General features: G+C 34.6%; 1 protein-coding gene, 2 long non-coding RNA genes and 1 pseudogene across 3 annotated transcripts; 1 reads left to right on the forward strand and 3 right to left on the reverse strand.

Annotated features, from left to right (window-relative positions):
• Window positions 1–15,865: 15,865 nt before the first annotated feature.
• Window positions 15,866–19,655, forward strand: LOC111986863 (uncharacterized). Its single transcript, XR_002880222.2, has 3 exons — window positions 15,866–15,969; window positions 18,349–18,441; window positions 19,349–19,655. It is a non-coding gene; the product is annotated as an uncharacterized LOC111986863 (long non-coding RNA).
• Window positions 19,656–25,569: 5,914 nt separating this feature from the next.
• LOC136071615 (uncharacterized) lies at window positions 25,570–26,390 on the reverse strand. The gene is made up of 2 exons (XR_010632926.1): window positions 26,276–26,390; window positions 25,570–26,018 (listed from the first exon to the last, which is right to left on the reverse strand). It is a non-coding gene; the product is annotated as an uncharacterized LOC136071615 (long non-coding RNA).
• A 1,234-nt stretch (window positions 26,391–27,624) lies between these two features.
• LOC112036182 (receptor kinase-like protein Xa21) lies at window positions 27,625–31,417 on the reverse strand. Its single transcript, XM_024068989.2, has 3 exons — window positions 28,408–31,417; window positions 27,911–28,282; window positions 27,625–27,804 (listed from the first exon to the last, which is right to left on the reverse strand). Exons 1-2 carry the CDS (start codon window positions 31,157–31,159, stop codon window positions 27,936–27,938), a joined length of 3,099 nt encoding a protein of 1,032 aa, XP_023924757.1. The 5' UTR covers window positions 31,160–31,417; the 3' UTR covers window positions 27,625–27,804; window positions 27,911–27,935.
• A 5,421-nt stretch (window positions 31,418–36,838) lies between these two features.
• On the reverse strand, window positions 36,839–39,773 carry LOC112036169 (probable LRR receptor-like serine/threonine-protein kinase At3g47570; annotated as a pseudogene).
• Window positions 39,774–72,089: the final 32,316 nt, after the last annotated feature.

Consider the following 72,089-nt stretch of genomic DNA (forward strand, 5'->3'; position numbering starts at 1 on the left):
TTTGTGTTGCCGTTACATGGAAGAATTTCGTATTATGATCACCCCATCTCATCCACAAGGCTCTCGACCTCTGCGTCCACATCACCTCTTCTCTAAAGAGGGTCTCATTAATCTTCCTTTGTAATTGCTGGATTTCTTTAGTCGTGTCATGGAGGAGGTTCAGATTCTCTAATTGTTAAAACCTATCTTACTTCTACTTCAACACTTTATTTACATTACCAAATGTCTCTCGATTCCATCTCATCAAGTGGGATTGACAACATCTCATCCTATCTTGAATTTGAAACTTCGGATCTGCCCAAGCCACCACCACAATTTCCTTACATCGTTCATCACAGGTCCATATCTCTTTAAAGAAAAACCTTCTCTTTCTCGGTTTATTCGAAGTTCTTTTCTTCATTGACATCATGAGAAGGAAGTGGTCCAATGTAGTCATTGACACATGATGTATCATTGCCTCTGGGAAAATTCTTCTCCATTCTTCATTTGCAACAATTCTGTCCAATCTAATGAGGGTCCTCTTCTCACCAAGTCTTTCACTACACCATGTAAACCTTTGCCCAACAAATCCCAAGTCTGTGAGACCACAAAAAGTCAAGCAATCTCTAAAATTCCATGAATGCTCGAAAGTGTGTTGAAAATACAAAAGCTATTTAGACCCTTAAATTAAAGTTACGACTCGATTGATTTTACACTAACTTAATACTAAGTGTGGAATAGTGTAAATGCGAGTGGATAAACAAACAAGTTACTCTAATCCATGAACTTAACAACACAGCAGTAAAATGGAATGAAAAAGAGTAGGGAAGAGAGATGCAAACACAAGATAATACGTCGACATGTTATTGAAGAGGAAACTGAAAAACTCGGTGAAAAACCTCTCCGCCACCCTCCAAGCGGTAATCGATCTACTAGACAATCAGTTAGGATACATGGGTTAGCAAGAGATCCTCCAAGCCTAAAATAAGAGCAATAAAGCATATCAAAGCACCATAAAGCAACGAGAAAACAAGCACAAAGTAAATCAACGTTTTCTAAAAAAAATGTCTTCTCCCCCTTGGTATATGCATCTCCCCTATGGCTTTCTCCCCCTATGAATGTGCACGAGGTAGAATTTCTACCCCTAAAAATGTGCACATGAGTCATATAGAAACGACAAAAATCTCCCACTTTTTGTCACGAATAGACAAATGAATCAAGAGGAAGGAGGGAAAGAAAAAAAAAATATGAACAAGGGTAAAAGATGATGCATGAGGGGTGCAAGATGTATGAGAAAATGAAGCTCAAACGCAAACTAAAACATCTTTAAAAAATGCTACAAAGTATAAAGAACATGACATGCTAAGGATGATAAAACATTATATAAACCTAGGCATGACAAAGACACAAGAACATGTTATATGTGCTAAAAGGTCTAAAAGGACTTAACTAGCATAAGTGAATGCAAAAACATGTCAAGTGTTCAAGTGTGTGCAGCAAAGGTGCATCTAGTGTGCATCTTATCAAACACATGTTATTCGGGCATTTTATCAAACACTTAGAGTGCACACACTACACATGTATGTTAAACAATGCCCGAACATATAAAAATCTTGCCTAAATACATGTTATTTTTGCCACAAGGGGCCAACAACCAAAGCAAATCATCATTTAAAACAAAGCTCAGTCAAAAAGATTGACAAAAATTAAGTTTTCTAACTCTCATTTGAGAAAATCTCAACTATAAACATAAAACCCCCAAAAAGATAATCTAAAGATCAGAATTAATGAAAAGAGTTAAAGATTACCTTAGAGATGTTTATGGAATGTAAAACACATGAATTTAGTTGGATTTTGATGTTGAAACATTAAAACAAGGGTTTGGGGGAAGATGGGAGAAGTTTAAAACAAAAGACTCACAAAATGCCCTTTAAAAAGTTGATCTGGAAATTTTCACGGGAATCTTACTCGCGAAATTTCGCTGGTATCTCGCTGGTAAGCCTTACTCGCGAAACAACCGCAAAATAGTTGCGAAACTCTCTGTCCAAAGCTGAAAAACTTGAGAATTTGACCATTTAACTCCCAGTTGAGCATACACATGAAATGGGTCATGAAAATACCCAAAAAACATGATTTTCACACAAAAACAACTTGAAAAACTTTGGAAAACATAGGTGATACAAATCACTTCCAAAAGCAAACAAAAAGAACAAAAATATTTTTGGTTTGATCTACATATGGTTGAGCACACACACATTACATTTGAACATGTATATCACACAAATGAAATAAACATTTATTAAACATTAGACTTGTGTATTGTGTGTGTGTGTGTGTGTGTGTGTCAAATGTGGAATAGTCCTAGACCAGAGTGAAGCTCTAATGATCAATTCAATCAAGTCATATACAACTGGTACTAAGTCAAGTGGTCTATCTCAATTATAGAAATAAACATATATGACCTTCCACAATAAAATTATTACAAATCTTAGAAGCTTTTCATTTGGCTTCTATACAAATCATAAAATTTGATCATTTTGAACACTACATCTCATTTTTGAGATCGGTACTTGAAATTTTTGATATTTCAACATTGAGAGTTAGCATTTGGCTTTTTGAGCACTATACATTTCAATTTAAAATGTCGTTTTTCCTTTTTCCTAGTCAAATACTAGCATATGCGATGACTTTTGCAACTCATTATCTCTTTTTATTTGGAGATTTACATTTGGTGAGCTTTATTGCAAAAACAAAAAAATAAAAATAAAAATAAAGTGAGAAGAGATATAGGCACAAGTCTATGTAAGTATCAAGACCATCAAGACTATTGACTAATCATTTATGACAAGCTTGAAAATCTATTTACAACAATCACACATAGTTTTCAAGATTTCTCCCACACAAATAAATGTGCATACATAACAAGTTAAGCTCGTAAACGTACTGTGCCATTAGTACGAAAGTACTAGGCCAAACTCACATGAGATATGTGCTCAAACATATATGATCAAACTTTTTGAATTTTTCACTTTTTTTATGTGGTTTTGGATTTTTACTCACACAAAACTAAAACATAAAAGTAAGATCAAAATAAAAACAGTGCATATAAAGAAATGTATGATGCACAAATGCATGACAGTAAAGCATCTAATGCATGAAGGATCCTACAAAGATCGAAAGAATTAGATCAAGGACCCAAAGAACAAAAGTTCAATGATAAGAACCCTTCCTCATCCAAACGGAATGATTGTTTGGAATGAGTGTCTCATGAGAAGTGAGACGAGGGTTGGAAGAATGAGAACCGGGGATGCACATAAACAAGGAGTTAAGAGCATTAAACACTTTCCTTAACAACATGCTATTTTCACTCAAATCCAATTTACCATTTTTAGCACAACTTCCATCAAGCTTAAGTTTCTCTTTTCTTTTGATTCTTTTAAGAGCATGAAATTTAGAGCAATGAGGTCTAAGATGAGCAAGTACGCCACAATGATGACAAATAATGTGTTTAGGTCCACTAGGCCTTTTGGGAAGGGATCTAGCAACATGAGTTTATTCTCTCTTTAACTTGGGGCATTGAGGTCTTATGTGACCGATCACACCACAATGGTGGGCAATTAGGAACAAACTTAGATCTACTCAATTCCTTATGATGGGACCTAAACAGAGGCTTAGACTTAAGAGACTTTCTCTCTACTTTTTAATTTCTTTTGTGTGGAGGAATGTATACTGATTTGTCATTTGAGGTAGAACACACAGTAGGCACAAAATCGAGTACCACAACATGATTGAAACATATATTTTCTTCTTTTTTAGCAACAGGTTCAGCAATTAAACACTTGGCATGCATGTTAAGAGATTCATTTTCACATTTAAGATCATCAACAAGTTTGTTAGACAAAACAAGTTTAGCATCTATGTCCATATTCAAACATTCAAACTCTTTCAACTTTTCAAGAGAATTTTCAGCAAGTTCCTTATATTTCTCAACCAATTTGTTGGATTGATTGAGCTTAACAATCAAATCCTCATTTTCACAAAATAACTTGCTCAAACTCTTTTGAAACTTCTTAGCCTTTTTCTTCAAGAGTTTGTCATTTGGAATATCAATAACACCCAATGATTCAAGTAACATGTCATCACAATCATGAAAATAAACACTCATAGAGGCATTTTTACAAACACATGACATGTTACTATCATCAACATCCAAAACATGCATAGAAGCATACAAAGCACTATCCATGGCAAAAAACACAAAGGGTCAAGGATCACACTTAGGTATCTAAACCATAACAAGTGTACCCGCTCTGATACCAATTGAAAGCTCGAAAATGTGTTAAAAACATAAGAGCTGTTTAGACCCCCAAATAAAAGTTACGGCTCAATTGATTTTACACTAACTTAATACTAAGTGCAGAATAGTGTAAAAGCGTGCAGATAAATAAACAAGCTACTCCAATCCATAGTCAAAGCAACACAACAGTAAAATGGAATGTAAAATAGTAGGGAAGAAAGATGTAAACACAAGATAACATGCCAATGTGTTATCGAAGAGGAAACTGAAGAACTCGGCAAAAAACCTCTCCGCCGCCCTCCAAGCGGTAATCGGTCCACTAGACAATCAGTTGGGATACATGAGTTAGCAAGAGATCCTCCAAGGTTAATCTACCCGATGTACCTAAACCCTCAAAACTCCTACTCCAACAAGGCTTCTTGGAATCATGTCTTGTCTAACTTTCCGGATCCCACAATACGCCTGATTGCATCCACCAAGTCTCACTGGCTTCTTTTGACAAATCCCCAGAGCTTACCAAGCTCTAAAATACTCTCTACACTCTAAATAGGTGTGGGTTGTGTTTGAGTACAAATCTCCTCTCAATGTATGACAATGGGAGAGGGATGGAAAAGAGGCTACAATGATTTCTCACTAAGGATGAGTAGCTCTCTCTTTAAAAGATGGGTATGTGTGTTGTAGAAAACCTATCTGAGGTTTTTCTCTCTGAATGGTCTCTCATACATTTGTGAATAATGAGAGTATATATAGTATAGGTGAAGGGTAAGAAGTCACACATTAAAAATTCTTTAGGTAGAATGTTTCGCGACTACATCGCAGGAAGGCCTTACCCGCAAGACATTCGCGAAAATGACAGCCTGGCACGACTCTTCAGCTTCTAGTCATGTGCTTCTCACATGGCTCTTTCGCGGGTTAGCTTCTCGCGAAATCCACTGATCTTCAATTAAGCTTAAGTCTTCACCAACTTAATACTAAACCCAATATAATAAAATCTCACAAACTACAAGAAACAAAATTAAAGCAATTACAACACTTTTTGTCATGGAATAAAGCTAATATAAAACATATTTGTAAATCACAACTTTACATAACTAATCTTACAATTTTTAAATTCAGAGGAGCAATCCCAGAGTCCAGTGAACCATGGGAATCTGGGACTTCGCTTGAGGGTTGAACATATATGGTGGGCAGCCTGTTGATTCTCACTTTCTTTGAATATAATTCGTTTGTTGAGCTCTCTAGAAACTAGCTTTTCGTGTAGGTTTAGTCATCCAGCTGGGTTAGGGGTAGCGCAAGCGATGAAAGCAAGGACATTTCAGTTGATCTTTTGGATTATGATTAGTATACAGAATTTCAAAGCTTTACGTTCATGAACGAGATCTATTGGAGCTGAAGCTGTATTGGATATGGACAAAATTTTCTTTGGGAAGTTACTTCAACCCACCGTGTAAAAAATTAGAGCACTATTCACATATGTTTTTACTCACTAATCTACTTAATTATGCTATGATTTGTTTAAATGATTTAATAAATCACTGGTTGGCAATCCTATGACGTCGTAAGAGTCTAATGCAATATCAGTAATAAGATGTGGACATGGCATAGTAACGTCGCACGAAGGAGTGACATGGCACCAGGTCAAACAATCCTAAGGGCTGAGTTTTACATGTCCCATGTAACTATGTAAGTATTACAGCTAAAACCACACTACCAAATTTGTTGTAGTATTTAAAAATTGGAGGGAAAAATAGTTAGAGCATATGCTAATGCTAGAGTTTAGGAAGTTGTTAGATGTGCTTTATTAAATCTAACATGCCATTAATACGTTATAATTGTATTCTTGCATTTGATAAATGTGGTTTTTTTTTAATAGATACTGTTAGAAATATAGGGCCAAATTAAACCCAAATAAAGTAGCCCAATAGTGAGCCTAGTCCAACCCATTGTCAAAGAGGTGTATCTCTTCGTTTATACCCTTTGTTTGTCTATATAAAGGGGCCAAGAGCTCACTTATGCAACCGATCGAATTTTTCACTTATGTGTGGTGTTGTAGAGAACAACACACGGACATCTCTCCATATTTCTTATCAATTTATCAAAATATTTAGGTTGTGGATGTTGTGTGTTTGTTTTCATAAGAAACACCACAGTCAAGTCTCAATAATAAAAATCGTAGGAGACTTTGAATTGTTCAACATATATGATAGAGTAAATTTATAGTGTCTACTCTTAATGATAACTCATTAACATCAAATCAAGACATTAATTAGTTCTCGTTCGAGAATAATAGACTTTACCAAGTGATAAATGTGAATTAGTTACATGTGATTACCAATAAAAATCCTACGTAATAAATTTCCATGTAAATGCATTATAAAAGATAATTAGATTAATAGTAAATTTTCATATTTGAATTTAGATTGATGTGTGAATTTCCTATCGTGCTCTACCACCCTCTCCCTCTCTCTAGAATCCTTCTATTTCTATAAAATACATGCATTAATCTTTTTGTATGAAAAGTTTAATTAAAAATATTTGGATAATTTCACAAACATATTTGGGCTAATGCCAATCAAGTTCATAACATTTAAATACTGACTATCTCAATCCAATAACCCAAATGCCTTGTAATTAATGTCGTTGCTTACTTTTTTTTTAGTTTCTTTCTCTCTTTATCATAACTATCTTCTCTTTATCACGTCTCTTCTCCTTCTCATCTCTCTCTTCTTTCTTCTTTCTTCCTCTGACCCTCTTGCATCTATCTCCAATTTCTATTTTCTCTTTCTTCTCTCCCTCTCTCTATTCCTCTAACCATCTCAGCCCATAATCTCTGACTCTCTCGTCTCTCTATCTCTCTCTAATTTCTATTTTCTCTCATTTCGTCTTTCTGGTGGCAACATGGTGGTGGGTTCGCTCATTTATACCTTCTCTCTCTTTGTCTTTGTGATGGTTCCATGGTAATGGGTATTGTTGGAAATTTAGACCCCTTAAACACACAGATTGCGTAGCCTAGATTAATTAGCCAAGTTGTTACTTAGTCAAATTATGCAATTCTAGGTTAAAACAATCAAATAATCATATCAAGATATAAAGCAGCGGAATAATAAATAACACAAGATATGATTACCCAGGAAACCACACGGTAAAAACCTGGGGAGGATTTGACCCACCGATCCGCAAGGCTAACCTGAATTCACTATGAAAGAATTGAAGTTCGTACAAAAGGACTACAAGCTCCCCGCTCGACTTCCTAATGCTACCCACCAGTAAAACTTCCTGACACGACCACGCGCAGGCTCCGAATCCACGGACTACTTCTTTCTTGAATTCTTCAATCAGCTACAAGCTCCCCGCTTGCTTTTCTTTTNTTCTCTTCAACAACTTCATAGCCACTATACAACTCAATGCTTCTTCTATCATCACCGATGACCATAGCTATGGTAACGAGAGAGCCATTAGGAGATACTTGGAAAATGTTCACGAGAGATTAACTAATGTTGTCCAAGTCGACTATACGATTGAAAGAATAGTGAAAGCTACAGCAACGATCCACCTATGGTTTCCTTCAATTGAGCAACTGGATTTGTGCAATTTAGGCACCGCAATCAGTTGAAATTTTTGTTGGGTAACCCAAAATCACAATTTTGATTGAGAATTCATAGAGTCAGTGCAACCAAAAATCAAACCCAAAATAATGATACATATGAGAGAGAGAGAGAGAGAGAGAGAGAGAGAGAGAGAGAGGTAGGATCAAAGAATAACATTCTTTGATGTCTGATTATGCATCTATGGTACCATTGATGCTTCACATACAAAAAAAAATGTCAAAGTTAGAGTAGAAAACAGAGATTTAGAAAGAGAAAAATAAACAGGGAAGAAGAAAAGAGAATGTATCAATGTGAGGGTAGTTCCATAGGTTGGGTAGATGAGATATAAATAGTATGACCACATTTTGATTTTTCATTTGACCACCACTTTTTTTTTAAATAATTTCTTTTATTATGGTTAATGAAGACTATAGTAAACTTATCGAAATACCTTATTGTCATCCAATTGAGTGTGTGTATATATGTGTGTGTGTGTGTGTAACAGAAGATTTAATAATAATAACAATTATAGAACACATGATTTAAAAATTTTCTTTTAATTAATAGTTAAAGGTGGTGTATATATGTTTTTTTAAAATAAAAAATTTATGGTATTACATCTTTAAGCATTATAAAACATTGCTCCTTTCCCATATATTGGAAATTTAATATTTATAAGTAGACTGTTTTAAGAAATAATAAATAAAAACACTTTGTGTGGCTCTTTTTAAAAATAAAAAAACAAACAAACACATGCACTCACACAAGGGAGAGGGACACAAAGGCACACCATAAACTCTACTCAAAAGTCATGCTTACTTTATGTAGTTCCTAGAGATGTATATTAGGTCAAAATGATCATTTTTCTTTAATAATTTTAATGATTCTTTAATGTATATAATCATTATTAGTGATTTTCACCATATTAACAATTTTGCTCACTAAAAGTTTGGAAATAATGTGTTGAAATTAAGTATATATTTGTTTCATTAATATAAATGCAATGATATATACAAATTACATTATATTAATGTAAAAAAAATTGTTATTTTATGGATCAATTCATAATTTTAGTGATTAATTAACATACAAAATTAATTACAAATGTTTTTTTTTTTGCATTTTTTTAAATAAAAGTAGGATATTATGTTCCACAATTCAATCCTACAAACCAATCCAATCCAATTAGATCCCCAATGATCCTGCGTAGTAGCCCAATTTTAACAACCTTGATTGGGTTTGATCAAGCACATAGAAGCATTGTAGAGATCAATGACACCCATCAATTTCTACATATTTGGAAACCAGAACATTTTTTAAAAAGTAAAAATAAATAAATAAGATAAATTTTAGTATTAGAAAATTTGATTACATATAAATTGTTGGTGTTACATATATCTCACACAATTTGAAGGTGAGTGGATGTATCAAATACAGTAAGCTTAAGAAATAATGCTATACTCAAGTCTCATTTCTAATCATTCTATTTGAAATTCTCACAAGCAAAGAAATCTATTACCCATAACCCTAGGGGAAAAGATAAAGAATTTGTATGTGTTTGTTTTTCACGCTATAAAAAGTAACTAAATTAGAATATTGATGTGAGTTAGATTATTCTCATGAGAAGTTAGATTCCCATCCAACAATAGAACATTCTAATGTTGATTTTTTTTTCTTTTTCTTTTATGGCTCAATTTGAGGTTTGTTCTTCAATTATGTCAACATTCAATTGTAATGTGCTTAGTATATAAATAGAATTATTAAATATTTAATGACATTTACAGTTTTTTTAGTATATTTTATATATTTACGCAAAGCTTTCTCATGCTTCGCACAGGTTAGCGACTGGTAATAACTATAACAAAATCAACTTTCTCTCTTTTTCTTTTTACTTGTGTTAGATTTTTGCTTCAGATTTTCCTCTTTTCGACTAATCGCTCTATTCAACTTATATCGCAATCAAATTCTGACTGTAGTTTATCTTTGAGTTGGACCACATATTGGCGAGTAGTTGCAAGATATTGAACTGAACAAATGTGCATTAGAAGCACTAACAATGTAGGGGGCCAAGCAGGACCGGCCCTAGGCTTAGGCCACTTAGGCAATCGCCTAGGGCCCCTTACTAGAGAAAGGCCCCTAAATTTTGGGGCTAAAATTGAAATATATATATATATATATATATTGATATAAAGGAAAAAAAAATTAGTTTTACATTTTTCTCCTATTTTTAAGAAGTACCAAGAATTGAATTATGCTAGAGATAATACAACTTTAAATACATAGGGCTTGCAAATATGTGTCACTAATTACAAGAAATAATTTAGATAGGAAAATACTATAAATATTATAAATTTTACTTTAAAATCTTTATACAAATTTATGTGACAATTAATATGATTTGTAGGTGTCAATAACCTATTAAATGCATTTTTAAATTACTTAGTTATCCATCTTTATAAGCATCATGTTGTAAAATTTATAATATCTCTAATATCATTCATTCAAATACTTGTTTATTATCTTCTTGAAGTGTCATTAATCACATTCATTGCTACAACATTTGTAAGTTTTTTTAGTAAAATTTGTTATAATTTTAGTATTTCTTCAAAAAAAAAAAAAAAAACATATTACAAGATAAAAAGAATGCATTTTTGTTATATAAAAATTATGATATTGAAAACTAGTTAAATATTATTTAATTAATAACAAAAATGCCCCATTTAAATATATCGTCTTATGCCTCAAAGTTGTTGGACCGCCCCTGGGGCCAAGGAATATGATTACTCATTGATATTCTTCTTTGTTCACAAAACCCCATTTTATGGTACCAGAAGAGTAACACAATTTGCTGGTAGATTTCGCTGTGTTGTGGCTTCATGAATGATCACATGAAACAAGACACCATTTCAAATATACATTTCGCAGTGCGGCTTTTGCCCCACATTTCATGTATAATACGTTCATGTGGGTATCAGGGCACGGCACTAGTGATGCCAACTTTAAATACTACGGGATTCCTTTCAAAGATACTTTTAGTAGATTTCGCTGTGTTGTGGCTTCATGAATGATCACATGAAACAAGACACCATTTCAAATATACATTTCGCAGTGCGGCTTTTGCCCCACATTTCATGTATAATACGTTCATGTGGGTATCAGGGCACGGCACTAGTGATGCCAACTTTAAATACTACGGGATTCCTTTCAAAGATACTTTTAGTAGTGAGGTTTTAGCCCCACAATGCATAGAGAAAATCAGCTCAATGGTCAGTCTCATGCATGTTGCAATGGTGATATACGTTCATGAAAGTCACGGCAACATGTTTGACAGATGCTATTCAAACAAAATACTAGCACGCTAAACCATGCATGGGGCACGGACACGGGACCCAAACAATATATCATCTGGATTGCACCAGTGCCATTCTAATCTCTAGATTTCAATACCAATTGCTTTTAGCCATTTTCTACTCAACCATATAGTATGACCTTATATATAGATATCTTATCTAACGTGCTATGTCTTAACACATTCTATATACATTTCTCTGGATTTATGCAACAAGAAAAACTTTAACTGTTGTAAATTGTGCTTTGCAGAGGCCAGGCTTAGTTATTACAATGGCTTTTGGTGTTCTTCCTTCTATTTTGGTTGTTTCATAGTAAATAAGAACCTTAATGATTCATTTAAAAAAAAATTAACAACAAAAAACAATATTAGTCAATTATTTGTGACGCAAGCAGAAAGCCATAAGAAATAAAACACATCTACTTTAAGAAAATAACCTTGAATCTATATGGAGAGAGATTAGAATCCACCATAATTAGATTATAGGAAAACTCTGAAATTTTATTAAATAAAAATTATGAATTGTCTTGGAGGCTACAATGCATCTAAAACAATAAATAAAACAAAAAACAAAAAAAAACAAAAAAATGTTCAATGGCAAATGATTTTCTCTATTAAAAAAATTATAAAAACATAAAAAGGGGATCGAATTCAAACTTTGAATGAAAGTGTCATCATTTGACATTTTGACCAGCTAGGGATCAAAGTTTTGTTCAACACTTCACCTCTACCTAAATTTTGTTTGGCACTTAGGGTTAGGCAAATGACATTTCAAGTGTGTTTGCCTTTCACCTGGTGAGTTGTTCGAGTGATAGTCCAATAAATCCCTAGTAATACACATGATATTATCAATTACCATCACATAACATGGGATTGATGAGTTCACACTAAAGACTCCATTTTTTATTTAGCAAAACAAAAAGTGACTTGCTTACAAATTTGGTTATTTGCTCGATTTTTCATATTTGTAAATTAATCCACTCATTATTTTTTAGATAAATATCAAATAACCAGCCTTGAGGAGTTTTGTAATTCACACTCAAACTCATCAACCAAGGCTTCTACTCTCTATAAATAAAGGATGGTTCGATGCTATTAGTTAAGCATTGGGAGCTCTTTAAGAGAGGCATTAGGTGAAGAGGAATTATTGAAGACAAAAAGGAATATTCGAAGAGAGGTATTGTGCCCAAATTTTTGAAGACAAAAAGGAATATTTGAAGAGGAACTATTCAAACATAGGAGGTGTTGCCCAAGGAACTAACTAGGAGGCCTATTTTTGAAGGAACCCCCAACCTTGTTTTGCCAAAACTCTTTGCATGCAAGTATAATTTCCAAACTAATCCTATTTTGATCTAGTTTCATATGCGCATGTGAATTTTACAAATCCTAATATGCTTGATCTCTTTTCTACATGAATAAACATCACATGCTGTATTTTTGTTTTCGTTTATNTGATGTAGGACAAAATATTCTAATTAATTTCTGTAATCTTTTATATTTGGTATTTTTATGTAATTTTCGTTATTTTAGGTTTAGGTGGTTTATTTCCTTGTTTTTAGGTGCATTTAGTGCTTTTTAGGTTAAATTTGATTCCTGTTATGGTTAGGTATCAATTAGGAGTTATTTTAGATTATATTTTCTTGTCAGTCAAGTTTTAAGGAGCCCTTAAATAGGCCCTTAAGTCTGTAAACGTTTTTGATAGTTTATTATCAATAAAAATTCAGACTTGTGTCTTTTGTGTTCTCTGGTGGATTCCAGACCTATTACCTTGTGGATTCAAGGAACCTCTCGTGGATTCGAGGTTTACTACCCAGGAACTAACAGTTTAGTTTCTGTCCATCAAAGAGAGCATCGTGTGTGCTTCTCTTCAGGCTTCCGCGATATCAGTTGGTATCAGAGCCTTGACTTAGCCTGGTCTGATGGCTAACCGGCGAGACGGTGACCACCACAACAATGACGGTGGTGACGACGTCAACAACCCAGTCCTCACTAGGGCTGAGTTCCTCAAGTTTCGTGAAGAGGCTCGTTATGAGCAACAATTTCATGAAAAGAGTCAGAAAATTATGGGTGAAATCCAGCAAAAGATTGCTACTCTTCTTGCTAGGAAATCATCTCACAACAACAATGTTCAATATATTCAAAGACGCACTCCTAACTACAAGAAAATTTCATTCTTTGACGGAGATATGTGTAAGATGGATTTTATTGACTGGCTTCTTGATTTAGAAGAGTATTTTAATTTTTGGAAGATTTGTGATGAAGAAAAGGTGCGGCTTGCATCTAATAAATTAGACAATGAAGCAGAAGAATGGTGGGAAGACATTCAAATTGATAGAAAGCGACGAGGTAAGCATCCAATCTGCTCTTGGCAAAGAATGAAAAAGGTATTAATTGATTTATGGTTTCCTATTGACTATTATGATATACTAGATTATACAAGTGTTGATTATAAATCTGTGTATTCATATGAAAAGCAATATATTCGAAACCAAAATTTTAACAGCCAAGTCCATGTGTCAAGTAAAGGAAAGGGTTTGAGGGTTGAGAAGAAGCAGCCTATTTCTAAAGAAATTTTGAAGTGGTTAAAAAATATCAAGATTTGCTACCAATTATTGAATTGAAGATTGAAAATACCACTTGTCAAAAATTTTGAAGAAGAGGTCAAAGAAACGAAGGTTGAATTGATTGTGATAATGACAGGAATGAAGACGATGGACTTGAATCCACAAGGTAATAGGTCTGGAATCCACCAGAGAACACAAAAGACACAAGTCTGAATTTTTATTGATAATAAACTATCAAAAACGTTTACAGACTTAAGGGCCTATTTAAGGGCTCCTTAAAACTTGACTGACAAGAAAATATAATCTAAAATAACTCCTAATTGATACCTAACCATAACAGGAATCAAATTTAACCTAAAAAGCACTAAATGCACCTAAAAACAAGGAAATAAACCACCTAAACCTAAAATAACGAAAATTACATAAAAATACCAAATATAAAAGATTACAGAAATTAATTAGAATATTTTGTCCTACATCAAAACGGGATCGAATTCAAACTTTGAATGAAAGTGTCATCATTTGACATTTTGACCAGCTAGGGATCAAAGTTTTGTTCGACACTTCACCTCTACCTAAATTTTGTTTGGCACTTAGGGTTAGGCAAATGACACTTCAGGTGTGTTTGCCTTTCACCTGGTGAGCTGTTCGAGTGATAGTCCAATAAAGCTCTAGTAATACACGTGATATTATCAATTACCATCACATAACATGGGATTGATAAGTTCACACTAAAGACTCCATTTTTTATTTAGCAAAACAAAAAGGTGACTTGCTTACAAATTTGGTTATTTGCTCGATTTTTCATATTTGTAAATTAATCCACTCATTATTTTTTAGATAAATATCAAATAACCAGCCTTGAGGAGTTTTGTAATTCACACTCAAACTCATCAACCAAGGCTTCTACTCTCTATAAATAAAGGATGGTTCGATGCTATTAGTTAAGCATTGAGAGCTCTTTAAGAGAGGCATTAGGTGAAGAGGAATTATTGAAGACAAAAAGGAATATTCGAAGAGAGGTATTGTGCCCAAATTTTTGAAGACAAAAAGGAATATTTGAAGAGGAACTATTCAAACATAGGAGGTGTTGCCCAAGGAACTAACTAGGAGGCCTATTTTTGAAGGAACCCCCAACCTTGTTTTGCCAAAACTCTTTGCATGCAAGTATAATTTCCAAACTAATCCTATTTTGATCTAGTTTCATATGCGCATGTGAATTTTACAAATCCTAATATGCTTGATCTCTTTTCTACATGAATAAACATCACATGCTGAGAGGTATTGTGCCCAAATTTTTGAAGACAAAAAGGAATATTTGAAGAGGAACTATTCAAACATAGGAGGTGTTGCCCAAGGAACTAACTAGGAGGCCTATTTTTGAAGGAACCCCCAACCTTGTTTTGCCAAAACTCTTTGCATGCAAGTATAATTTCCAAACTAATCCTATTTTGATCTAGTTTCATATGCGCATGTGAATTTTACAAATCCTAATATGCTTGATCTCTTTTCTACATGAATAAACATCACATGCTGTATTTTTGTTTTCGTTTATGTGGTATGTTTGGATGGTTACTTTCAATGACATGACCTTGACATTGTTCTAGAAGGCTAGAAGGCTTATTTAATAGGGCGGAAGGGTAACTAACACATTTCCACTCCATAACTCAGCCATTGGTTTTAATTAAATGAATGTAATTTACATTTTTAGATTATATTTAGGAAATAAAACCATGTAGATTTTCTTAGATCATAAACAGGAGAGAGAATGCTATGAATTTTTCTTTCACATACAATTTTATAATGAAAATTCAAATTTTAAATGAAATGAAAGAGATTTTTATTTTTAATTTTACATTTTTATAAAATAAGTGACGACTCTTGCAATACAACTTGTTACTACCACAGCATCACAAAAGCCAACTTATCCATGTCTTCTTTGGGTCAATATTCTACTATACCCCTTATATATATTTTTTAGTGGGTACGGTCCCCATCCAAATCTAAACCATTAATTAGTGTTATTTTAATAGTGACCGTTGATTTAAGTTTAGTTTGAAACCTGTTACCAGTAAGCTAGGTCAGTCTATAAAAGCCAAAAACAGAAACAAAAAAGAGGTGGGTCTCTCTCAACTTCATATCCTTATAGCTAGGTCAGTCTATAAGGATCAAATTGTTTTGATTTTGTTTAAGGTAAGTATCAAGCAAATCCCTAATTTCTTTGTCATTGTTTTGTTCCCCTTTTTCTTTTTAAATTGTAGAAAGAATTTTAGAATTTCACTGTTAAATTTCATTTCACTGTAACGTTGGCACACTTTTGCGCTAGTGAGGTACCAATTTTGTTCTTTCTTATAAGTGGCACAGAAAGTATTTGTTGAAATGCTTCTTAGGGATTCAGTCTTGTTGTGGCTGTGTGTGTGTTCTACTCATTGGGGGGGTGTGGGTTCTTGTTAGTGTGGTGTTGAAATTTTATTTTATTTTTTATTTTATTGGTCAGTAAAGGAAAAAGGCAACACCTGTGTCTTCAAGGTGGAAGGGTTTTTATAAAGAATAAATTTTTTTCTTTTATGTCCTAGGGAGGACACAGGTATAGAGTTGCTATTTCTTTGTTTCTATATCATTTCTTTTCCATGTGATGTACATCTAAGCTGTAATTCTGTAGCTGTTGCAGCATCTTGGAATCAAATTTTGAGTGTTTTCTAGTTTTAAAGTTTGAGAGATTTTGTGTTGCATTTTGGCTAGTACAGAATTTGGTTTTTTGTACTTTTGCTTGCTATTTGTCTTGTTTTGAGAATAGCGTCTCAGGTTGTTTCTGATGTCTGTGCTAATAAAATTTTATGATTTATCAAAAAAATAAATTTAAGAGATTGTAGTTGAAAATAACGAAATTTTTTTAAACATCCTGTAATTTTATATTGACATATTGAAGCAGTCAATAGCATTTTCGGATGGCTAACTAGGGTAAAACAGACTGCTACTTGATGCTAGTGCTTACTTAATGGCAAGGTTTTCTTTATGACTATCTCACTAGGTAAATTGAGTTGTATCATATTCATATCTTCATATCAACAGATGCTTATTTTATTTCTTGAAAATTTGTTCATATGAACTAAAGAGAGAAGGATCCCCGAGCAAATGCTATTGAGAACATTTCTAATGCCATTAGTTATGTTTTGTGCTTAGTCGAGTGAGTTGATACACAAATAAATTATAGAACTTGAAAGATACTAAATTTTCTTTTCTTTTCATTTAGTACTCTGAGGTCAAAGCACCGGATGGATGATTTGTATTTTAATTTTAATTAGGCAAGATAACCAAGAATGAAAAAGAAACTTTACAGGAAAATTAGGAGCTATTCTTAACTAGTAAGTTTTTCTTACAATTTTTTTTTCTTAACTAGTAAGGGGTTCTCTTTTGTTTTTGTTTTTTACAAAATTATCGTTTGGCTTTGTTTTATGCCCAGAAGCTGCTTGATTATTTCATTAAGTCATTCATGTAATTATACTATTAATTATTTTTTAACCTACTAGTGGACATGTTGATTATTAGCTCTGCACATTCCTTTTATTTAAATTTGTATTGTTGAGTTTTCAAAAAAATTATTTGTAACAGCAAAGTAACATTGTTTTGTAGAATTTTGTGCACTTGTTACGAAGCTCTCAATTCCTGATTTTAGTTTAACTTTGGTGTGCATATAATCTTGCATTGATCTATATACATTAGATACATAAATATATTTTATTTTAATACTAATTTTGGGAATGCATAGGAGATATTTGTGAAATTGTCTATTACAAACTTTGAAGTGACGTTAAGCTATTTTTTATGCATGTTGTGCAATCTTGAGGGTAATTTGTTAGATTGAGAAATGCACCAGGCTGCTCTCTAAATTGGCTAATTCCCTTCACTTCCTACTCACAGAAAATAAGGATCCAATTCAGGGGAGGGATGTATTAGTTTTTGAATTTCTTTTATGTGAGGGATGTATTATAATGTTTTGCTTGCCTTTTTCAGTAGCATGTCCTATGGCATTGAAAAACACACTCTTTTTAACATATGGAACTTATTTGTGTGCTTATTTGATAGTAAGCTTTGTGTAGCTTACTGCATTAAAGTTTATGGCTATAAACAGTCTATGTTGGACATTGCACTCTATCTTGTTTAACAGAATTTTATGAAGTGTATAGTAAGAGAAACCTTAGCTAATTTAGTTCCTACTCTTTTTAGCTAAGCACCTATGACTAAAGGTATGTATTAGATAGCTCATATTGCTATTTAAACAATACAGGTTGGACCTCTCAGGTCCTCTGTGTTAGATAGCTCATACTACTATATTTAAACAATGGTTCTCTTTATTTGTTACGAGAATTACAATGTTAAAGGGTTGCTCTCTTTAGGTGGATACATCATATAGTTGTCAATTGGTGATTCATAACGTGTAGCTTGACCTCTCTTTCACAAAAGTTAGAAGTGCCAAAAATTAGTTAGTCTAACTCTCTGTAATTGAATTTTTTTTTTTTTTTTTTTTTTTTTTTTTTTTTTCTGTTGTCTGAAAAATTGAATTGTTTTTAGGTACTGGGAACCTTATTACTTTGCAGTTTGCATCAGTAGGATTTGGGAACGGTGAAATTAGATGATGAGATGAGATTGAAGGAGAAATAGGAGGTGAGAGCTTGAAAAAATACCGTGTTGATTATGTTCTGTTCCAAAGGCAAGCTTTTTTAGTATTTCATTGATTTCAGGTTTATACTTCCATTACAACATTTTTTTTTTTTGAGTCATTTTATTACTAGTAAAAAGAGCAGTGTGCATGAAATTGTCGGATTGTAAGCAACTTGGCACAAGTTAAGCGTGGAGAAAGAACTTAGTTTCCATTACATGCTCATTTCCTTATAATTTATGGGTGTCATCCTTTGTTTCTCTTAGGTAGTTATGAAGAATCTGATTTATAGTTCTAAATTTTGATAAGAGAATTTTAACAATGATATCGTGTATATTTTATGCCAAATTCTCCAACCCCAATGAAGATGGAATATTATAGATTTATGGGCTTGTATCAATTATCTTTGTAATTAATAGAGAGATGATGAACTCCACTAGGGGTTTTTTATATATATATATATATATTTTATAGTAAGCATTAGTTGGTGCAGCTTTGCAGTACTTTTTTTTTTTTTTAAGAAATAGAGCATATATTGATAAGATTTGAATATAAATTTTAAAAATTATCTGAAGGCGTTTGAAACTAATACATTAAACAAATATCAGTTTTTCCTTTGGCATCAAAGTTCAAACTTCAAAGAGTGGCAAGAGAGAAGTTTCTGTTAAGATGGATTCCTTCCCTTTATAGTGCTAAAATACCTGTCCTTTCTCTTATTTGGTCTACAGGTTGTAATGCTAAACTTCTCTCATCTTACTTGTCTATGAGAATCCGCATCTTTGATATTGAGGCTAGAACTTTCCTTTTAGTAATTATAATTGAACTATTTTATTATGATTCGTAATGTTGTTATCACCTCCTTGATATTTTCCCCCTTCAGTTCTAATTTAGTAATACCATTCTATGAAATAGAGCAAGGAAAATCCATTAGGAGTTAATGCATTGAAGTGGTGCTAAAGGACTCAGCTTTGTCATATTGCTAACAAGAAGATAAGCAGTGCTTATGGTCATATTGGGTCTGGAGAAAGGAGTTGCAAATGATGAAAGACCTGTAATTGATAAAGTTGCAAGAAGGGAATGCTCCCCCCTCCCCCCTTTCTTTGAACTAACATCTTGTGCAAACCTTGATTAAAGCTGGGATGGAAACTTTCTTTTATATGATGAATATTGTAAATACTATTGCAGTTTAGCATCCATCAGGATAATAGATTTTTTAATCTATTTGTTTAATTATTATAAATAAGTTCATAGCATCATTTTTTAGTAAGTAGAGATACTTTAAATCAATGCTTTAAAAAGTTGTTATTTTTTCTTCTCCCAAGTTGATATCTTCTTTGTCTATCTTTCTCTCACTCCAGTCTGTGGGTGGGGGTAGTAGCTTCCAACTGATTCACATATTTAATATAAGCTATCCGAACTATGTCTTTTGATAAAAAAAATATATATACAATAAGCTACCAGAAACTGTGGAAAACCAAACAGACATATGATGTATGCAATCTTAGCTATATGATGTATCTAAATTATGTAATTGACCTAAATATATTAGTTTACACATCTAAATGATGCATGCATAAATGACATTTAAATCATGGGATTTACTATCCTTAGGAAGTTAAGATGATAAATTCTATAGCTTGGGAATACTAGGGAATGTTAAGATGATAAATTCCTTAGTAAGCATTAATTAAAAAAAAAAAAAAAAAATGTAAGACTAGGAGAAATTTTGTCTAAGACTATCAAATTATAGACAAACTTGCTTACTAGACATTGGTATTTTTATTTGGAACGTTGTTATCATCCAATATGACGTCTTCATGATACCAATGTGACTAAGGAACAATTTGTTTCATTGAAAAATATGGTGCTATCCTCACAATCATTTTTAAAAAAAAAAAAAACAAACAAACAAAATATCAATCTAATATAACCAAATTTATTGATTTTGATGCATTATGGTAATTTTCAAAGTTTGTAAGTGTTTTAATCATTTTGAAAGTGTCAAGGATGTATAAGTCATTTGTGGGGTTTTAAAGCTATTTTGTTCATTTTAAAGTGCTTCTTTATATTAATTTTGGAAGTTTAAAAATCTATTTTAGTCATTTTCAAATTTTAATGTTTTATAGATATTTCAAATATTTTGAGGTTTCATGGATATTTAGGTCCTTTTCAAATTTTTTTTGGGGAATTTTAGTCATTTCTATATGTTAATGAGGCTATTTTTGTCATTCTTGATATTTTGAAACTCATAGGAGATCACTATCATAAGTTTTACTAAAATTGAAGAACAACAACAATTTGAACCACCTATTCCAAAGAATTACTTGGAGAGGCCACGTAGCATCTTAAGCTACTCATTAATAATTTTTTTTACCATATTGTTAGTTATGTTAGTCCCCATTAGTTTTTTTTAGATAATTTATCATCTTTTAAATTTCAATAAGTATACAGCAAAATACAACAACATAATGACAAAAGAAAATTTTATAAGTTCTACCGAGACTTTTAGGGGGGGGGGGGAGCAAGTAGAGTGGTTATATAAAATTTTTGTTGTCAATTTGGTCTTGCAAATAAAGGTTTTAGGGGGTATTTTGGTCATTATCAAATTTCAAGGGTCTTTTAGTCATTTTTTAGGTTCTAAGAGTATTTCAATCATTTTTTTAGGTTTTAAGACCATTTCGGTCATTTTTAAGGTTCTAAGGGTATTTTGATCATTTTTTTAGGTTCTACGGGTATTCCAGTAAAATTAGAGGATTTCAGGGGTATTTTGGTCATTTTATTGGTTTCGAAGGTATTTTGATAAATTTTTAGGTTTCAAGTTGTAAGGTTGAAATTTATCAACCATCTTGTTGACTTTATTTCATGACAATTTGCTTGTAATTTAGCACTTAGTAACCCTGTATTTAGGTGGGATTCATGTAAGGGTAGTGTGTGAAGTGAGTGTGAAGAATTGCTTATCTGTGTGCAAAGAAGCAGTGACTCGTAGCTAGAACTCGTGGCTTGCAAACCGACAAATGTTGTGCACGTGAGAAGCATACGGGGAGATGAAGGGTCACGCCAACTGTCACACTACAAGACAAAAGTCTCAAACTAGCCAGACCGTTATCTCGCGACTTAAACTCGCGACTTGGACCAGCCGCGAGGTCAAGCCGCCAACCAGCCCTGTTTGGGAAAAAACTGACTCTTCGTATTTCAAGCACACACCACTATATATAGACCCTTATACCCACAAAATGTAGAGAGCTTCCAGAGAGAATTTTGTGAGAGAAACCCTAGAGAAAAACAAGATTGCCTTATCCCCAATCTTCACTAAGAGACTCTTCAAATTCCTCTACTCTCTTCCTCTCCATTGATACATCCTTGAGAGGTTCTTAACCAAATCCTTTTCTCATCACACCCACATATGTGAAAAGGTTCATTTGGTACTAAGGGAAGCAGTTTAGACAGGACCAATGGTTATTGGTTGATGCTATAGGTTATAGCGGTAAGCTAGAAAAGAAAAAAGTTCAACGCAACCTCGTTGGAGCAAGAAGTTTGGAGGGCTTAAGTACCTAGATAGATTAGGCTTGGAGGGTTTATTGCTGTTTATGTATCCCAACTACATTTTCTAGTGGATTATTAACAGCTTGGAGGGCGATGGAGAGGTTTTACGCCGAGAGCTTCGGTTTCCTCTTTGATAACACATCGAGTGTTGTCCTTGTGTTTGTATCTCTCTTCCTTTATCTTTGCCATTTATTTTATGTTGTGGATGTGATCATATTTGGCTTAGATTGTTTATCAATTTTGTGTTTGGCTTATGTTCATGTTCCGCACATTAATTGTTTGATAATAAGCTTGAATTGATTTTTTGAAATTGGGGTCTAAACGTTCAAGGTGTTTTACACACATTTTGAACATTCACAAGTGTATTAAAGTCATTTTTTAGGTCAAGGATATTTATGTCACTTTTTAGGTTACAAGGTCATTTTAGTCATTTTTAGGTTTTAAGGTCATTTCAGTCAATTTCTAAGTTTCAAGGTCATGTGGTCATTTTTTTGTCCTAGGAGTATCTTGGTCATTTGTTGGGCTTCATTGTTATTTTGGTCCTTTTTTAGGTTTTATAGTAATTTTGGTCTTTTTTTAAGTTTCTTGTTATTTCAATCATTTTTTGGGTTTTGTAGTAATTTTGGTAAATATTTAAAAAAAAAAAAAAATTTAGGGTGATTCTATCATTTTTTTTTTTTTTTTTTTTTAGGTTCTAAAGGTATTTCAGTCATTTTTTAGGTTTCAAAGGTATGGTAATTGGTGAGGAAAAAAAAAACCATCGAATGTGACAAAAAGTATCACCAAATGTGAGAAATCTACGGTCTAATGTAATGTTGGTATTACCTAATGTGACAATGAAACCATCGAATGTGAGAAAAGGAGAAGGGGACTACCAAATACGAAAAAAGTACAGTTACATGTGATGTTTGTACTGCTTAATATGACAATGGAACCATCAAATTGAGAAAAAATAAAGGAACTACTATATGTGACAAAAGAACTGTCAAATTTGATATTGGAACTACATAATGTGATAATGGAACCATCAAATTTGATAAACAAATAAAGGAATCACTAGATGTAACAAAATAACTGTCAAATGTGATGTTAGAACTGCACAATATGAGGATAGAACCGTCAAATATGAGAAAATAGTAAAGGAACCATCAAATGTGAGAAAAGAACTGTCACATGTGATGTTGGAATTGCACAATTTGAGAATGGAACCGTCAAATGTGAGAAAAAGGTAAGGGAACCATGAAATGTGAGAAAATAACTGTCACATGTAATGTTGGAACTGTACAATGTGAAAATGGAACCGTCAAATGTGAGAAAAAAAGTAATCTGGTATAGCAAATTACCTACTAGTGAGTACCATACCCCTCCTTTTTTGGGGGATACCGTAGAATTACCCGTCTTTTTTTTTTTTTTTTTTGCTAGGTAATTGGTTATTGCGGGGGCTTGAACCCCTGAGCTAGTAGTTTCATGGTAAACCGAGTACCACTTGGGCAACAAGGCCCGGTGGTGAATTACCGGTCTTATTTATGCACATAATTTGTGTGATTAGTATGAGTGCAAGGTGACTTTGGATGTTCCCACTGCTCTTTGCTGCTCAAAGGGCTAACACATTATGATCGATTGAGATATGACAAGTAAGTGTTTATAATTCCTAATAATGTTTTCTTTGACCAAGCACCTTGTCAATATCTTCATTAATTTTACGCATGGTTCATTTAATGGATGCGAGGACAAATATATATATATATATATATACACACACAGACACTTTTCCTGGTAAAGCGAAAGATATTTTAATGATTAATATAATTTCTCCCTTTTATTTGAACAAATAATGTACCCGTTTGATGCGTAAATTAATTTAATTATATAAAAAATATATATTTGAAAAATAATATTAAAACTATCGTAATATATAATTGTGAATCACTCAAAAAAAAGAAAAACTTAAAGAGGGGCTATGGATACGTAGTGCGCAATTTTTATAATATTATATAATACAAATTATGAAATACATGATTAAGATAATTAAAATAAATATTATGTTTCATTTTAAATTTCTTGAAACTTATATAATATAATTTTAGCTAAATTAAACCCTACTAACTATTAATTAGGTAATAAATAGAAGTTTTTTCCTGAGTAATTTTTTAAATTTCTTGAAACTTAGATATTAGACTTTCAACTTAACTAAAAAATCCTAAAAATTAATAAAATAAGTTTTACAATGAGGTTGTAGCCAATTGTTGCAACCAAATCTTCTAGAAGGCAACTTTTATTATATAATATATCAATTTACCATCAGAAAGGAGATTGACCCTGAAAGTATAAAATTCCATCAATTAGTTCTCTTTGTATTTAGTACATATTACCTTGTTTGCATAAAAATTACAAGAAATTTTTATGGGCAATCTTAACTTCTTTTTATAATTCAATAATTAAAATATAGGGGACTAGAATCCTAAGGGTCTATTTGATTTGAGCAAAAAAGTGGTGTATTCTGTATTCATTTTCAATTTTCATGAGACCCCCTACTAAAAAACTTGTTTGACTATATTTGTATTCAATTTTTATTTTCAATATCCCAAAAAATAGGATTTGAATACAAAAACTAAATACAACTTTTTGGTGTTTTCATTTTCATGAAAATGAATGCAGTAGTATTTTTGTAAAATACCAAATATGTGGATCCCTCTAAAATTGACTTGTCCTGTCAAAAAACACTCTCTCTTTCAATCGTGTTGAATTTTTAATTGAAAAATATAAAGTGAAAAAAAAAAAAGAAAAAAAAAAAAGAAAAAGAGCAAACACTAGACTAGAAAATAATGTCTTCTTTCAATCGTGTTGAATTTTTAATTGAAAAATATAAAGTGAAAAAAAAAAAAGAAAAAAAAAAAAGAAAAAGAGCAAACACTAGACTAGAAAATAATGTCAAACATGAAATGGATTGGGTAGAGAAAATAAATACAAGATTTGAGAAACAAAAAATGAGTTTAGAAAATGAAAAGAGAAAATGAATCTACCCCCAATGATAACCAAACAAAACTTAAATGTCTCAATCAAAAACACATGAACCACTAAGTGAACTACAAAGCTCTAAGGGTCCGTTTGGATATAGTTGAAAGTTGAAAATTGAAAACTGAAAATAATGTAGCAAAATAATTTTTAAATGCATGAATAGTGCCGTGGGACCCATTTTTAATGAAAAAGTTACTAAAAAGTGAAGTTTGTGGGTCCCATGAACAGTGTACGAGACCCACTGGTGTGCTAAAAAGTGTCTGAAAAGTCAAATATTAGTGGTACTGTTCATGAACCGTGAATGAACAATAGCCGTTTATCTCCTGAAACGCATGCCAAAAAAAAAAAAAGAGGAAAAAACGCAAGACGCAAACGTGGGAAGTGCAATATGCACTTCCCAAATGCACACTTAGTAGTCTTATCCCAATACATCTCTTTCATGAATAACACTTACTATTGAACAAAAGTCCAACCTATTTTAAAACCTCTACAAATGACTTCAAAAAGGAATATATATATATATATATATATTGCCTAACCTAAAAAAAATAAGATCAGAAGAGTTAATCATCTCAGTTCCAACAAATTACTTAAAATTTACCACATAGTACTTATTATTCAACAAACTAAGCTAGCGTTCTGCATGGTTACTTATTTAATATTAATTCAACATTACAAGCTAGAGTACCACATAAATACAGCATTTCAAGTTACCACAGTAACTCAAAAACAGGCTTGCAGGAAATAATGTTACAAACACAATACATAACGCAACAATTTTTGGAACTTTTTTACAAGGGTTGATTTGATAAATTTTTATTAATTCTAATAAAATTTTACTATTAACTTTAATTTTTATTTATTTATCACTGACAACTTGTCACCTCAACCTGTCAAACATTGACCGTGCAGAACACAATACACAAAGCAAATCTTCTAGCATACTAACGCTTCATCTCTCCTTCCACAACTGGAGCCATCGACACTGCTTTATTGTGCATGTGCGGATTCCCTCTCCATCCTAAGCAAAACCAGGAAAATCCTATCATTGATAGCCCATGTGAAAAGCACAGCAAGTAATATAGAAAATGAAGAAGAAAACAGAGGAAGTTTAGAGAAGAGAAGTGATTCCAAAGAAATGAGAAAATTCTGTTATTGATATTTTTGATCTGATACAATCCACAATATATATCCCTAACAGTATCCGTATATTGTGGAATGGAGTAACAAATCCTAATCAACCCATTCTAGATCACTGACACGTGTACAATCTCTTACCCTTCCTTATGCTACCTGTAGTTCAGCCTATTATAACTATGCTACAGGTCGTTTACTAGCTGCTCTATCATCAGCTTCAGTGGCTCTGTCATCGGCCTTGCTGTCTTGTGCTTGAGCCTTGACCTCAGCATGTATGAGTGCCTCTACAAGTTTTGCTAGATCAACCAAAGCAGAGGGAGAAGACATGATGATGTGAAGAAAGAGAAAAAAGTGAGAACAGGGAGGACAAGGTGAGGTGAGGTGAGGTGATGAAAGAGAAAGAAGTAAGAGAGAGAAAAGAATAGTTTTTAATTAAAATATAAGAACGATAAAATATTATTATATGGGTTTACCTTTTTGCTACAATGCACACGCCAAAGATGGTTGTGCACTGTAACTGAGAAGCTAAATTTTTTAGCTATAGCTCTACCATTACAGCCCCATTTTTGTGATTGGTGGTGCTAAAAAAAGCAATATAGCTTTTAACACCACCAATGCTAATGCTCTTACAAAGCATACATTTAACACTGCGTGCGTTTGTTTTTTGGCATGAACTTTGACCTAGAGGAGCTTTTGAGGAAAGTCTCGTGTAACATACTGTCGTTTTTATTTAATTTAATTGTTCTCAAGCATGGTTATGTGAATCATAGTTCTCAGAACCGGACCGGACCGGGAGGTCGGACCGTGAAAACCGTGAACCGTGATGAAAACCGGTTTTTTAAGCATAAAGAACCGGGCATATGTGGCAATTCCGTGAACCCCTAAAACCGGGGTTGGACCGTACGAACCGGTCAAGAACCGTGCGGTCCAACCCTTTAACAAATTTTTTTTTTTTTATTTTTATAAAAACAACTTAACACAATTTTATTCTACTTAATTAAATTATCCATCTCTTACAAGGAATAAAAAAATTATAATTAAAATCCTTCAAAGATATTCAACTTTACTTCAAAAATTAATCATAAATTTTAATGTTTTCATGGTTATTATTTTATTTTATTAACTTTCTTATTTAATTATTAAATATATGCTTGAAAATCATTAAATTTCCCTCACATATATAGATATATTAGTCAATTTTTCTAGTTTTTATAAATTTAATACCTATATTTAGGCTTTAATTAATTATTAAATTAATTATGACGTCATCACGGTTCGACCCCGGTTCGACCTCGGTTCAACCTCAAAAACCTTGAACCTCTCCCTTTTACGGTTCAATGAACGGTCCGGGTCTGAAAACCTTGATGTGAATTCAAGCTTTGACAAAAAGTATATTAATGTGGAGTGGGGAGTGAAGAAAACATCTTATTGTTAGCTGAAAATATTACAACTGCTAATGAAATTAGATAATTTATTTTCCAAACATAATATCAATAGAATCAAAAGCAAATACAAGTTTGAAGGAAATTATTTTGATTCACTCAAAAGCAAATAAAATACAGATATAAGACTAGGTATAAGAACCATGTAGAATACTCCTCGATAAACTATAAGCATGTTTATCTAGAACGCCAAACATGTCTTTCCATCCATTGTCAAACTTTATGAGCCTGCAATTAGTTAATAGAAAACAACGTAAATAGGAAAATGTCAAAGTAAGTAAAGAACTTAATACCAACATTTTGAGGGTTAAAAGTTTTTTTTTTTTTTTTTTACCTTCTAAATATTCAAGAACGTAGTGCTAAATCCGAGCACCATGAAGAATGTCTCTGACCAAATACAGCTCAGACAAGGCCTTGATAATGTCCCATCGTTCTTGTGGCAACTCCATAGAGCATGACACTCCAATCTTGACCATGGATATTAAACACTCCTCTGTTCTGTCTGTATCTCCACAATTGTTTAACAGTTTTGGGTCTGAAATCTCTATTACACGATTAGGCAATGCCATGCTAGCATAGTTGTGAAGGTTAAGGCCTCCCTCAAACACACAATTTGTGGGTCTCTTTCCTGTTATCATCTCCAATAATAAGATTCCATAGCTGTAAACATCTCCTTTTGTTGACACATCACATCCTAAACCGTACTCTGTCATTCAAAATATTTGATGTAGAAAATATGTTCACATTATGACTTGGGATTGTAAAAAGTAATTATGGTTAATGTGGAAAAACATATGTTAATAATTAAAAACTTTAGTAAATTGTTGTTACCTGGAGGAGTGTACCCAATTGTTCCCCTTATTCCAATTGAGTCGCTTTGTTTTGGATTTGTACATTCTAAAAGAAATTTCGCAAGCCCAAAATCTCCAATATGAGCAATCATATCACAATCGAAAAGAATATTACTTGGCTTTAGATCACAATGAACAATTGGCATTGGGCAACGGTGATGTAGGTAATCAAGTGCACAGGCAACATCAATGGCAATGCTTATTCTTTGAACAAGGTTCAAATTTTGTATATCTACTTGCCTAGTATTTGTTTCCAAATCCATATGCAACCAATTTTCTAAACTTCCATTCGGCATGAACTCATAAACAAGAGCCTTAAAATCATTGCCATGAAAATCCACACTTGAGCAAGAAGTAATGATTTTCACAAGATTCCGATGACGAATATTTTTCAAGGCTTCACACTCGGAGATGAAGCTCTTAGGAGCTCCTTGACGTTGAATATTTATTACCTTGACTGCAACAATTGATTCATCCTCACCAAGGATACCTTTATAGACCGAGCCAAAACTACCCACACCAATCAAATTTGCTGACGAAAATCCATCAGTTGCTTTAAGGAGCCCTTGGTAAGACACTTTCAAAAGTGATTGCCTTAAAGAAGATTCTGAAGAATTATCTTTTCTTTGACTTTTGTGCCGACAAAATAAGAGAAATGACATTATGGTTACTACCAAAATCACACACGCCATTGAGATTGCCACTTTGAGTGCAAGAGGCCACTTTGCTTTCTTCTCTTCTTTTGTTAAGCATCTAGGAAACTTTAATTCTGATATGCCCCCACATAGCCTACTATTTCCAATGAGTGATATTGCACTAGAATTTGCGAACACTCCTTTTGTTGGAACCTCTCCTTCAAAATCATTGAAGGATAAATTTAAATTCTTCAAGGAAAGTTTCTCCAAGAAATTTGGAATTTGACTAGACAAGTTATTTCGAGAAAGATCCATGACTTGAATACCTCTTAAAGAACTCAAGTATGTTGGAATTGCTCCCTGAAAGAAATTACCCTCCATATAAAGGTACTCAAGGCTTGTACAAGAGCCTAGGCTACTTGGAATTTTACTTGACAAATTGTTCTCAGATAAGTCCAACTCTACTAAATGGACAAGATTGCCAATCTCTGATGGTAGCAATCCAATGAAAAAGTTTCGAGCTAAATTAAGTGAAATTGACAATGAGGAAATTCCAAAGAGTTGTTTTGGAAGGGTGCCACTAAGGTTGTTTTGATACAAATTTAACAACAACAAATTTTGGCAATTTTCTATACTTGATGGGATAGTTCCTTCCAATCTATTATTGTCTAAGTACAGATAATTTATCAATGATAGGTTTCCAAGGGTAATTGGTAACCTTCCTGAGAGCTTATTGTCACTTAAAACTAATCGTTGTAACTTATGAAGATTGCCAATCTCACTTGGGATTGTCCCAATTAATTTGTTACCATCCATCAATAAGTTAGTCAAGTTGACCAAATTACCCATCCTTGGAGGGATCTCTCCAAAAATAAGATTTTGGCTAATTGCAAAAACCCTAAGTGAGGTTGAAAGATTACCCAAAGTGTTAAACAACGTACCTTTGAATTGATTCGCCCTGATATCAAGTATCTGCAAATTGCTACAATTGGCCAGGGATTGAAAGAAATCCATTTCATCAGCATCTCCACTTCCTAAATTATTTCTATCAACAATCAACTTCTTCAAACGTTGTAAGCCTCCAAAATTGACTGATACTTTTCCCGTAAAATTGTTTTCTTCAATTAGGAAGAGTTCTAATTCTGAAGCATTAGATAATGAAACCGGAAGAGATCCGGTAAATTGGTTTCGATCAATTTGAAACCACTGGAGACGAGGAAGGGTGAGAAATAAGTCTGAAGGAAGACTTCCACTAATCTCATTTTTGGCCAATGAAAAAACAATAATAGACGAAAGATTATATAAAGATGGAGGGACCAAACCAGAGAGTTTATTTCCACCAAGTCCAAGATATTTTAAGCTTTGTAACTGACCCAAGGCATCTGGAATATGTCCTCCCAAAACATTGTCAGCTGCAGATATAAGTTGTAGAGAACTAAGGTTCCCAATGAAAGGTGGGATTCCTCCCATGAGATTGTTTGTGTCAAAAGAAAGAGACTTTAGCATTGACAAAGAAGCAAGCTGCTTTGGGATTGACCCTGAAAGGTTATTCCTAGCTACAGAAATGAAATTGAGGTTGGAACAATGGGAAAGGTTTGCAGGAATTTCCCCATCAAAGGAGTTATTGTACAACATCAATGCTCGCAACCTGTATAGACGGCCAACTTCATCAGGAATTTTGTCTCCAATGGTGTTGTTTGCGAGCACGATTTGTCTAAGAAAGCTAAGGTTGCCTATGTATGGAGACAAAGAACCCACCAAATCTCTGGACCGCAGATCTAATATTGTGACTCTTCTATGCTTGCGGCCGCATGTCACACCTTCCCACTGGCAGAAATGGTTGGAATCATTCCATGAGCTGAAAATGTTTCTAGGGTCAAGTGTTATCTTACTCTTGAACGCCAACAAAGCTTGATGATCCGTTTCATTCCCACCAACATAACTAGTGGTGCCAGTACTATCACCAAAAACAGCAAGTGTTTTTACATGCAGCAGTACCACGAACAATAGAAGGATCGCTTGGAAGTGAATTGAGCAAAGTAGATTCAGACTCATAGCTGCAACTGGAGATTTTCTTCCTTGCCTTTTCATTTCCATTCTGCGAGTTTTGTGTTGTATTTGACTAATTAAGGTGTCTGTAGAGGAAATGTTGCAGGAACAAGGTTTTCATGATGACAAAATAGGCGTCTATTCTACAATATAATACACCATTTATGGGGATATCGTTGTTGCCTTGCTTTGACAATATATCAAAAACAAACAAAAAGGAAACGGCATCCAAGACGCAAAAGTTGAAAAAAAATAAAATAAAGTAAGCGATTGCAGAAAACATGAAGAGAACGCGGTACCAAGTTTTCTCAATCCCTATAGGTTGGGCACTGTAAGGGAAAATTACATTTTAAACTGCCTAGTTTATGGGATGTAAACATAAAATTTGTCTCAAGTAATTTTTTTTTATGTTATATACTACATTAAAAAAGTTTAATAATTGTTTTACTAAGCAGCTTGCTTTACATTTCAAGTGATAGATGGCATTGAAAGTTTTATTATTGCTTTTGCTTGTCTCTCTCTCAACAATTTAGAAACGTTGAAGTGGAGACCGTCTTCCTCTACGTATGAGTAATCTTATAAATCGTCACATAATAAGTTAAAAAAAAAAAAAAAAAAAAAGAGCTCTCAAAATGTTTAGAGCTAAACTCTCTTCCATGATAAAAGATGTCAAGAAGAATCTCAATGGTACTAATATAGGACAAGTTGGTTTTATTCTAATATTGCTAAAGTAGGATTAGTTGAATTAACTTTCCCATGAAGCCAATTCAATGCCTAGTCACAGATTCACACAATTTAAGCACAATAGTCTTGGACTCATTACTGCAAGTGACGATCCTTTTCCTTTCCTTTTCATTTCCAATGTGAAAATTTTGCCTTTGTGCTTGACAAAATTATTGCATTTATTCGGCAGAAATATTGGTGCACCATGGTCTTGATATTGACAAAAAAAAGAAGTATTTACGTCGCTATTTCTTGTCACCACATACCAAAAAAAACAAAAAAAAGATAGTGTTGTTGCCACGCAACTTGCTTAAATAAGATTAAAGATAATGCCGCCCATGTGCCATTGATTGATGACATTGAAGAATAATCCTAGCCTACTTGAATTTTTGGTATGATTCTAATTGAATTCCTATTTCTTGTGCTAGTGTCTGTTTGGATTTTTCTTTCAATTTTTTTTTTATTAAAAAAGTTTAACAAAATTAACTTTTCTTTAAAAGAGTAAAACTTAAATACATAGTTGCAATACATTATTTTCTACAATTCAATTCAAACACTTTGTCTTTTTAAATTTAATTAACATTGAAAAAGATTATTACTATTATTATTATTATTGTTGTTGTTGTTGTTATTGAGACAATGGAATTTAAATCTATGCATGGCATTCACTTTAAAATGATTATTATTTATTATAAAGTCAAGACATAAATTAGTTTTTGGTATAGACATGATTCGAACCCTAGATCTTTTATTCAAAAACAAAAGGCTACTTAAGTTTTATCCTTTTAAAAGTAAGCTAATTCTATTGTTTTATCACACATTTAGCAAATAAACTACCAAAAACATAGCTTGTCTCACATTCTATTGCATTTATTCGGCAGAAATATTGGTGCACCATGGTCTTGATATTGACAAAAAAGAAGAAGAAGAAGTATTTACGTCGCTATTTCTTGTCACCACATACCAAAAAAAACAAAAAAAAAAAAGATAGTGTTGTTGCCACGCAACTTGCTTAAATAAGATTAAAGATAATGCCGCCCATGTGCCATTGATTGTTGACATTGAAGAATAATCCTAGCCTACCTGAATTTTTGGTATAATTCTAATTGAATTCCTATTTCTCGTGCTAGTGTCTGTTTGGATTTTTCTTTCAATTTTTTTATTAAAAAAGTTTAACAAAACTAACTTTTCTTTAAAAGAGTAAAACTTAAATACATAGTTGCAATACATTATTTTCTACAATTCAATTCAAACACTTTGTCTTTTTAAATTTAATTAACATTGAACAAGATTATTACTATTATTATTATTGTTGTTGTTGTTGTTGTTTTTTTTGAGACAATGGAATTTCAATCTATGGCATTCACTTTAAAATGATTGTTATTTATTATAAAGTCAAGACATAAATTAATTTTTGGTATAGACATGATTCGAACCCTAGATCTTTTATTCGAAAACAAAATGCTACTTAAGTTTTATCCTTTTAAAAGTAAGCTAATTCTATTGTTTTATCACACATTTAGCAAATAAACTACCAAAAACATAGCTTGTCTCATATTTTTGCAAATAAGTGAAGTGATCTTCGGCTTGTTTTATTGTTACTCTATGTGCGCCACAACAATTAATATTTGTAAGATCTTTTGGCAGTATTGCACCTTTTTATTTGGTGCAAATTTGTTTAGTAGTTCTCTCTTTGGTTTGTACTTTATGGCAATTTGTATTTGGCCGTGATTTGGTTTGGGTTATGGAGAAATCTCTTTTGAGGGTCTTAGTTCATTAGTATAAAAGAACCAGAGCATTCCACAGTTATTTTTTAAATGCTAAAGTACATTTTTGACGCTTAAAGTTTGTGGTTATTTTTATTTTTGCCTTTTATGTTTCAAAATTTTCATTTTGCTCCATCATTATGTTGCTCATAAATTGTCAGTGTCACCAAATTATTAACAAAATTGCAAAACAAAATTAAACATGATATATCAAAATGAAAATTTTGAATTGTAAACGTCTAAAATGACAATCCCAAACTTAAGAAAAAAAAAAAGTATTCTTTTGTCTCTTTTTTTTTTCAACATGAAAAAAAAAAAATATATATATATAATATATATATATATGATCATATACATTTGACACTGAAAAATGAATAATTATCTCATCCTACAACAATAGATAGAATCCCCAAATAAAAATACCACTAGATTGAGCACCAGTGATTTCACATATGATGAAATCTTGGCCAGTTGATCAAAGTGGGTAGCTCCAATAGACCCATAGATTATGGAATAAATAGGGTGTGTAGGTCCAATCAACACACCACATATAGACGCGAAATCCCCCCACCCCCTCTCGTTACCGTAGGTGCTACTCTCACCCCATACTGCTCACACCAAAGCTCCTAAATCCATCCCGAGCCCTTTCTTTCATCTCTCTTCTCCAATCCTCGATCAAACTTGCATTCCCCAAGCATTATGAAATGGGGGGTCTTTCCTTCACAAGGAATGGGAGACAAACGAAATTGAGTTACTGAATTCATTTAATAAATGTTCCCCCACTTTCAGAGTTTAGGAGCATAGATGGGATTTTGGCTCATTGGATTCGCTCTTGATTACACGAAGCACAAAAGATAAAAGCAAGGGAAACTCAACTATCTTTGATGCATTAGATATCTTTTTGTCAAAGATAAGATAAGGATATATATATATGAGAACAGCACAGTGCGTGTGTGTTTTTTTTTTTTTTTTACAAAAACCACATTTTTTAACCTAAATTTTCACGTGATTCTCACTTTAGTTCCTAACTTTTATTTCCACCGCTTTTAGTCCCTATCTTAAAAAACACGTCTCATTTTTGTCCCTACCATTACATCAGAGATGGAAAATACACACATAGCAAACAGAATGCATTGTTGGCACACTAAAAGCTAACATGGCCATAAAAATATTATTAAAAATAATTATTTTGCATTTTTAAGTACCACATCAGCATTTTAATTAAAAAAAATTAAAAAGCCCAGAAATAAAAATCTAGGCCAGAAAATAAATAAAAAATTTAAAATAAACATTAATCTAATTAATTTTTTTCTTACTTTTCATTTTTTTTTTCCCCGTAAGAACATACATCCTCAAGCCCAGAAAAGTTCAAAACCAGAAAAATTCACATTTGGGTGGACTTTGGAATCCTTTGATCTTAATTAATTATTTCTTAATCTAAATGAACACACAAGTAAGAAGAGAAAACAAAATCAAAAGCACCCACATCACAATAACCAAAAACCCGAGCTCTAACATTCCAATCCTCAAAATTGTACCTCATTTTCTCAGCTACCAAACAAAAAGACATACTAAAAAAAGTGTCATTTAAGTTATATAACCACATCAACCTCACAAAAACTTAACCTTTTCCATTACCCACATCACAAATAACCAAGAACCCAAGCTCCAAATCCCCATCACCGAAAATTTTCCCCCATTTTCTCAACCACCAAACAACTCCACCCTTTTTTTTTTTTTTAAAGCTCAAAGGTGAGATTCCAAAGCACATTGAGGGTCACCGCGGGCTTCAAGTAGGCCCAATCACTCTGGCGCTCCTTGAGCTGCTCCGCTGCGGTCTCTCGAACCATCATCAACGGCTCGCGCATCACACGGCAGCTGCAAGCTTGGCGGAGGAACCACGCAGCCTAGCAGAGGCTTTGGCGCTGCACGAATCGGTGTTGATAATTGGGTTTTCTCTGGGGTTTTTTGAGGATTTGTGGTCTGAAATTTATGGATTTTGGTTTGATAATTGGGTTTTGTTTTGTTTTTGATGTTGGATGATTTAGATGTTTTGTTGTTGATTTGGTTGGGTTTTGATTTACTGGTTTTGGAGATATGTTTGGGATGAAATTCTATGTATTTAGTTGAATTTGTGTTATGAGAAATGTTGGAAAAGAAAATCTTTGAGTACTATGTTCTTCGTTCTTGTGATCTGGGGTTGTGTTATTGTAATCTGGGTTTAAGTTCTTGTTTATTCATGTTTTTCAACATGAATAAACAATCATGCTTGCTTCAGAGAGAGGTTGGTGAGGTCGATTTCAAGCTCAAGGGTTTGGTTTTTTTTTTTTTTTTTTTTTTTTTTTTTTTAATTTCTGGATTTGTGTTCTTAAATCTGGGTTTATGTTCTTGTTGTTCTTGTTCAAGACACACTTAAATATCAATTCATGTGATTTTTGGTTTTTAATTTTGTTTTATTTAGTTAAAATTAATAAATTAATTTTTTTAATTTAGATGCTGACGTGACATTTTTTAATGCCAAATAACATTTTTTATTATTATTTTAATGGCCATGTCGGCTTTTAGTGTGACAACAGTGCACTCTATTTGCCACATGTGCATTTTCCGTCTTTGATGTAATGGTAGGGACAAAAACGAGACACATTTTTCAGGATAGAGACTAAAAGCAGTGGAAATAAAAGTTGGGGACCAAAGTGGAATCACATGAAAATGTAGGGACAAAAATGTAGTTTTCGCCTTTTTTTCTTTTTGGCATGAGTTTTAACCTTTTAGAGCTTTTGAGCAAAGTCTCGTATAACACATTGTCATTTTTATTTAATTGTTCTCAAGCATGATTAGGTGACTCACAATTTTTAATTTTTGTATGAACAATCATAAATCAACATAATAGCTATCTTCTCAACCAATAGTAGAATAAAAAAAAATTGCATAATAGCCAAGAGCCTTATGGCTCAACTTGTTGGCATCTCCTGATGTTTTAGAAATATCTAGGTTCAAATCTCTCCTCCCTTAAAAATATTATAACTGCAAATGAAATTAATTAGATAATTAATTTCCCTAGCATGATATCAATAAAATCAAACACAAATACAAGTTTGAAGGAAATTATTTTGAGTTACTCACGCATGTAAACTACAGATATAAGACAGGGTATAAGAACCATATAAAATATTCCTCCATAAACTACTAGCATGTTTATCTAGAAGGCAAGATACGTCTTTCCATCCATTGTCAAACTTTATGAACCTGCAATTAGTTAATAGAAAACAACATAATGAAGAAAATATCAAAATAAAGAACTTAATACCGACATAAAGAGGGTAAAAAGTTTGATTTTTGACCTTTTAAATATTCGAGAACGTTGCTCTAAATCCTACCACCATGAAGAATGTCTCTAACCAAATGCAGCTCGGACAAGGCCTTGCTAATGTCCCATCGTTATTGTGGTAACTCCATAGAGCATGCAACTCCGATCTTGACCATGGATATTAAACACTCCTCTTTTTCATCAGCAATTTTTAAAAGTTTTGGGTCTGTAATCTCCATTACATGGTCAGGCAAGGCCATGCTAGGGAGAAAATTGGCCTTTGCCCCTTTCGCGCAAAAAATCTAGCATTTTGCCCCATTTCCCAAACTAATTAGGAAAATGCCCTTGTTTTGAAACTCAATTTTCTCAAAATCGAGTTTCAACATCACTATAGGCTCCTTAAAACGCCACTATAGGTATGGGCCGATCAAATTTAATAATAATNAGAGCTCGAGTTTCATCTGTCCACTATAAGGGCTTCCAGAAATTTTGTTTTTTTTTTTATAATTTTCAGTTTGTTATAACTCAATTGTCCAAAAATTGAGTTTTAAATTGAAACTCCATTTTTAGAAAATCGAGTTTCAAAACAGAGGCATTTCCCTAATCAGTTTGTGAAATTGGGCAAAACGCTGGATTTTTTTTTTTTTTTTTTTTTTTTTAAAAAAAAGGGCAAAAGCCCATTTTCTCCCCATGCTAGCATAGTTGTGAAGGTTAAAGCCTACTTCAAACATACTATTTGTGGGTCTCTTTCCCATTATCACCTGTAACAACATGATTCCATAACTATACACATCTCCTTTGGTTGACACTTCACTTCCTAGACCGTATTCTGTCATTCAAAATATTTGACATAGATAATATAGTTCATTAAAATTTAGAAGGTCAAAAAACAATCATAGTAGATGTGGGAATGCATGTATTAATAATAAAAAGTTCAGTAAATTGTTGTAACCTAGAGGAGTGTACCAAATTTTTCTCTTATTCCAATCAAGTTGCTTTGTTTAGAATTTGTGAGTTCAAAAAGAAATTTTGCAATCCCAAAATCTCCAACATGAGCATTCATATCACAATAAAAAAAAAATGTTACTTGGCTTTAGATCACAGTTAACAATCAGCATTGGGCAACGGTGATGTAGGTAATCAAGTGCACAAGCAACATCAGTGGCAACGCTTTTTCTTTGAACAAGGTTCAAATGTTGTATCTCTACTTCCTCAACATCCATTTCCAAATCCAGATGCAGCCAATTTTCTAAACTTCCATTAGGCATGAACTCATAAACTAGAGCCTTAAAATCATTGCCATTAAAATCTACACTTGAGTAAGAAGTTATGATCTTAATAAGATTTCAATGACGAATATTTTTCAAGGCTTCACACTCAAAGATGAAGCTCCTAGTAGCTCCTCGATGTTCTTGACTGCAACAATTGATCCATCCTCACCAAGGATGCCTTTATACACTGAACCAAAACTACTGACACCAATCAAATTTGCTAAAGAGAACCCATTAGTTGCTTTAAGAAGAGTTTGGTTAGGGACTTTCAAAAGTGATTGTCCCAATGAAGATTCTAAAGAGTTATTCTTTCTTTTATTTTTGTGCCAATAAAATAAGAAATATGACATTGTAGTTACTACAAGAAGAACACATGCAACTGTAATTACCATTCTGAGTGCAAAAGACCACTTCCTTTTCTTCTCCTGTTTAGTTAAGCACTTAGGCAACTTGAGTTTTGAATTTCCTCCACAGAGCCTACTATTTCCAACAACTGATATTGCTGTACTAGCATTTGAGAAAACTCATTTTGCTAGAACCTCTCCTTCAAATCATTGAAGGATAAATTTAGGAACCTTAGGCTAAGCTTGTCCAAGAAATTTGGAATTTGTCCAGACAAGTTGTTTCGAGAAAGATCTATACCTTCAATACTTCTCAAAGAACTCAAGGATGTTGGAATCTCACCTTGAAAGTAATTTTCCTCCATGTTAAGGTACTTAAGGCCAGTGCAAGAGCCAAGGTTGCTTGGAAATTCACCATAAAACTTGTTCTCAAATATGTCCAAATCAACTATATGGACAAGATTGCCAACCTTTGATGGTAAAGATCCACAAAAAAGTTTTGAGCTAAACTAAGCGAAATTGACAGCATGGAAATTGCAAAGAGTTGCTTTGGAATAGTACCACTAAGATTGTTTTGAGCTAGATTTAATGCCAGCAAATTTTGGCAATTTCCAATACTTGAGGGTATAGTTCCTTGCAAACTATTATTTGCTAAAGCTAGTATACTTATCATCGTTAAGTTTCCAGGGTTACTTGTAATGTTCCAGAGAGTCGGTTATCGGAGAAAATGGGCAAATGCCCTTTTCACGCAAATTATGTAGAGTTTTGCACCATTTCCCAAACTAATTAGGGAAATGTCCCTCTCCTGAAACTCAATTTGATATAAATCGAGCTAGGCCCTATAGTGGCGTTTTTAAGGAGCCTATAGTGGCGTTTTGTAACTCGACCTCCATGAACTCGAGTTATAGGTAAAAATAAATAAAAATAAAAATTGCCTATAACTCAAGTTCATGGAGGTCGAGTTATAAAACGCCACTATAGGTCCTTAAAACGTCACTATAGGCTCCTTAAAATGCCATTATAGGGCTCAAGAATTTTTTTTTTTTTTTTAACTCGATTTATCTCAAATCGAGTTACAAAAGAGGGGTATTTCCTTAATTAGCTTTGGGAAATGGGGGCAAATCACTACAATTTTTGCTCAAAAAGGGCATTTGCCAATTTTTCCTGTTGGTTATCATTTAAAAATAATCGCTTTAACTTATGAATATTAACAATATCACTTGGGATTGTCCCTATGAACTCGTTACCATCCATCCTTAACATGTTCAAGCTAGCCAAATTTCCAAATCCTAAAGGGATCTGTCCAAAAATAAAGTTTTGACTGATCGAGAAAAAGTTAAGTTGGATTGAAAAATTGCCCAACACATTTGGCAACTTACCTTTGAATTGATTATACATGAAATCCAATTTTAGCAAGTTGCTACAATTGGCTAAAGATTGAAAGAAATCCATTTCATCTGCATCTCCACTTCCTAAATTATTTGAATAAATAAATAACCCCTCAAAATGTGGTAAGCCTCCAAAGTTGATTGATAATTTTCCCGTGAAATTGTTTCGATCAAGTTCGGGCGTTGTAGCTCTGACGTATTAGATAATGAGACTAGAAGAGATCCAGTAAATTGGGTTTTAGAAATTTGTAACCGCTGGAGATGAGGAAGGGTGAGGAATAAGTCTTTGGAAGACTTCCCTGAAGTTCATTGTAAGGAATTGATAAAATAGTAATAGACGAAAGATTATATAAAGATAGAGGGATCATGCCTGAAAGGTTATTGTAAGCCAATCCAAGTATTGATAGATGTTAGGACATATGTGAATCATGTTAGGAACATACGTCAATATAGAATTGGCTAATCCTTTGATAAAATGCACTTTACTTGTAATTGGGTAGATCTAAGATGTGTTTAATGCTTCAAACAATAATGTTTCAAGATTAAGTGTTAAAGTCATGTAAGTCTGTCTAATAAACAAGTGAAGAAGTGCTGAATTTTAAAGCTCGACAGTTAGTATCTATTGAGGTTTAAAAAGTTGCTGAAGCACAATGCTTAACAGCTATCTCGATAGATAAGCTATCTATCGAGGTTTATGAAATTCAGTTTTTCAAAGTTGATTTCAATCCAATCCGTGAATACATGTTTGGGCTTTCTTTTCTCACAACCCTAAACATATATAAGGATTGTTTTAAGGGCCATCAAAGGTTGCGCAAGTGTAAAGCAAAGTCGTGTTCATGCAAATTGTGATCGGAGACAGAATTGCCCTAGTTCATCTTTCTATTCAAGAAGTTGCTATGTTTATACACCGTAGGTTTTTATAACAAAGGAGCTTCATGATCTTCATCGTGTTGATGAACTAAAAAACTTTGCAGCCAACATCTTTCTTAAGTTGGTGAGTAAGTCGCGTACTGGGATCTGTACATCGAATTGGTTAGTCACGTACTGAGAGCCATACAATAAAAGGAGAGATTGTCACTACAGAATAAGTCCAATTGGGTATTGGGGTAAGGGTTCAACTGTAAGTTAGTATAAGGTACTGGGATTCCTTTACTTGTAATCGCTTGTTGTGATAATAGTGAATTCTCGAGAGTGGTGACCTTAAAATCTTTCGGTGGGATATTTGCCGCATAGATTTTTCCCATTCGTAAACAAATCATCGTGTCAATTTAATTTTCGCTGCATTGAGTTATTTGGTGATTTTTTTGCGTCACCATGCTATTGCATGCTAATTGAATTAATTATTTAACTTGGCTAATTAATTTGTTAATTCATCACAAGGGGTCAATACATTCTTAGCCTATCAAGTGGTATCAGAGCAGGCACACTCTGATTAGGGTTAATCTTTCCTGTGTGATCCATTAACCTCTGTTTGTCATAGATAGAGGACAATCTCTTATTATACCTCCTTTATTTGATAGCACTAATTATGCTTACTAGAAAGTACGCATGAAAGCTTTCTTGTAGTATTAGATGAGAAAGTGTGGCAAGCTGTGAAGATAGGCTAAACCAAGCCTAAGGAAGCACCGGCTAATTGGGATGATGCTAAGATCAAGGTAGCTAACTTCAACAGCAGGGCATTGAATGCTTTATTTAGTGCAGTCACGAATGAGGAGTTCACGAAGATATCCTCTATTGAAACTATGGACTATCCTCCAGACAACCTATGAAGGAACCAAGGCTGTCAAGGATTCAAAGTTTTAGAGGCTTACCATAAGCTTGGAAGAGATTAAGATGGAGGAGGATGAGTCATTTGATGAGTTCTATGCCAAGCTCAAGAACATAGTGAACTCAACCTTCAATATTGGGAAAACCATTCTCGAACCCAAAATTATTAGAAAGGTGCTTAGATCTCTACCCGAGAGATTTCATGCCAAGATCACTGCAATTGAGGAATCAAAGGATATTGACAAAATTCCTTTGACAGAGCTGGTTGGCAATCTGCAGACCTATAAGTTGGGTTTGTCTAAGATCGGGAAATCGAGCAAAAGCAAGAGCAAGAGCATGGCATTGAAGGCCAAGAACAATGACATTGATGAGTCTTTAGACAATGAAGATTCTAAGATGAAATTTTATATCACTCGACAATTCAAAAAGTTTATGAAAAATGCCAATGCTAAAGGATTTGACAAAGACCGCAAGTAGTCTAGCTCATCTCAGCTCAAGAACCGAGACAAAGGAAAGAAAGATGCTAGGGATGGTGATCAGTACACTGTTCCCTCAAGACCAAAATGCTTTGGATGTCAAGGTTTCGGACACATGAAACAAGAGTGCCCTACATATTTCAAGACTATTGGGAAAAGTAAGACACTTGCTGCTACCTTGAGTGACACCGAGCCTGAAGATGATTCCAACAATGAGGATGATGGAATCCTAAATGCCTTTACTACCACTATAAATCCTATTGAAGGGATTGTTGAAGATGTGGATGAAGAAGAGGAATTGGTGGAGTCTAAGTTTAAAAAGATGGATAAGCAAGATGACATCTACACAACCTATGCAAAGTTATACAAGGTCTCGGAAAAGCATGAGAAATTGTATAGGTTGGTCACTAAGAAGCTCAGTGATGTGCAGCTTGAACGAGAAGAAATATCCACAAAGTTTGATGAAGCCAATCAGACTATTAGAGCACTAAGATTTGAGAATAATTTCTTGACTAAGAAGACTAAGAAGCTTGAGGCAAAACTGTTCCAAGTCAAAGTCTAGTTGAAAAGGACTTTAAGTGCAAAGCTTGATGAGATGCTCAGTCTTCAAAAATCTACTTCCGATCGAACCAGTTTAGGGTATGATTTCTCTTCTCCTAGTATTGCTTCTGCTAGTACTACTATTTTTGTTCCTCCTAGTAATATTGCTGAATCTGATAACATTGATGTGCAAAATGTGTTAGCTAGTGAGAACATAGACAATGGTAAATCTATCTTAGGAGCACCCCCTAAACAGGATAAGAAAGATATCAAAAACCCTAGGGCTAAGAAGCGAAACACTCAAAAGCCTAAACAGAAGAAGCAACATCTCTGTCATCATTGTGGAGCAGTTGGACATACTTGACCTAATTGCTACAAGTGGTTAGCTACTCAACAAAGCAACATTATGATCTCATCGGGAAACCAGAATTAGTTCCCATCTTCCTTTGCTCCTCTTGGAGATCTTCTCAAAGCCCTTATGTTCCTTTCGAACTTGAATGGTTTCATTTCTTCCCCCTCACCACCGGATCAAGGGTTTTCAAAATGGAAAGGTTCTTCTAAGGTGTGGAAAGAAAAAGGCTTCCAATGAGTCAGACGCTTTCTCTCTCTCTTCCTTTCTTGTTTTTGTTTTTGCATTACTTGTGTGTTTTACTTTCGTGTTTTAAGTCAGTCTAGTTTTATGTAGTGTTTTGTTTTACATGTTTTTATTTGTTTATTTTTCAACTTTGCTTTATTTTGTTTTTCATAAAAATAAAAATAAAAAATGAAAAATTAGAAAAATACAAAAACAATTTTTGTTTGTGTACATTGGTACTTGTGTACCTTGGATGGCCATTGAAACAAAGTTTTCAAAACTTTGTATCTTTTATAGCTTAGATGAGCATCTCTATGCACAACTAAGCAAGTGAGCATTGTGGCTCGTGATTATGATGAGTAAGATTAAGTAATCTCTTGTACTTAATACTCGTATCACTCCTTTTGATAGGAAGGACTAGAAAATCCTAGCATAAATAATCATCTCACCACTGTTGCCCGCCAATCACGAAATGACATTTGTATGCTTCAGCATAGCTAAAGTGGAATGTCAAATGCTTAACATCATTGGGTATTTCTTTCCTATCTCTTATATGTCTATACATGGTTTGCTTAAAAGAAAAATATGCAAAGAATAATAAAAAGCAAAAAGAATAAAAATGATTTATATATGATTGTAAGCGTGTATTCTAGGAGATGTGGGAGTTATAGGATATACCTCGAAGGTGATAATCCCCATCAAACAGTTATAATTTTGTGTGAGTTAAAGTGATTTTTTCATATCTCAAATTGTCATAACATGTAGACATTTATGCAATCTTACAATGTTTTTCACACACAACACGCAATATTCTTTGCTAATTTTGATACATGTGCAGGTACAATGTGATTTGGCCATTACAAGGAATACATGCGTTAATGTATGCTCACTAAACTGTCTTAACTTGTTTTTAAAATATAAAATTGGTTAGATTTGTTTAGTGTGTGTGTGTGTGTGTGTGTGTGTGTTTTGGATCTATGAGCTTGACATTTTTCTTGTTGATAGATGATTTTAAGAGCTTAAAATGTTGTTTGGATCTTTGGTTGTATAGCATGCTTGATTGCATTCATATCTGTGTTTTTCTCTTCTTGAAAAATTGTTTTTAAGTAATCTCGATAGTTGCTAGACACTTCTCGACAGCTAGGCTATCTATCAAGCCCTTTTAGCTTCCTTTTATCGTATTCTCGATAGCTTCTTGATAGCTGCTTGATCCATCGAGAAACTTTCTAGATGCCCAATAATAGCTTCTCGATCCATCGAGATCCTTTAGCTGTGGGCCTCTCGACAGATCCTAGATAGCTCTTCGACAGCTGATTCACGCGTTTTAAACCTCGATACCTCTCGACACCTCTCGATCTATCGAGAATTATGGATTTCTATATAAAGGGTCCTCACCTTCCCTAACACCTTTCAATCACTTCAAACCTCTTCCCTACTCAATCTTCGGTCTCAAGATCATTTTCTTCATATGATATGATGCTCTCTCACTCATTAATCATGCATTTCATATCTTTTGATCTAACTTTTGGGGTTTTTGAAAATTTTTGAGATTTTCAAAATTATTGAGGTTTTTGCTAAAGTTTTGGAATGGGTTTTGTTTAAATGATCCTAAGTGTTCATGCATTGCATCACATTTACATTGTAACTATGATTCATACATCTTTAGATGTGTGTTCACTTTATTGCAATAATGTGTGCTGGTAGGTTTGGATTGGGCTGAGCGCATGATGGTTTTATGTTGCATGTCACATGTTCATGCATTTTCATGCATACATACTTTCAATTCTTTATATTCTTTTATATTGATAGTGTTGGTGCTTTTCTACTTATCTCTCTCTCTCCCTCTTCCTCTTTCTTGCGTTAGTCTACTCTATGGCACCCAAATGCAAATCCACTTCATTCCAAAACCCTCTTCGTTCTGGGGCATCCACTTCTTCTTCTGACCCTACTCTTTCTCACATACGGCTTTGTGATGATAAAGCCCGAAAGGACTTTTTGGAGAACTTTTCTTGACGAGGCATTCATTCGGAATGCTAAGTCATTCTATCAGATTTTTCCGATACTGACCTTCCCACTGTCATCTACAGTCATGGTTGGGAGTTACTGTGTGACATCCCGGTCACTTGTCCCTTCGTGATCATATAGGAGTTTTACTCGAATATGCATGGATTTGATACTTCTGTACCTCATTTTTTCTCTCGCGTTTGAGGTAGCACATTGTAGTTACTCCGGATATTGTATCGGAGGTACTACATTCCTAGGGTAGCACATCCTGACTACCTTGGCTGCGATTGTCTAAGGACTGTGTCCAAAGACGAACTCTCGTCTCTATTTTGTGAGACACCCTCATATTGGGATGACCGTCAAAACACCTCTTGTTCGGGCTTTGCAAAAGGTCTGAGATTCCTTAACATGGTGATGACATTCATTCTTCATCCTTTGTCTCACTATAACTCTATTACAAAGTCTTATGCTCGATTTTTGTTATCCCTTTTAGAGGATTTTTCTATTGACTTCCCTTCTCTTTTTATTCTATCCCTTATAGATGTTTATAGGGATACAACGACTCGTGATAAGCTCATTTTTCCTTCAGCTATCACGAGGCTTCTTTGCCATTTTTTCGTCTCATTTCCCGAGTCTCCTTATTTCACGGTTATGAGTGCCATAGACACTGCTACCATTCGATGGAGCGAGGCACTACTTAGACCGAGGTGGCCGCAGACAGAGACGACGACTCCTTCATCTTCTATCGCTCCATCCACCTCTGCTCCTTCGTCTTCTATGTGTGGAGTGACTCTCGAGGCCATCATGGCATATCTTGTGCACATGGATGCTCGCCTTGACACACTCAGTGATGAGCTGTGTCAGGCGAACACCCAAGTTGGCCGTATCACACGACTACAGGTTATCATGGGTGGTTTCACTGCTTATACCTCTCCATCTTCACTGACTTCAGAGGATGAGAGTGATGATGACTCTAGCAGTGATGATGCTGATGAGGATGAGGATGCTAGCTAGCCCAGTGATGATGAGATTTCTACTTGATGTACTTACCCTTTGTCACTCATGACAAAAAGGAAGAGTAGTTTTGATATGAGAGTAGTCATATACATAGGGGGAGAGTTAGCATAGGAGAGTTTTGTGATAGGGGGAGTGTATATGAGGGATGTAGTGAGGTTTCTATGTATTTTCTTTTCCTTCTTTTACATTTACCACATGTATATTGGTCTTGTGACCATTTGACATACATTGTATTTATATTTGGTTTATATCTATTGATGTATGTTATTCACCTATCTTTAACAGGGGAGTTAATATCGTACTGTACCGGCCGGTACGACCAGTATTTCTCTTACCAGTCACTCAACGGTTACAAAAACATGCTTGTATCGTACCGTTCTAAATACCTAGCAATACTGGACTATATCGACTGTACCAGCAAAAATCGAACATTCCAGCCAAAAATTGAAATTCGGACAGTACATTAAAAAAAAAAACTATATTAATCACCTGCACTGTCATCCTCCAGCTAACCTGGCGCCGATCACCCACTGCCAGTTGCTGCTGCCACCATTTCTTCTTCACCTTTGTCCCAACATAAAAGCTGCTTCTTCTTCACCTTGTCCCAACATAAATGTTCTCTCTTCTCTGTATACTTTTCTTGTTTTTTCCGCCTCTGATAATCTAATAAATGTGAACGAATAACATTTAAATGGGCTAAAAGTAAAAACTGAAGTTAACTTTTCAAATTTTGTCTTTTTGACATCACACGGCTTGGTACTTTTATTATTATTATATTACCATTTTATTAAAAGGATAGAAACGGATTTAACAAACTAGTTAGTAGCAGTAATTAGATCTTCATACATTTTAAAAAATTATTAAGTTTTGTTAATAAATTATATAAAATTTGACTAATAAATATATAAATAATATATATAGCAGTAAATCCGAAATGGTACACCGGTATTGACAGGTATTCGAAATATATAGTACCGCTGGTGAAACCGATACAGCTTCTGGTACGATATTGACTACCTTGATCTTTACATGTGTTGTTTCATTTCACTCTTTATGCACATGATTCTTATATACTGTATGCAATCTATTATTTATGTTTCACACTAAGATGCCGAGATGAGTTTTGTTTAAAGTGTTTCAAAAATACAGGTTGTCAAAGTCTTCTTGCCATAAACTCTCTTCTTGCAAATTTTTTCAAGAGTTTATGTTAGGATAGATTTTATTGTATTCAACAAGTGAGTATGAGTTGAGTGATTTATGACTTCTCTCATATGTTCTTTTGTTTGTTGTGATTTTATCACAGATTGCCAAAAGGGGAGATTGTTAAGACATATGTGAATCATGTTAGGAACATATGTCAATATAGAATTGGCTAATCCTTTGACAAAACGCACTTTACTTGTAATTAGGTAGATCTAGGATGTGTTTAATGCTTCAAGATTAGGTGTTAAAGCCATGCGAGTCTGTCCAAGAAACAAGTGAAGAAGTGCTGGATTTTAAAACTTGACAACTAGCTCAACAGCTAGTATCTATCGAGGTTTAAAAAGCTGCTAAAGCTCGATGCTCGACAGTTATCTCGACAGATAAGCTATCTATCAAGGTTTATGAAATTCAGTTTTTCAAAGCTGATTTCAATCCAATCCTTGAATACATATTTGGGCTTTCTTTTCTCACAACCCTAAACATATATAATTATTGTTTTAAGGGCTGTCAAAGGTTGCGCAAGTGTTAAGCAAAGTTGTGTTCATGAAAATTGTGATCAGAGACAGAGTTTGCCCTAGTTCATCTTTCTATTTAAGAAGCTGTTGTGTTTATACACCGTAGGGTTTTGTAACCAAGGAACTTTATGATCTTCATTAAGTTAATGAACTAAAGAATTTTGCAGCCAACATCTTCCTTAAGATGATGAGTAAGCCGCGTATTGGGATCCGCACATCAAATTGGTTAGTCACGTACTAGGAGCTGTGCAATAAAATGAGAGATTGTCACAACAGAACAAGTCCAATTGGGTATTAAGGTAAGGGTTCAACTGTAGGTTGGCATAAGGTACTGGGATTCCTTTACTTGTAACCACTTATTGTGATAATAGTGAATTCTCGGGAATGGTGACCTTAAAATCACCCAGTGGGGTTTTTGCCGAGTAGGTTTTCCCCACTCATAAACAAATCACCGTGTCAATTTAATTTCCGCTGCATTTAGTTATTTGGTGATTTTTTTGTGCTACCATGCTATTGCATGCTAATTGAATTGATTAATTAAATTGGCTAATTAATTTGTTAATTCATCACAAAGGGTCAATACATTCTTGGCCTATCAATAGACTTCTTAATTAACCTAAGGTATCTAGAATGTGTCCTCCAAAGTCATTATAGGCTGCTGAAATTTTTTGTAGAGAGCTAAGGTTCCCAATGTAAAGTGGGATTCCTCCCCTGAGATTGTTACTGCCAATAGTAAGAGACTCTAGCTTTGACAAAGAAAAAAGCAAAAACAACAACAACAACCAAAAAAAAAAAAAAAAACTCCATGAGTATTGAACCCAAAAGGTTATTACGAGATACAAAAAGGACCTTGAGGTTGGAGCAATAGGAAAGGTTAGCAAGAATTTCCCCCATTGAAGAAGTTCATATTCAGCATCAATGTTTGCAACCTAAATAGATGACCAACTTCATCAGGAATTTTGCCTTGAATAGTGTTGTTCAAGAGAAAGATTTCTCTAACAAAGCTGAGATTGCCTATGTATGGAGACAAGGAACCCACCAAACCTCTGGACTGAAGATATAATATAATGACTCTTCTTTGCTTGTGCCCACACGTAACACCTTCCCACTCACAAAAATGGAAGGAGTCATTCCATGAGCTGAAAACATTTGTAGGATCACGTGTTATCTTTGCCATGAAGGCTAACAAAGCCTAATGATCAGTCTCATTCCCACCAAAATAACTGGAGATGCCAGTGGTACTACCAACTAAAACAACAAGAGTTTTTATATACAACAGTACCACGAACAATAGAAGGATCGCTTAGAAGTGAATTGAGTGACTCAGACTCATAGCTACAACTGGAGATTTTCTTCCTTGCCTTTTCATTTCCATTCTGTGAGTTTTTTGTTGTGACTAATTAAGGTGTCTGTAGAGGAAATGTTGCAGGAACAAGGTTTTCATGATGACAAAATAGGCGTCTATTCTACAATATAATACACTGTAATGTTTTAATTTACAACTATTTTGTGCTGGATTTAATTTCATGTCAAATTTGATTGTAATTTCTTCAATCATATTTCCTTGTATTTATATGGATTTTTAATTGTAAGGGATGAGTGTGAGAGAGTGTGAAAACTCAATCTTAAAAGGATGAACAAGTGGATTTCACGAGTGTCTCGCGAGAAGCTTGCCCACGACAAAGCCACATGTAGAGCACATGACTAGAAGATGAAGAGTCATGCCAATGTAGAGGTTTTCGCGAGTGTCTCGCGGGTAAGGCCAACCTGCGAAGTACTTGGTAAACATTCTATTTGGCAAAAAGTTATGTTTTGCTTTACCAAGTCTTTACCCACACTATATATACCCACATTACCCACAAATTGTAACCAGTGTTTTCAAAGAGAAAACCCTAGAGATTATTATACTCATAATTATCTATACATTTTCTTGTGGTTTTCCTTAACTCCTACCTCTCCATCTCTATATCCTTGGGAGGTTGATAGCCTAAACACTTACCACACCTATTCTGAGTGTCAAGTGAAATTGTGGTGCTGTTGGGAAGCATTAGAAGGAGCCATTCATTGGCAGATGCAATCGGGCTAAATTACAGGATCCGAAAAGCTAGAGAAGACAAGGTTTCGAGAAGCCAGTTAGTAGCAAGAGCTTGGAGGGCTCCAGTACATAGGGTAGACTAGGCTTGGAAGGTCTTTTGTTATTCATGTACTCCAACTTTATTCTCTAGTGGATCAATTTTGACTTAGAGGGTCGCGGAGAGGTTTTCACCAAGTTCTTCAGTTTCCTCTTTGATAACACGTCTTAGTGTTATCTTGTGTTCGCATCTCTCTTCCTTACTCTTAAGCTTTCCTTTTATTGTTGATAATGGATGATATGGCATAGGGTAGTGTTATCGGTTGTTTGCGCTTATTTACTCTTGTTCCGCACTTAGTCTAAGTTAGAGTAAATGCTATCTAGCCATAATTTTTAATTGGGGGACTGAACAAGCTCTTATGCATTTACACATATTCGAGCTTTCAATTGGTATCAGAGCGGGTACACTTACCAGATTTCATTATCCTAGTGTGATCCTAGACCACAAGTGAGATGGAAAGATCTCAATCTCTTAATGCTCCTCCATTCTTTGATGGGAGTAATTATGCTTTTTGGAAAGTACGTATGCGTGCTTTTTTGTGCTATTAATGAGACGATATGGGATTTTGTTGAAAATGGGTATGTAAGACCCACTACCGCCAAATCCGAATGGGATAAGGATGCTCTTACTTTGGCAAACGCCAATAGCAAAGCTATTAATGCTATTTTCTATGATGTTTCTACTGATGAGTTTCACATGATTTCGCATGTGAAGAGAGCCAAGGAGACGTGGACCATTCTTGAGACAACCTACGAAGGTACTAAGAAGGCTAAGGACACTAAGCTTCAAATGCTCACTACTTGGTTTGAAGAAGTAAAGATGAGTGATGATGAGTCGTTTGATTCCTTTTATGGGAGACTCAACGAGATAGTGATTGAGAAGCTCAACCTTGGAGAGAAGACGGAAGATGCCAAGGTGGTGAGGAAGATCTTGAGATCCTTACTTGAAAGCTTCCGAGCTAAGGTCACAGCCAGAAAGGAAAGTAAAGATTTGAATGAGATAAAGATTCAAGAATTTATTGGATCTCTCCAAACCTATAAGCTCAAACTCCCCTCTAACAAGTCTAGCAAATCACTTGCCCTCAAAACTATAAATGAGAGAATGAGTGATTCCTCCGAAGAAGACGATGTAGAAAAAGAGGTGGCGTTTCTTGCAAAGTGTTAGGATTAATGCCCTAAAATCCTATTGTATGATGCTATGTATGATATTATGTATGACATTATGTATGACTTAATATTGTGATTAATAAAGTTGCTTTATTATTATCTAAAATGATGATAACATGAATATTTGGACATTATCATATAGTCCATGAGATGCATAGTATGTGATTTATGTGAAAAGTCACAGAATATATAAATCACAAGTTCTTTGTAAACTCAGAATTTTAATTCGTAGTCGATGATGAAATTTGGCATTTCATTTGTGAAGACTATAACATATCAACTAAAATGATTTGTCTTGATCATGGAAGTGAAAACTTCTAGTTAATATGTTGATATATTTTAAGAGTTAAGACATATTGAATTGGACCGCTGCGAGATTTATTATTCTCCTAACGACTGTCAAATGAATAATAAATCTCACGATTTATATTTACATTAACTCTTAATTCTGAAAGAATAATGCACTTGATCATGGAGTATAGGTTGCTTTAATATATCAGAAGTGAGATCTAAAATAACGGTCAAAATCTCAGTATGTTGGGTAGCCACATTTAGTGTTGATGGAACATATATTTTCAAGATGAAATTCATAATCTCTTAACAAAGATATAACATATTCCTTTGAGATAAATTTAATGGGTTCGGTTATTCAGAGAGTTAGGTCTAACCACTTTAGTAAGGAATTACTAAAGTATATATTTAAGTTAGGCCTAACCACTTTGGTTTTCATAAATATATAATGAATAACTTAAAAGGATTAAACTGGATAATCAAGAATTAAGATGTAGTAACCTTCAAAGTGGTAGTCTATATTTATGATTTTGTATTACTACGAATATTTTATGAAGGAGTTGTATGTACAATAAAGTCTTGTGATATAATTTATTAATAAGGCCTAGATTGCAATTATATTTATATAGTGGTATTAAATATAATTGATGATAACTTTGGACTTATCAAGAGTTGACAGAAAAGCCCAAAGCCCATTGGAGCTAGTGTCTTATTTGTTCCATTTTGATCCCACTCCAAGCCACATACTAGAGCCCAATTGAAAATACCCAAAAGGCTAGCCTAATTAGATAACCAATTATAAGGAGAGAAACATACAGAATTTAGTGATGACATATAAAATGGTTTGTATGTGAGTGTTGGACACTCTCTCATTCTCCCTTGAACAAACTCATAGAAACTGATTGAGAGACCACACTTCTTAGGCACAAGTAGAATTGGAGTAAGGATTGAAAGTGTTCTCAAGAACTTCTAATCTTTAGTTTTGAAATTCACCATACCAAGGTACACTTTCTTATTCTTGTATTCTAAAATTTACATAGTATATGTTATCAATTGTGAATGAAGTAAATCCGTTAATTTTCTGCTGCATATGTTTTGTATATGATACAAACATGTATTTTTTTTATCACAGAGAACTTCTAGAAATTTCTCAAGATGAAGAACAGTGGGAAGTCATTTGGCAAAGGAAAATTCTCATCCCCAAAAAATGACAAGAAGGAGTTCAAGAAAAAGGATGGGAAAGACTCGTCATCAACTCAAGGAATCGTGTGCTATGAATGTAATGAGCATGAACATCTCAAAAAAGAATGTCCAAACTATTTGACCGGAAAAGGGAAAATGTTTACCACCACCTTTAGAGCCCGTTTGGTTTAGCTGTTTTCATCACTTATATCTCAATTTCCAGTACTCACTCAAAAATTGTCGGCCCCAACAGTGTAAAAATTGTTTGGCTTGATTCTCTTATTCAGTTCTCATCACTCATTACTCAAAATAATGAGAATGAGTGACGAGAAATGAAAACACATTTTCGGTGTTTTCAAATGTTTGAGTTATGAGTTTAATGGTAGTTTGGTAATAAAATACAACTAGTGGGACCCATGACAAAGACTTGTCACAGCTTAATTGTCACAGCATATGGGTTCTTTTTTTCTCTTTCTTTCTTTTTCTTTTCTCTTTCTTCTTCATGCCTTTTTTTTTTCTCCAACTTCTTTCAATTCTTCTTCTCTCTTTCTTTCTTTATCTTCTTCATGGCTATTTCTCCAACTTCTTCTTATTTCTTTCTTTCTTTTCTTCACCTATTTCTTTTCTTAACTTCGTCGTATTTCTTCTTTCAGGATCTATGATTTTTTTTTTTTTTTGTGGGTTTGTTTGATACTTTCTATGGGCTTCTTTGTTTTAGTATTTACTGGTTTTATTTGGGTTGGTATGGTATTTTAATGGTGATTTCAAGCTTCTGATCTGATTTGTGGGTGTGAAGTTTGGACTTGAGATGTGGTTGTGGGGTTTGGATTTTTGAGATGTGGTTATGGGTGTGGGTGTGGGTGTGGCATTCAAATTTTGTGGTGTGGCTGTGGTGGTTTGAATCTGAGATATGGCTATAGGTGTGGGTGTAGGGTTTAGATTTGTGGTGTGGCTATGGTGGGTTTGGATCTGAGATGTGGTGGTCGTTTCTCTCTCTTCCTCTATGGGTTTGGGTTTATGTTTGTATGTTTAAGATAGTTTTAACTTGTTTTAGATTTGATTTTCAAATATGGTGGCTGCTAAGTAGAGAAATTAAAGAGGAAGATGATAATTGTAGAGAGAAAAATGATCGAGGAATGGAGAGAGAAAATTTTGCGGGTGTGGACTTTTATGGTACTATTATCTTTCTGACTTGCAGGCTCCACAACTTTTGAGTTAAAGTCGTGAAAACCAAATCAAATATTTGAGCCAAACATGTTATTGAGTGATTAAGAAAAAATTAGAAAACAAAAAATGAGATATGAGTTACAAGTTTGAGTTATGAGATTTGAGTTTTAAGAACTAAGTTTTTAGTCATCAGCAAACCAAACAGGCCTTTAGTGATTCAAAAAGCTCAAATTTCGACGTGAAAGGAGAATGTGATAGTGAGGGAAACTATTCAGCTTTCATGGAAATTATAACAGTTGACTTTAGAGATGACTTGAGCAACTTGGTTCATGAGTTTGGTGTACATTCTAAAGGTGAAGAAGTTGAAGATTCGAAAGATGAGGATGTGTGCCTTAACAAAGATGAGAAGAATCTTCAAGAAGTGTATGATGCATTGCTAGAAGATTGTGGCAAATATGCCAAGGTTACAAACAACGCCGTTAAAAAGATGAAGAAAATTGAAGAAGAGCATAAGTACACACTTGTGCAACTTAAGGAGGCAAAGTGTGAATTTGAAGGGCTGAAGGAAGAATTGGTGAATGCCTACTCGAAAATCAAGTTCCTTGAACTTGAAATTATTCAAGCAAATGTTAAAATAGAATGCATTTCCACCAAGAAACTTGATAGCATGCTCTCTTCTCAAAAATCTTCGAATGATAAGGCCGGTCTAGGCTATACCGATGAAGGAAGCTCAAGCAGTGAACCCAAAAAGGAAGTGAGGTTTGTATCAGCCAAAAATATAGAGAAATCCAAAGTGGAGAAGCCTGAGATTGAGACTCCTGTTGTTGCAAAGAGAACCATTGGTGCAAACTAAAGGATAAAGGGAATTCATTACCCAAAAGTCAAAGGGGACCTCAAGTGAAGCATTTTTGTCATCATTATGACGTGCGAGGGCACACAAGTCCAAATTGCTTCAAGTTTGAAGCACTCAAAAGGGCCGATTCTTTACGTGGCCAAGACAACTCAAGAAGAATGCCAAAGGGAATTCAAGCTAAAGGAGAAAATGAGGGACAACTTATTGGAGATGTTATGGAGATGTTAAAGAACATTTCATCATGCCTTGCTAGCTTCACCCCGAGGTTTGAGAGTTATGTCGGTCGTACCTTTCCATCTAGGGATCTCACGCAAAACACTCGTATAGTGTGAGTGAAGAAGGGTACTCATGCATGATCATTTACTATACCCATGCATTAATACTTCCATCATATTAGGATATAATTTCATGCATCATGACATATGCAATTTTCTTGTGTCATTGCTTCCGATTTTAGCATTTTCTTCTACAAGTCTTTGTTTATTGTTTTTGTTGATCTTACTTTGTTTGTTCTATTTTTTAGTTGTTAAAAAAAAAAAAAATCTCAAGTACTCGCTTGTGTTGTGTATATCACATGTGAGTTTGCCTAGTACCTCCGTACTAATGGTGTAGTACATTTACAAGCTTAGCTTGTTATGTATGCACATTTTCTAAGTGTGAGTGACATCTAGAAATTTACGTTTGATTTTTGTAAATAGATCTTCAAGTTTATCATGAATGATTGATCAATAGTCTTGCTTGATCTTGATACATGAGTAGACTTGTGCCTATATATCTCCTCACAATTTTTCTTTCTTTTTTAAAAGAGCTCTTCAAATGTCAATCTCCAACAGGAGAAAGAGTTCAAAAAGTCTTGTTTTGAAAACTAGTTTGACTAGGAAAAGGTAGAGCAAATATGTATTAAAATGTATGGTGCCAAAGCCAAAGGCTTATTTGTCAAAAACACATAAAAAAGTTTATGGCATCACTTCTCAAAAATTTAAGTTGTATTTGATCAAAAGTATGAAAAATGAAAGCCAAATGAAAAGCTTTCAATCAAATGTAAACACATTGGTGAGGGGTCATATATGTTCATTACTACAAGTGAGATAGGTCACTTGACTTCGTACTAATTATGTATGACTTGATTGAATTGAATATTGAAGCTTCATAATAGACTATGGACTAGTTCATACTTGATCCACACACACTTCACACAAGTCTAATGTTTAATGAATGCTTATTCCATTTGTGTGATTGTACGTGTTCAAATGTGATATCTATACTCAATTGCTTGTTGATCAAACCCAAAATTTTTTTTGAGTATTTTATATATTTTTGAAAGTGTTTTTATGTATTTTGTGTGTTTAGAGTTTTGTCCAAAATGTCTATTTCATTTTTTTCAAAAAATTCTTCCAAAGGCATTTTCGAGAGTAAGTCGTGACTAAGCTCTTCCCGCAAAAATGAGGATGGAAAATTTTAGATTACATTGAATTTCAAAGAGAGAGTTTTGCGAGTAATAGCTACCCACGAAAACTGTTATGTGCTTTAGTGGCCATTTCGCGAGTAACTTCGCGAGAAGCTTACCCACGAAATGCGTGAATCTACAGTTTTTAAAGCCAAACAGTGAATTTTTTCAAACCTCTTAATTTTGTCTCCTCTGTGTCTCTCTCAACCCAAAACACACTTTCGCTCAAAAACTCACCCAAAACTCAAGATCAATCTCTCCTAAGACTCAACTAAGGTATGTTTCAACACTTTTTCACTATTATTTCCTTAGATTAAGTCTTAGATTCTAAAATTTCTAGGGTTGGGTTATTTTTGAAAGTGTTGGGAAAAACTTAATTTTCTTGCAAATCTTTTTAATTTTCTTGATTGGACTGTGTCCCATTGTGCTTGTTTGTGTTTGTGTTGGCCCTAAGTGGCATTTTAACATGTATTTAGGAAAGATTTCAACATGTTCATGCATTGTTTTACATGTTAGTGGTTTGTATGCACTCTAAGTGTTTGGTGAAATGCCCAAATGGCATTTTATCGTTGTTTTGGACTCCGATGAGTACCAAATTTTGGGGATTACTATGTTTTTACATTCTTAACATGTTTTAAACATTGGTTGTGTGTTTTACACACTTTTCCCCCATGAGTGCTTTATCATGCCTTGTTCATGCATCACATATGCATACTACATGCACACTTGATGCACACACTTGATCACTTGACATGTTTTGCATTTCACTCATTCTAGACAAGTATTGCTACATGTTTAGCACTTAAAACCTGATCTTGTGACATTAGGTTTTATGTTTTTATGTTTCTTTTAGGATTTTTGTTTGTTTTTATGGACTAACTTGTTTCTAATCAAGTTTGTTTCCTTGTTTGATTTTGTCTTTATTTCTTTGTGGTTGTGTTTGTTTTGTAAATGTCTCCTCTTAAGAAATCAGCCACAAAGAAGTCTTCAAAGTGTCAACGCACCTCCTCGAATTTGTTCCGAAACGATGATGCTGATATGGCCTTTAACGATCATTACAAAAGGGCCCCAATCATCTTGGAAAGGACTGTAGACTTAGAGTCCTTAGAGGGCACTTTCATTCCATTAGTGTTCAAAGAAAGGACATGGACAAAGCTGTTGAACTTGATGGGCAATGTTTATGAAGAAGTCATTTGGGAATTCAATGCCAATGCCATTGTGGAAAGGGATCACATAAATTGCTGGTTGAAAGGGAGAAAGTTCTATATCACAAGGGCAAGGGTGAAATTCCTAATGGACTTCCAGTGATGCAAAGAGATTATTCAATTAGTACATAAACAATGACCCGAAGCAAAGCTCATATCCCCGGACCATCTGTTGGTGTTTCTCAAATTCCAAAAGACAATGTTGCTGAAGAAGGTGGAGACACTGAAGAGGAAATTGAGCATTTCACTTCAGTTTCGGAGGACACTACACAACCCTCTTTCCAAGCGCATGCACGAGCACCTGATCGTCTTGATCATCTAATCGAAAGGGTTGAATAGATGTATGGCATGCTAGACTCCCACATGCAACACTCCTCATCTCAATTCACCTACCTAGAAGGCCAAATCACTACTCTCTCATCTCAGATTGATGACATGATGAGGGACCAGTAGCAGCAGAACTCAGGGTCTGAGTCCGCACAATTCTAGTCTCTTTGGTCATTTTGGTCAAAAAGGGGGAGTTTGAAGGGGAGTAGTATAGTCTGAGGGGGAGGACAGTTTAGCACACCTTAGTATACATTGGTTTATTATGGTGGTTTTCTAGTTTACTTTAAAGTTTTTATAGCTTTTGGATATTTTTACATTGCTTTCATTTAAAACTTTTAAGTACTAGTTTAAAAAGTTTAAAACTTAATTATCTTTAGTACATGTTGCATATCTTGGTTCTTATAGCCATTTTGATGCTTATTGCATTCTATTGCGCTTAGCTTTAGTTTCCTTAATGCATCATTCTTGTTGGACATGCAATTGATTTTAGCATTGCTCTTAATCGCATTGCGTGTCTGGATGATCATTTACTTGATAAATGTTCTCATGTTTGATCAAGTTATGCTTCATAGCTTATATTTCTTTTGGTATCTTGATCGCATTTTACTTGTTCCTATACATACCTTGTTTTTACTTGTCGTGAGCTTAATGAAAGTTTGTTGCTACGTGCAAGTGTTTTAGGATACAGGTGTATACGATGCAAGTGCTTCACAACTTCTAGAATTATATGTGAGTGAGTTTTGCCTATGTTCCGAAACTCACGTTTAAGTCTAGAGTTTGTTTAGGAGTTTTGTCACGGAATAGCCGAAAAGAGAGATTGTAAAATTGTAATTTATAACTATTTTGTGTTGGCTTTAATTCCGTTCCAAATTTGATTGTAATTTCTTCAATCATATTTCCTTGTATTTATGTGGGTTTTTAATTGTAAGGGATGAGTGTGAGAGAGTGTGAAGACTCAAGCTTAAGAGGATGAACAAGTGGATTTTGCGAATGTCTCATGAGAAGCTTACCCATGAAAGAGCCACGTGTAGAGCACATGACTGGAAAATGAAGAGTCATGCCAGCCTAGAGGTTTTTGCGAGTATCTCACAAGTAAGGCCAACCCACAAAGTACTCGTGAAATATTCTGTTTGGTAAAAAGTTGTGTTTTGCTTTACTAAGTCTTTACCTACACTATATATACCATCATTATCCACAAATTGTAAAGAGTGCTTTTCAAAGAGAAAACCTTAGAAAATACACTTAAGAGTTAGAGATTGTTATACCCATAATCATCTACACATTTCCTTGTAGTTTTCCTCAACTCCTACATCTCCATCTCTATATCCTTAAGAGGTTGATAGCCCAAACACTTACTACACCCATTCTGAGTGTCAAGTGAGATTTTGGTGCTATTGGAAAGTATTGGAAGGAGCCATTCATTGGTGGATGCAATCGAGCTGAATTGCAGGATCCAGAAAGCTAGTGAAGACAAGGTTCCAAGAAGCCAACTAGTAGCAGGAGCTTGGAGGGCTCAAGTACATGGAGTAGACTTAGCTTGGAGGCTTTTTTGTTATTCATGTACTCCAACTTTATTCTTTAGTGGATCAATTTCAACTTAGAGGGTCACAAAGAGGTTTTTCGCCAAGTTCTTTAGTTTCCTCTTCAATAACACGTTTCGGTGTTATCTTGTGTTTGCATCGCTCTTCCCTACTCTTAAGTTTTCCTTTTATTGTTGATAATGGATGAATATGGTTTAGGGTAGTGTTATCAATTGTTTGCGCTCATTTACTCTTGTTCCGTACTTAGTCTAAGTTAGAGTAAAAGCTATCTAGCTGTATTTTTTAATTGGAGGTCTGAACAAACTCTTATGTATTTACACAAATTCAAGCTTTCATACACAATTTATGTGGATATGGTTGTTGCCTTACTTTGACAATATATCAAAAACAAACAAAAAAGAAACGACCTCAGAGACAAAAAAGTAAAAAAATTAAAAATTAAAAAAGAAAAAGAAAAAAGGAAGTAAGTGATTGCAGAAAACATGAAGAGAACGTAGCAACCAAGTTTTCCCATTCCCTATAGGTTGGGGATTGTTTACAAAGGGAAAGTTACATTTTAAACCGCATAGTTTATGGGATGTAAACATAAAATTTTTCTCCAATAATTTTTTTTATATGTTATTTACTACATTAAAAAAACAAAGTTTGATAATTGTCTTATTAAGCAGCATGCTTTACATTTCAAGTGATAGTTGGCATTGTAAGTTTTATTATTGCTTTTGCTTCTCTTTCTCTCAACAATATAGGAACATTAAAGTGAAAATCATCTTCCTCTATATGTGAGTAATCTTACAAATCGTTACATAATAAGTTAAAAAATATTTAGAGCTACACTCTCTTCCATGATAAAAGATGATAAGAAGAATCTCAATGGTACTAATATAAGGCAGGTTAGATTTTTTTAGGGCAAAACTTAAATACAATACTTAGGTGTTTTTCTTTAGGTTCTCCTTTTAAAATTCAGCCATGTGGACTTTTTCTCATAGGATGAAAGTGTATTTTTATTAAGTAACCACATAGCTGAATCTTAAGAAAGAAACCTAACAAACAGTACCTTAGATGCTGTACCTAAATTTTGTCCTTTTTTTCTAATATTGCTGAAGCAGGATTAGTTGAAATAACTTTCCCATGAAGTCAATTCAATGCCTAGTCACACACTCACATGATTTAAGCACAATAGTCTTGGACTCATTACTACAAGTGATGATTCTTTTCCTTTCCTTTTGATTTCCAATGTCAAAAGTTTGCCTTTGTGCTTGACAAAATTATTGCATTTATTCGGCGGAAATATCGGTGCACCATAGTCTTGATATTGACAAAAATTTTATAAAAAAAAAAGATGTATTTATGTTGCCATCTCTTGTGACCATAATTCTCAGAACTGAACTGGACCGAGAAGTCAGACCGTGAAAATCAAGAACTGGGATGAAAATCAATTTTTTAAGCATAAAGAACCGAGCATATATGGCAAATCTGAGAACCCCTAAAACCAGGGTTGGACCGCACGAACCGGTGGCAAGAACCGTGCGGTCCAACCCCTTAGCATTTTTTTTTTTATAAAAACAATTTAACACAATTTTATTCTACGTAATTAAATTATCAATCTCTTACAAGGAATAAAAAAAATTATAATTAAAATCCTTCAAAGATATTTAACTTTACTTCAAAAATTAATCATAAATTTTAATGTTTTTATGGTTATTATTTTATTTTATTAACTTTCTTATTTAATTATTAAATATATGCTTGAAAATCATTAAATTTCCCTCACATATATAGATATATTAGTCTCTTTTGCTAGTTTTATAAATTTAATATCTATATTTAGGCTTCAATAAATTTTTAAATTAATTATGACGTCATCACGGTTCGACCCCAGTTTGACCTCGGTTCAACCTCAAAAACCTTGAACCTCTTCCTTTTACGGTTCAATGAACAGTTTCGGTCTGAAACCTTGTGAAAATGTGGACATTGTAACATTAAGGAGTGTAAATCAATAATTACTATTTCGTATGGTGAGAGACAGTTGGATAGAGTAAACAAATCTAAGACTAGCATAAAGTATAAAAGGGTTAGCAAGTGACTAGAAGATATAATATTAGCTATCATTGATTTTGATTCTACAAAGAATAAACAAGTAATTATTTATATTCAGGTTTGGATTATTAGAGCTTCATGCTTTGAAGAATTTTTACTTAGATGGAAAGAGAAAATGGAAAAGGAGCGAAGATTGTAGAACTTTCCTCTCTAAACATACAACTGAATGAAGTTATTTAAAGAAAGCCCAAACAAAATGAAAGAATATATATATTAGCAAGAAGTTGAGATTATTTATCTTTTTTCTTTTTTAGTCAAATTAATGTTATTAAAATTTTAATTAGTGTAGACTGAAACAAGACTTCTCATACTGAAACTTTCTTCATAGATTCTTTTTTGAATGGGATTGATCACCTTGACAGGCGGAATTTGGAAACTCTCTTCAGTTCTAACCTGCCCTGCATGGACTATGGCATTTCTCTACTGCAGCAGAAGCCAATTTGGTAATGATTACTCTCAAGGCATTCCTTTTTAAGACAGAGTCAGAAAACCCCCAATCCTCAAGATCAACCCAGCTGGTATGAGGATTTGATATCAGACAAAGTCTTACTATTGCAGTCCAAATCCTTTCTAGAGAATGAGTGCTCAAAAGAACAAATGATCTCTATTCTGTATACAGTTTCTGCAGAAAACTCAAAGAGTTATCAACCGGCATTCCATTTCATCATCCATTCTATTGTTGGAAGCTTATTTTTCATATCCAGATATATCCATCAAGTCAATTTAATACTAGTCACAATGGAATTGATTTTTGGTATTCTTGGAAATTTTCTGTAGTTGTTTTCCTACAAAGAAGAGGGTTGTAAGAATAAACTGAACTAAGATACAACCTTATGTATGTGTAAACATATTGACGATATTTAAATCTTAACTTTTGTTTGCCTCCCTTCTTTCCCTTTGAATTTGACTCATTATACTTAGCTTTGGCCTAAGCTGGACTGCTGGAGTACTAATTAGATGTTGATTCAAAGTTTCAGTATCTATCTTTTGGGCAACCACCATACTAGAAAGGCTTGGAGTGCATTTACATTACATATACAAAGACTCATTTATCTTTACGCATCAAATATGAATGCCCGTGAAAAAGAACTAATCTTTGATGAGATTCAAAATCAGGTTACTGAACCATTGCTCTCTGCAGAAAAATTATCATGATTTTCACAAGTTACGGATACAGAAAATTGTTTACACAAATTTTCAAATATTACTGTGTAAAACAAACTAAAACTACATTGGAACAAGATACGATATCATATGTTCATACAGTTGTAAGAAAGCCATAAGCTGGAATGCATGGACACGGCTCCAGAGGAGCCGCACCCGCGTCCGACTCGGCGAGATGCCACTGACCGCGCGTCGGTGCCGCATTGGGGCACGTCCTGCCACATGGATTCCCCGACTCGCGCCGACGCGGCTCAAATCGGGCCGGCTCGGCTGTATCGGCCAAATATCGGTGTGTTTCGGCCGGAAAAAGGAAATCGGCTGGTAAGTAGAAAATAAAAACTTAAAACCAAAAATACCGGTGGATTTGATACGCCGTCTTCACCAGCTTAACCCCTTCCTTCTTCTTCTTCTTCTTTTTTGCTTCTTCATCTTCTTCTTCCAGCGTTGAGCCATTGCGTTCTTTAACTTCTGTTCTGTTTCTTTTTTTTTTTTTGAAAGTTTTTTTTTTTTTTGAAAAGGATTTTTTTTTTTTGAGCTAAATGATAGAGAAAAGGATTTTTTTTTTTTTTTTGAAAGTTTTTTTTTTTTTTGAAAAGGATTTTTTTTTTTTGAGCTAAATGATAGAGAAAAGGATTGTTAAATGCTGAGAGAGGTTTTATTTTGTTTTTAGTGCCTCTCATGTGCTTTAGTGCCTAAAAAACAATCCTTTTTTGCTTTAGTGCCTCTCACGTGCTTTATTTTCATCTCAAAAATGGTTTAGTGCCACTCAAAGGTTTAATCTACTTCACTAGCCTTTGGTACGTGAGCCACTGAGCCACTAAACCTTTGGTCAGAGAGGCTTTATTTTGCTAACCATATTTTGTAAAATGTTCGAAAAGGACTTAGAAGCCGATGAACTCCGATCCACCCAGTCAAAATCCGCATTCCAAACTACTTCGATATAGGTACAGCTCCATAAAGCATGCACGACAGACTCCAAAACACCAGAACATCGAGGACAACTCGATTCTTGGAGGATTTTTCACTTCAGTAAATTTTCTTTAGTGGGCAGCGAATTTATGCAGGCCTTCCAGAGAAAATGCTTGATCTTGCCAGGAACTTTCAACTTCCAGATGCTTTTCCAAAACTCTTCATAGAATCCGAGACAGGTTATCAAGACTGTAGTTCACATCAGAAAGAAAGAAAAGAAATACAACAGAAGAAGACTAAAACGAAGAAATGAGTGACAAGACTAAAACGACATCAGTATAAGTGTAATTATTGTAGTTCTATGTTTTAGTGTATAAAGCTACATGTAATATATCATGTTTTAGATGGATTATGTTCACACGTGGAGTAAATAACTGACTCACATGCTATAACTGCCTCTGTGTATTTGGGGGATATTTTCTTTACCCTCTGTTGCTCTCTGTTTTGGTATTTAGACACAGAGTTTGTATAGATTCAATTCATTAATGAGAAATCAATTTCTTCTTCAACTTGAATTCTCTCTCTAGCATTTCGTTTCTTTCTAAAGATCCTTGTGCTTTTTCATATGGTATCAGAGCTTGAGCCTTTATCAATGGCATCAAACACTGAAACTGCCTCAGCTAATTCTTCGTATCGCGAGCTCTCTCCAATGGAGGATCCTCGTAGTCCTTTCTTTATGCATCATGGAGAATCTTCTGGTGCGATCCTCGTTGCTCAACACTTGACTGAGGATAACTATCCAACTTGGTCTAGAGCGATGATAATGGCTTTGGATGCCAAAAGTAAACCTGGTTTTGTTGATGGCTCTATCACTGCTTCCATGGCAGTCACACAGCTCGAGAAATAGGCCTGGTCAAAATGCAATTCGATGATCTCATCTTAGATCTTGAATTCTGTATCACCTCACATCAAAGCTAGTGTCATTTACAGATGTAAAGTTGTTATTTACAACTATGTATTTTGTTGACTTTTATTCCGTGCCAAACTTGATTGTAATCACTTTCAATTGTTCATACCCTGTATTGTTTGTGGGATTTGTTGTAAGGGTTGTGTGATAGATAGAATGTGTGAAGACTCAAGCATTTGGAGGCTGAAGGATTCTCACGGGTATGTCGCGACTTAGCTTCCCGCGAAGTGAGTCATGTGCCTTGCACATGCTGGAATGCGAAGAGTCAGGCCAAGATGGAGACAACTGTGTCTCGCGAGTATCTCGCGGGTAAGGCCTTCCTGCGAGACACTCGCGAAATATTCTGTTCTGCCAGCCTGTATTGACTGACTCACACTTTTTGTACCTATCCTATATATACCCTCATTACCCACAAATGTTGAGGAGTGCTTCAGAGAGAAAACCCTAGCCAAACATATTGGGAATTAGAGATTGTCATCCCCACCTTCCTCTATACACTTGCTTGTGGTATTTCATCAACTCTTCCCTCTCCATTTCCATACCATTGAGAGGTTGATAGCCCAAAAACTTACCTCACCCTTTGAGTGTGTTGAGTGATGTTTTGGTGCTGCTAGGAAGCATTGGAAGAAGCCTAGAATGGCAGATGCAACATGGAGCTTGTTGCGGGATCCGAAGAGCTAGACAAGACACGGTTCCGAGAAGCCTTGTTAGAGTAGGAGCTTGGAGGGCTTAGGTGCATCGGGTAGATTAGGCTTGGAGGGTCTCTTGCTAACCCATGTATCCCAACTGATTGTCTAGTGGATCGAGTTCCGCTTGGAGGGCGGCGGAGAGGTTTTTCGCCGAGTTCTTCGATTTCCTCTTCGAAAACACATCTTGGTGTTTTCAGTGTTTGCATCCTTCTTCCCTACTCTTTTATATTTCATTGTACTGCTGTGTTGCTTAGTTTATGGATTAGAGTAGCTTATGTGTTTATCCGCTCGCATTTACACTATTCCGCACTTAGTATTAAGTTAGTGTAAAATCCATCGAGCCGTAATTTTAATTGGGGGGTCTAAATTGCTCTTGTGTTTTCAACACATTTTCGAGCTTTCAACAGAGACACAACTCTTGCAGTGTGGAATGCACTCAAGATTCGTTTTTTGCAAGCCAATGGACTTAGAATTTCTCAACTCCAGAAGCAAATTTCCACTATAATGCAGGGAGATTCCACAATGACAACTTTTTTCACTGACCTTCAAGCTACTTGGGATCAATTGTTGAATCTCAGGCCTTTACCAAGTTGTTCATGTGGCAAGTGCATTTGTGGAGTAAATGATAAGATTGCACATCTTTATCATTAAGATTCAATCATGTAGTTTCTCAACAGATTGAATAATTGTTTTTCACAAGTCAAGACTCAAATCCTTATGATGGAGCCTGTTCCATCAATAGATAAGGCTTTCTCGTTGGTAATTCAGGAAGAAAGGCAAAGGTTTTCAACCTTTAATGGTACTCCTTCTGTTGAATCAGTTGTACTTGCTATTAAGAACCAAGCTTTCAATCAAGGTTCTCCAAACAACAGAAATGGCAGTAATTTCTAATGGAATATTGGCAAGGGAAGACCTGTGTGCAACCACTGTGGGAAGCTTGGTCACATTATGGAAAAATGTTACAAGCTTGTTGGATTCCCTCCAGGTTACAAGCAAAAAGGAAGGATTGCCAAGGCTAATCAAGTTATGACTGATCATAATCAAGGTCAACCTGAATTCGTGCATCAAACTAATTTATTTCCTTTTACCTCAGAGCAGTATCAATAGTTGCTTTCCCTACTGAGCACTCATGCCTCCACTTCTAGTACTTCCAATGATGCTGTAGCTACAGCCAATTCTGCCATTTCAGGTAATCTTTATGCCTCTTTACAAGATTCTGTGTGCTTGAATATGCAACATTCCATTTTTGCCACAAATCCAGCCAATAAAACAATTTTTGGTAAGCAAACTTGGGTCCTAGACACTGGGGCAACAGATCACATTGTTCATTTTGTTAACCTTTTCACTAAAATCACAAGTTCCATGTCATCCTTTGTTCAATTACCTAATGGTGAAAGAGTTGTTGTCACACACATTGGCACCATTCAAGTTACAGCTAGTCTTGTTCTTGAAAATGTGTTATGTGTTCCTACTTTCACTTTCAATTTGATCTCAGTGAGTCAATTAACAAAAAGCCTGTCATGTTGTTTTGTTTTCTTGTCCAATTTATGTTTCATACAGGCCCTTTCTTGTTGGAAAACGATTGGAGTGGGTAAACTGCATAACAACCTCTACTTGCTATCTACAACTCCTTGCAAATCTGATTCTGCAGCATCTTCTATTTTGGATTCTGTTTTTAGTACTTTTGTCAATAATGTTTCTGAAGTTCCTGTCATAACCAAGCCTTTTCTTTGGCATCTTAAACTAGGACATGCTTCAGATGCAAAATTACAGGTTTTACATGATTGTATTCCTGATGTAAGCAGTGTTCATAGCAATAAAACTTGTACTCTTTGCCCCATTGCAAAACAAAAACATTTGCCTTTTCCTTTCTTCAATCATATATCTGAATTTGCTTTTGATCTTATTCATTGTGATGTATGGGGTCCTTTTGCCAAATCCACTCATGATGGTTTTAGATATTTCCTTACCATAGTTGATGATGACACTAGATCCACATGGTTGTATCTTATGAAAAATAAATCTGAAACCAGACCATTGTTGATTTCTTTCTTCAATATGATATCCACACAATTTAACATCAAAATCAAGGCTATTAGGACTGATAATGCTCAAGAATTTATCCTAAAAGATTTTTATGCAGCCCATGGAATTTTACATCAACATTCATGTGTAGCCACTCCATAACAGAATTCAGTTGTAGAGAGGAAACATCAACACATATTGAGCATTGCAAGAGCCTTAAAATTTTAGTCCAATATGCCTCTTACCTTTTAGGGTGATTGTGTTTTAACTGTTGTGTATATTATTAATAGATACCCTCTTCCATCCGAGGCAACAGAACACCTTTTGGGAAACTTTATAACAAAATCCCTTCCTATGATCATCTAAAGGTTTTTGGATGCCTATGTTTTGCTTCTACTTTGTCTCACAATAGGTCTAAATTTGATCCTAGATCCTTGCCTTGTGTTTTTCTAGGTTATCCTTATGGGGTTAAAGGTTACAAAGTGCTGGATTTAGCTACCAAGAAAATTTCTATCTCTAGGGATGTCCTTTTTCATGAGACTGTCTTTCCCTTCATATCCTCCACCTATTCAGCTTCACCTTATTCTACAATCAATTTGCCGCATATTTTCCCTTCCCTTGATTTTTACACTGATCTTTTACCTTCTACTTCTAACCCTATTACTCCTGTCCCAACTCCAATCCTTGATTCAACATCTGTTTTGCCTATTTCTGACTCCCATACTACTTCAGATTTATCATCCCTTTCCCCAACTCCTACTGCTGCTAATCTTGCAGACCCTATACATGCTTCCATTCCCATTTCCACTCCCGCTTCTCTCATACCTACTACTGATATTTCTGCAAACCCTATACCTGCTTCCATTCCCAATCCAATTCCTATCTCTAATCCTGCTTCCATTCCTTCCTTAAGAAAATCTGCTAGACTCAGTAAAGCTTCTGCTTATTTGCAAGACTATAGGTGCAGTAATGTTGTTCATGCTCAGCTTGCTACCTCCAATCCATCCATCAAGTTAGGTTGTCTCCCCTCCATGTCAGGTACTCCATATCCCTTACTGATTACCTCAATTCTTCTGGTTTATCTCCTTCTTATTCCCATTTTTATTCTCTAATCACTGCCATTTCTGAGCCCAAATCTTATTCTGAGGCTGTCAAAGATCTTAAGTGGCAAAATGCAATGGCTGCTGAGATTACAGCATTGGAATCTAATCAAACATGGTCCCTCACTTCCCTCCCTCCTCACAAAAAGGCAATTAGGTGCAAATGGGTATATAAGATCAAGAATAAGGCTGATAGGACAGTGGAGAGGTACAAGGCAAGTCTTGTGGCCAAGGGCTTCACCAAACAAGAGGGTTTGGACTTCACAGATACCTTTTCTCCTGTGGCAAAGATGACTTCAGTGAAGACTTTACTTGCCATTGCTGCTTTGAAGGGCTGGCACCTTGTTCAACTTGATGTAAACAATGCTTTCCTCCATGGTGATCTCCATGAGGATGTTTACATGCATCTACCTCAAGGGTTTCACAGCAAGGGGGAGCAATTGGTGTGTAAGCTCAATAAGTCTTTGTATGGTTTAAAGCAAGCCTCAAGACAATGGTACTCCAAGTTTTCATCTACCATTTTGAAGTGTGGATTCAAACAATCTAAGTCAGATTACTCTCTCTTTACAAAGAAGTGTAATCAATCTTTTATAGCTCTATTAGTGTATGTTGATGACATACTTATTGCCAGCAATGATGCTCATGCTGTTGATGAACTTAAGGTGTTTTTGAATCAAGAGTTCAAGCTGAAAGACCTTGGAAACCTGAGATTTTTTCTTGGTCTTGAAGTGGCTAGATCAGAGCTAGGCATTTCTTTATGCCAAAGGAAATATGCCTTGGAGATACTTAAAGATGCTGGGATGACAGGTTGCAAACCTAGTAGAGTTCCTATGGAACAAAATTTGAAGCTGAGCATGTTTTGTGGGGAGTTGCTACCTGATCCTAGTGTTTACAGGAGATTAGTAGGGAGATTGTTGTATCTCACTATAACCAAACCAGACATTGCCTACTCAGTTCAAAAACTAAGCCAATTCATGTCCAAACCACGAAAACCTCATCTGGATGCAGCTTATAAAGTGTTGCAATACCTTAAAGGGAGTCCTGGTCAGCGTGTTCTTTTGTCATCAAACTCATACTTGCAATTAAAAGCTTACACAGATGCAGATTGGGCATCTTGTGTTAACACCAGAAGGTCTACCACTGGATTTTGTATTTTTCTAGGAAATTCTCTAATTTCATGGAAGACCAAGAAGCAATCTATAGTCTCTAGATCCTCTGCTGAGGCAGAGTATAGAGCCATGGCAATGACCACATGCGAAATAACTTGGCTTCTAGCTTTGTTAAAGGATTTGGAAGTTCTTCACCTTAGACCTGCTATGCTTTTCTGTGATAATCAGGCAGCCATATACATTGGTGAGAACCCTATGTTTCATGAGGGAACCAAACATATAGAAATAGATTGTCACTTGGTCAGAAATAAGGTCCAAGATAAGGTGCTCAGATTGTTCTTCACTCCCACTCATTCTCAACTAGCTGATTTACTCACAAAGGCTCTTAGTGGTCAACAGCTGAGAGCTTTACTTTCCAAGATGAACATTGTGAACATTCACAGTCCAAGTTTTCATCTTGAGGGGGAGTATCAAGACTGTAGTTCACATCAGAAAGAAAGAAAAGAAATACAACAGAAGAAGACTAAAACGAAGAAATGAGTGACAAGACTAAAACGACATCAGTATAAGTGTAATTATTGTAGTTCTATGTTTTAGTGTATAAAGCTACATGTAGTTTATCATGTTTTAGATGGATTATGTTCACACATGGAGTAATTAACTGACTCACGTGCTATAACTACCTCCATGTATTTAGGGGATATTTTCTTTGCCCTCTGTTGCTCTCTGTTTTGGTATTTAGACACAGAGTTTGTATAGATTCAATTCATTAATGAGAAATCAATTTCTTCTTCAACTTGAATTCTCTCTCTAGCATTTCGTTTCTTTCTAAAGATCCTTGTGCTTTTTCATACAAGTGGACGATTCGTGTCAGGAAAATAAAGCTCACACAAGAACTTATAACCTGACTTCACTGAATAGAAGCCTGATAATTCTGATCTCTAAACCAAAGTGTCGGGTTGCAGACTAGAACACAGAGGCAGAGACTTGATCAACAAAGCATCAAGTGGATAAAAGCACAAATCAATGAGATTGGTATCCCACCAACCCGATTCAGAATTAATCAGAGAGTCCACTGTAGACTCTGATGCTAGATGCACCACTGGAGAATTTAAACGGCCCTCAAGACTTGGTAGCCAAGCGTCTTTATATATCTAAACCAATTTGCCATTTCCAATTCTCCAAAAGGATCCCTTTTCAATTAAATTCCTAGACCACAGAATACTCTTCCATGCGAAAAAGCCAGAAGAAGTTTTAGCTTCAAAAATTGAGTAGTTTGGAAAATACTTCAGCTTAAAAACTTTATAAAATAGAGACTCCTTATCATGTATCAATCTCCACACCTACTTTTCCAACATAGCTTTATTAAATTTGCAAAGATCTTTAAAGCCCAAACCCCCCTCACTCTTTGGTTGACATAATACCTCCTATTTTGCCCAATGAATTTTTCTTCTATCACCCCTTTGTCCCCACCAAAATTTTCGAATAAGCATCTCAATGTCTTGACAAGGACCAATTGGCAATCGAAAACAACTCATTGCAAACGTAGGAATGGCTTGAACCACCACCTTCAAAAGAACTTCTCTACCGGCTTGCGATAATAATTTCTCTTTCCACCCTTGGAGTTTACCCCACACTCTATCTTTTATGAAATTCAAGCTCGCCTTTTTTTTCCTACCAACTACCGTTATAAACCCAAATACCTTTCATACTCCTTTATTTCGACCATTCCAAGCAAAATTTTTAATTCTTCCTTTGTATCAACTGAGGTATTATTGCTAAAAAAATGGGTAGTCTTGTCCTAGTTAATTTTTTTTCTTGAAGCCCGTTCATATTTTCCCAACATCTCCTGAATTTTTTCCACGTCTCCTACTCTTGCACGGCAAAATAGTAGGCTATCATCTGCAAAAAAGAGGTGGGAGATCTTTGGTCTATTTCTACAAAGAGAGACAACCTCAATATGTTTACAGTCCACTGCATTCAATTAACCCATTTAGACCTTCAGAACATAACAAAAAAAGATAAAGAGAGAGAGGATCACCTTGACGAATACCTCGTGAGGGGACAATATGGTCTTTTGGTTCACCATTGACTAAAATCGAATAGGACACAGATTTTACACACTCTATAATCCAGCCTATCCACTTCGAATGAAAGCCCATCTTCTCCATAATCCTTTGAAGGAGGACCCACTCCAACCAATCATAGGCTTTACTCATATCCAATTTTAAAGCCATATGTCCCATTTTTCCTATTCTTTTCCTCTTCATATGGTGCAAAGTCTCAAAGGCTACCAAGATATTATCAGAAATAGCTTTATCCAATTGAAATGCACTCTGAGATTCAGAAATAACATGGGGTAAAATTTTCTTCAGCCTATTTGCCAACACTTTTGAAACAAGTTTATATAAAATATTACAGAGGGCAATGGGGTGAAATTTCGTAACAAATTCAGGACTCTTCACCTTAGGAATAAGAGTAATAAAAGTATGATTCAAACCTGTCTCTATAAAGTTTGAATTTAGGCATGAGATCACAGCTTTTAATTGTGAAGCACGGTTATGGAAATGCTGTTTTGCTGGAAACGTTGTGAAGCACAGTTATGGAAATAGCTAGAGTTTTTGTCACCTGAAATCATCCAGTACACGTGGCTTCGCTGCTGCCACATTTTTTCTTCCACTCTAAGAAGCTCGGCCACCTCAGCTTTTAATTGAA

This window comes from Quercus suber, unplaced genomic scaffold (genome assembly GCF_002906115.3).
Source record: "Quercus suber isolate HL8 unplaced genomic scaffold, Cork oak 2.0 scaffold_330, whole genome shotgun sequence".
NCBI lineage: Eukaryota > Viridiplantae > Streptophyta > Magnoliopsida > Fagales > Fagaceae > Quercus > Quercus suber.

Excerpts from the sequence above, each read along its gene's own strand:
- LOC112036182 (XM_024068989.2), bottom strand. The coding sequence starts at position 31,159 with ATGGAAATGAAAAGGCAAGGAAGAAAATCTCCAGTTGCAGCTATGAGT. Across the intron at positions 28,283-28,407 it reads AATTGGGTACACTCCTCCAG|AGTACGGTTTAGGATGTGAT; the intron begins GTAACAACAATT and ends TTTGAATGACAG.